The sequence below is a fragment of the Podarcis cretensis genome, assembly GCF_951804945.1.
Source record: "Podarcis cretensis genome assembly, chromosome: 1".
NCBI classification, from domain to species: domain Eukaryota; kingdom Metazoa; phylum Chordata; class Lepidosauria; order Squamata; family Lacertidae; genus Podarcis; species Podarcis cretensis.
In genome coordinates, this window is record NC_137170.1 from 7,408,515 (window position 1) to 7,479,793 (window position 71,279).

Genomic DNA, 71,279 nt, shown 5'->3' on the forward strand with positions numbered 1-71,279 from the left:
GGCTTAGTCCTGCTGGCCACATGACCCAGAAGCTGTACGCTGGCTCCCTTGGCCAATAAAGCGAGATGAGCGCCGCAACCCCAGAGTCGGCCATGACTGGACCTAATGGTCAGGGGTCCCTTTTCCCTTTCCCTTTACAGGGTATTATTATTATTATTATTATTATTATTATTATTATTACTGCAGCATTTCCCTGCTCTGGTGACTTTTCAGGAAGTGAAATACTTCGCTGGCAATGTGGACCGTCATCAGAGAGTTTTGAGGAGCTGATATTTATCAAATTGACAACTTTGGTAACAATTCAAGTCTTGCTCTCCTTCCAGGTGTTTTTTTTTCCAATATTGTGATTCTCTAGTATTGAAGCATATTCGAGGTGGCTCTTACATTACAGGGGTGGTGTGTGTTCTGAACTCTCCAGGGGAGGCATAGGTGGGCTCAGGCCTCTAGATGTTTTTGGGACTACAACTCCCTTCATCCCTGACCAATGGTCCTGTTAGCTAGGGATGATGGGAGTTGTAGTCCCAAAACATCTGGAGGGCCGAGTTTGCCTGCTCCAGGGGCTCTTATCAAGGGGTTGGCAAAATGTAATAGTCCTTAGCCTAATTGCAAAAGGCCTCAGGCACATTATCGGTTAAGGCTCAGCTCACTGGGCATGGAGGAAAAGAAAGAGAGAGAACAAGATGGGGAAAAGGGAGATGGGGTGGAAGGGAGGGAGAGAGGGAGAGGGGGGTGGCCGAAAAAGAGGAATAGGGAATGTTAGAAAGAGAGGGGAAAGGGTGGAGCGGAAAAGGGTGTCAGAAGGAGAGAAAAAAGTAAGACAGAAAATGTGAGAGAAAAATCTGGCAGAAAGAGAAAATAGGTCTCCAGTCCCACCCCCCAACAAAAGCCTGTTCCCTTTTTACCCGTGATTTCCCAAAAAGCTCAAAATCTTTTTGCACTTCCCTAACAAAAATCCTGTATGGGACACTGGTGGCACTGTGGGTTAAACCACAGAGCCTAGGGCTTGCCAATCAGAAGGTCAGCAGTTCGAATCCCTGCAATGGGGTGAGCTCCCATTGCTCGGTCCCAGCTCCTGCCAACCTAGCAGTTTGAAAGCACGCCAAAGTGCAAGTAGATAAATAGGTACCGCTCCAGCGGGAAGGTAAACGGCGTTTCCGTGCGCTGCTCTGGTTGACCAGAAGCAGCTTAGTCATGCTGGCCACATGACCCGGAAGCTGTACACCGGCTCCCTCGGCCAATAAAGCGAGATGAGTGCCGCAACCTCAGAGTTGTCCGCAACTGGACCTAATGGGCAGGGGTCCCTTTACCTTTAACAAAAATCCTGGCTGTGCTCATGCTCTAACCTCTGCCATCTGAAATCATGCAGGTAGAACCAGCCTTTCTACACCCACATGCCAACACCCCTGAGGGATGCTAACATATCAGTCGGTCCACTCATGTGTCTTATTCCTCACTCTAATATGCAGTATTTTTCACTCCATAAGATGCATCTGAATACAAGACGCACCTAGTTTTTAGAGGAGGAAAACAAGAAAATAAATATTCTGAACGAAACAGTGGATGTATGCTTTTTGTGGTTCATGCTGTAGCCACAGACATGACATGTGATTTGACGGTGAGTTTGGGGTAGCCCAATGCAAAAATCCTGAGAATCCATGTGGATCCGTGCTTTGTAACCACGTTTTTATGCCATTGCAGCCCCACGAAACACTGGATGTGTGATTTTTTTGGTGCAGGCTGTAGCCATGGACATGCTATGTGATCTGATGGTGAATTTGGCTCCAGGGACCACGCATTCGCTTCATAAGACGCACGGATATTTCCCCTTACTTATTAGGAGGAAAAAAGTGTGTCTTATGGAGCGAAAAATACAGTATACAGTGGGATCAGGCAGAATGCTTTTCCCAGACTGTTTACACTCCAGCAGTTTGGAGGAGGTGTAAATACTATCCTGTAGAAGGAAATGACTGCCCACAGAAAGCTAGCATATCAGGGACAGGATTTCAGCCTTCCTAGTCTATATTTATTTTCTGGAGGAATAGCTGGACATGCACACAGGGCAGCAGAGGCCAGAGTTCAGATCCACATGTTGCTTCCTGGGTGGCCCAGTCATCAGCTCTTAGCCTGTCCTCCCTCACAGGGTTGTTGTGTGAGGATGTTGTGTGATGATGAGAGGGGGAGAACCATATACTTGAACGTCTTGGAAAAGTGGGGTAGGAATGGGTTGAATGAGTGAATATATGCGCAGTCTGAAATGGTACAGTTCGAGGAAGAGTTTGACCACTTGATTCTGCTGATTGTATACACCAGGGTTTCTCAAACTTAGGCCTCCAGCGGTTTGTGGACTACAATTCCTATCATCCCTGACCACTGGTCCTGCTAGCTAGGGATGATGGGAGTTGTAGTCCAACAACAGCTAGAGACCCAAGTTTAGGAAACCCTGGTATGTTGTTGTTGTTGTTGTTTAGTCATTTAGTCGTGTCCGACTCTTCGTGACCCCCTGGACCAGAGCACGCCAGGCACTCCCATCTTCCACTGCCTCCCAAAGTTTGGTCAAACTCATTCTGGTAGCTTTGAGAACACTATCCAACCATCTCATCCTCTGCCGTCCCCTTCTCCTTGTGCCCTCCATCTTTCCCAACATCAGGGTCTTTTCCAGGGAGTCTTCTCTTCTCATGAGGTAGCCAAAGTATTGGTGCCTCAGCTTCAGGATCTGTCCTTCCAGTGAGCACTCAGGGCTGATTTCCTTCAGAACGGAGAGGTTTGATCTTCTTGCAGTCCATGGGACTCTCAAGAGTCTCCTCCAGCACCAGAATTCAAAAGCATCAATTCTTCAGCCATCAGCCTTCTTTATGGTCCAGCTCTCACTTCCATACATCACTACTGGGAAAACCATAGCTTTAACTATACGGACCTTTGTTGGTAAGGTGATGTCTCTGCTTTTTAAGATGCTGTCTAGGTTTGTCATTGCTTTTCTCCAAACGGTTCAAAACAAAGCAAGAGGGGTGTGGGCTGTGGCTGAGGAGGAACAGATGCAATTGTAACCTAAGAACCTTGACTTTAGAGTAGCCTTTCCCAGCCTGGCGCTCTCCAGATGTTTCCCCCAACCAGGTTGGGGGAGGCAGCTGTAGAGTAGGCATGCAGCAAACTCTTAGTAGCCTTCAAGTAATCAGCTTGGAAGTGGTGAATGAAGTTGGGTGTTGTTTTTTTAAGAAATTGCACCATCATCATCATCATCACTTTTAATTTGTATACCACCTTCCTATCTTACAATATTCAAGGCGGATTACAAGCTGAAGAAACAAAGAATGTACACCTTATTACAATCTAATGCAATACAAAAATGTGATAATAAAACAGCTTTAAAATAAGCAATCTACATCAAATAAAGTAACATTCAACAATCATTAGAATAGTATAGAATAATAATATCAGCATATAAAAATTAAACAGAAGCCCTCTCTTAACAATTACAATTTCGAAACTACAATCAATAAAACAAGGGCAAGCCACAGTGCATAAAATAATACAATACAAATTGAGAAGCAGAGACTGGAGGGTGGGGCAATGCAGGTGGAAGAAGGCCTTGCCTGATGGAGTCTCTCCCCATGGCTTAACGGGAGATCACATGTTGCACTTGCAGAAGGTCCCGTGTTCAAATCCTACCATCTCTAGTTAGCAGGATCTCAGGTTCCCAGGTCAGGGAGAGCATCTTCCTGAAAGCCATTTTCCCCATCAGAACACGTAGCGAAAGTCTAGACCAAGGGTTCCCAAATTTGGGGCTCCAGCTGATTTTGGACTACAATTCCCATCACCCCTGACCACTGGTCCTGCTAGCTAGGGGCGATGGGAGTTGTAGTCCAAAAGCAGCAAGTTTGGGAACCCTGGGCTAGACTAACCAGTAAGAGAGCTTCTCATGAGATATCCCTTTCACATCTGCAGGAAGGGGTTTCCTCCCTTTCCCCTATTCCTGAAATTAAATCTGGGGGCTCAGAAGGGTTCTCTCCTCCCCTAGACCATAAAGTGCCACAGGCAAAAGTAGAAGTGTCCTGGGGTGTGTGTGGTACTTTTAAGAAAGGCCAGAAAAGGCTAATGTCTCCCAGTTCTCTCCTAATCCCCTTAAAATATCTGCCTGAGAGAATATTGGTTGGAGAATGGAACTGGTGAGTGTGCATGTAAGAGAGAGGAATAACTCATTCATGTATTTTATTGCATCTGTCTCCCACTTTTTTCTCCAAGGTGGTGCACATGGATCTCTTCCCCATTCCCTTCCTCATTTAATCTCCACAACAACCCTGTGAGGTTGGTTAGGCTGAGAGGCAGCAACTGCGGCCCAAGGTCATCCAGTGAGCTTCGGGGCCAAGTGAGGTTTAAGACCCCGGTCTCCCTGGTCTTGGGACGCGGGGTAGCGCTGTGGGTTAAACCACAGAGCCTAGGACTTGCCGATCAGAAGGTTGGTGGTTCGAATTCTTGGCTATTTGCAGGTTAGTAGCGCTGCAGAGAGCTTGCTGGGGAGACCATGCATGACAAGAAACTCAAAAATAACTTTAACAAGGTTTTAATAGAAGAAGAGTTTGGATTTGATATCCCGCCTTTCACTCTCCTTAAGGAGTCTCAAAGCGGCTGACGTTCTCCTTTCCCTTCCTCCCCCACAACAAACACTCTGTGAGGTGAGTGGGGCTGAGAGACTTCAGAGAAGTGTGACTGGCCCAAGGTCACCCAGCAGCTGCATGTGGAGGAGCCGGGAAGCGAACCCAGTTCACCAGATTACAAGTCCACCGCTCTTAACCATTACACCACACTGGCTAACAAAATAATAACAAAATAATAACTAATAACAAAACAAAAACTCATTTTACACTAAAGATAATAACAACAACAAACATGACCCGACCCATCCCCCAGGGTGAGGAGAGAGCTAGGTGCTGCTCCTTATATACTACACCCAATTGCTGACACAGCTTAATTAACTCAACTTGGCAGCACCTGCTATGTTTCACAGCTGCAAGACTGGGTCTCGTTATCTGCCCTGGCCCTTAAAGACATACACAACTTGTGAAACAATAATGAACCTTCACATTTTAAAGTGACCATTCAACACGAATCCCTGCGACGGGGTGAGCTCCCGTTGCTCGGTCCCTGCTCCTGCCAACCTAGCAGTTTGAAAGTGCAAGTAGATAAATAGGTACCACTCCGGTGGGAAGGTAAACAGTGTTTCCATGTGCTGCTCTGGTTCGCCAGAAGCGGCTTAGTCATGCTGGCCACATGACCCGGAAGCTGTACGCCGGCTCCCTCGGCCAATAAAGCGAGATGAGTGCCGCAACCCCAGAGTCGGTCACGACTGGACCTAATGGTCAGGGGCCTCCCAGGTGTTAGTCCAACACGCTAACCACTATGCTACCCTCGTCTCTATGGGGCTTAAGTGGGGTGACAGGAACTGGGCATATGAAGAGCAACAAAACTGACCCCCTCAGTCCACACCTGCTCTTTCTCAGAAAGCCGGGTGACATCACCGCAGTCTTCATCTGTTACATTTAACCTTGATTCATGCAATGAAAGGGTAGTTCAATGCTGTACTCTCCAGATCTTGTTGGATTCTTATTGACCACAGCTAGCAAAGCTAATGGTTTTTTTTGGGGGGTGAAGGTCAGAGCATCTGAAGGGTGTGATGTTGGCTACCCCCGCCTTACAGTAACTTAGAGTAGAACCTCCCCCTTTTAAAACAAAAAACAGTTAATGCGTCATCCAAAATTAAACACCTCAAGGTCGCATGAAAACCAGTGGGACCTAAAGGTGTTTCCATTTGCTTGAATTGTTTTTTAACGTGTGCCTAACTTTTGAGGCCTATTTTAAACAAAGGATGAGCAAACCTTACCCTATATAAAGAGTAAAGGGACCCCTGACTGTTAGGTCCAGTCGCGGACGACTCTGGGGTTGCGGCGCTCATCTTGCTTTACTGGCCAAGGGAGCCAGTGTACAGCTTCCGGGTCATGTGGCCAGCATGACTAAGCCGCTTCTGGCAAACCAGAGCAGCGCACGGAAATGCCGTTTACCTTCCCATGGGAGTGGTACCTATTTATCTACTTGCACTTTGTGCTTTCGAACTGCTAAGTTGGCAGGAGCAGGGACCGAGCAACGGGAGCTCACCCCGTCATGGGGATTTGAACCGCCGACCTTCTGATCAGCAAGCCCTAGGCTCTGTGGTTTAACTCACAGCGCCACATCCCAAACCCTATATAGTGCTGAAGAAATACAACCTGTGCCGTTGATAATGATTGTGCAACCCATACAGCACATAGGCAACAATTATTCATGCAATTTATATTCCTGTTTAAAAACAATTTTTCACTATTTATCAAATTTGTGAGAATAAGACAACTACTTACAAAATGCCATGAAAACTTATAAGCTATCTAAAATAAAATGAGCTTGCAGTGTCCGATTTTACGAAGTTCTTACAGCTTCTTGACTCATTTTTTGTTTTTTCTTGTTTTTTAGGTAAGTTCAAGAAGAAGGTAGGTTCCCGGGAACGTCGTTGAACATACCTACCTTCTTCTTAGTAAAATCGGACACTGCAAGTTCATTTTATTTTAGATAACTTATAAGTTTTCATAAGCCTATATAGTGGCAGGGGAATGAAAGCAGATCCCTCTGCTTCTCCCTCCCTCCCTCCTCCTATCCCCCCTTCCCAATTTCTATATCACCTTCCCCACAAATCTCTCCCGTGACTGACCCACAGGCAAGATGTTTGGTCTAAAGTCAATTGCTCCCGATTGGACTGAACCGGATTGGTCCTCCAATTCTCTATTAGCCCATATTTACAGTAATATGCAAACGTTAAAAATTTGGTGGAGAGGGAAGGCTTGCTTGGAGGGGGGGGGCGGAGAAAGTCTGCTGTCTAGCATGTTACCCGGTTTCGGCTTATCTGGGCTGGGGAATCCGGAGTGTATCAAAGCCGATTTGACTCGACCCGGATTTCCACTGATTCTCACCTCGTCGCCTTGAAGTTTCTAATAAACACGCAGTGGAAGCCGCAAAGACCCACAGGGCGAAATGGCAAGGCGTCGGCGAGGTTTCTGGGGAAGTATAAATGGACTCTAAGGCCTGGGGGGTTTTTTTGGGGGGGACGACGACTTCTAGTGATCCGGATCCACATCGGCTCAAAGCATCCGCAAACAAACTTGAAATTGTGCCCTTCTGGAAGCGCCTTTGGAGTCCAGAAACAGAGGTTTCATTGGTTTGTGTTTTATTCCTCCCCCAGGGAAGAAGTTAGATATTCTCTCAGAAATATGAGTTGCATTGCTGTGTTAGTGCGAAAAGCGTCGGGCAAAGTTTGGGGGATAAAATGGGTCGTGAAATAAATAATAAAATCAATAAATAACAGGTGCAACTCATTTGTTAAAGCAAAATCTCGGAACGCCACAGGATGGGACTTCTCCTAAGAAATGTGCGGCCCCAACCTAAATCGTGTGTGTCCATTCTTTTTCACTATCAAGGCAGGTCTCTGCCCCAAGGAGGCCCCAGAATGCAATACTCATTTTATTTGGGGGGAAATTGGAGAGTTTGTTTTACAGGAATATTTATAATGGGGCTTACTCACAAATTATTGTAATCCGAGTTGGGAATCCAGAGCGTGCCAAATCCAGTTTGGTTTAACCCACGTTGAGTCCAGACCCGGGAGCAGCGAAGAGATGTTTGCCGCTTTCTATAGGGTTGCTCCTTTCCAGCTTTTCCGAACCGCCTTGTCGAAAGAGCCATTTCTAAATCTGTCCTCAGCTCCAACCCGTTGCCTCTCCCCTACCCCGCATTAAGACCCAACACGAAAGCTGTGCCCGCGCACCCATCCTTTGGTGGCTGGTCGATGGGATTTTTGCGCAGCCCCGGAGCGCATAGGATTGCAGCCAAAAGGAAACTCCCGCTGATGGGATAGCAAGGAGTCCTTTCTAAAGGGATCTTGAGCCTGCAATCCTAAAATGCGCAGCTTCTTTGAGGCTTATTTCAAGAACAAAAACGCAACACAGGATCCTGCTGCAAGTGCGCTTAGAACTGATGTCTAAAGTTTGCGCGGAGCACTGGTGTGAAAAATGTCGATACAGGTAGTCGCTTGTCTGAACGTTTCAGGGGACTGATGTTATATTTACTCCGGCAAAGGTGGGAATTTAAATATATATATATATATATATATATATATATATGGCTTAAGAAGGCACATTGGCACATTGCTTTTGCCCAGTGGAGCGATCTCAGTGTGTGGGTGCCGTTGGGCGAATGTAGGATACCATTCCCCGTTGCTTGTTGATTGAAAATGCCCTGTGTATTTAAAGCACGCGCAGCGCGATCCTAAGCAGGTTTGAATGCAAGAGCAAAACAAAACAAAACTCTGAAGCAAGCTTCACCTCCCCCCCCCCGCCCGCCCCTGGCCGGCAATACAGTCTTTAACATTTACACTGCCCTAGGAAAGAGCTCCGTTGAACCCAGTGGGACTTACTTCAGAGTAAAGCCGGGCGCGAGGGATCGGGGCCCTCCCTGCCTTGGGCTCCAAAAGAACCCTGATCCCAGAGTTTGATGTACCCTCCTGCGTGGGGGGGGGGGAGGAGATAGCCTTTAGGGTCTGGGATGAATTTTGAGGGAAAGAGCAAATTTATCCCCGCCTTGAGCTATACTTCACTCAAGGGAGGGGGGGGGGGAGAGAAGAAAGAAAGAAAGAAAGAAAGAAAGAAAGAAAGGAAGGAAGGAAGGAAGGAAGGAAGGAAGGAAGGAAGGAAGGAAGGAAGGAAGGAAGGAAGGAAGGAAGGGAACTAGACAATAAAAGGACCCTGCTAACATTTTCTTGTCTGGGGGGGGGATTGACCATATGCTTAAAATGAGTGGACGTGGATTGCAGAGTGTGTGTGCGGGGGGTGGGGTGCGCATCGCTTCCCCGAGGGCTCAGGTAGGAGCTTCCCTGCCTCCCCCCGACGGCTGACACCGATGTATCTGCATTAGGGTTAATGCCCCCCCCCCGCCCAGCCCTTATTAATTGACTCCGTGTTTGGCTAAAGTCTGTAATCTTCTCCTCCGCCGCACCATTAAAAACAGGTTGCCTTTTTCAATTAAGAGCTGCCTTCAGCCCCACAGTCAATTCTCCTAATGACAATACATTATATTTTCACTGTTCTCTCTCTTCCCCCCCACCCCCAACTACACGCACAACCCCCAACTCCGAAAGAATGGGAAATCCTACGTTTTCATTAGACGTGATTAGCGAGAAAGTCCAAGAGGGAGGGAGATGATTTTTTTTAAAGGGGGGGGGGGTTCTTGTCTGAACTAAATACCGGGGCCTTCTTCTTGTGTATTATTATTAAACCACCACGCTTTTAAATAAATTGGGATTTCGTACAGAAAGCCGGAGGGGCGGGGAGGCTGGCCGATGTGGCTCTCTTCAGATTAAATGCAGAATATTGCATGGCATCTATTGCACAGCGATAGTCATTTAACCGACCTGATCGGATCCGGTGTTGGGGATGAGGTGCGAGGGAATTGGGCGAGAAGACGATTATGATTTTTTTTAAAGCAACTTTCCTCCACTCTTAGCTGCAATTATTCGGGTAAACTTTTTAAAAATAAAATAAAATAAAATAAATTCCCTCCCTTCTCCTTCCCCAAACCCCAATTTAGTTCGCATACATTAAAAGCGCGGAGACCAAGTTTTGAAATGGCCTCTCACTTTTGGATAATGCTCAGCTTTGGAGAACAAATAAACCGGTTTAATCAGGTAGCAACGCGGGATAAATGGAGAGGTGGGGAGATCAATCTAGATTTACACATTAGGGGTTCGGGGAGAGGTGGTTGTTGTTGTTATTTTGATTTTCGCTCAACCACTCCAGGTTGAAGCATTTTGGGGAGAAAGTCCGTTGAAGGATAGGAGAAGAAACATATGTTGGAAAGAGTTTTAGCTTTTCCCCGGCAGCCGGCACTGTAATTATTTAATTCAAAATTCACCTCTCGACTTTTACAAGTCAGATATTATTTTCGACGGGGTGGGAGAGTGTTTCAAATAATTTACATTTGTTGGTGGTGGGGAGAGGATTTGGAAATGGGCAAGAGGTCAGCTCGGAATAGCAGCCCGGATGGAAAAGGTGAAGAAAAAATAAAACCTCTCTTCTGGCAAAAAAAAAGAGAAAAAGGCAAAATTAATTGTATAGATATAGAAATTTATTTTGTTTTGGGGTTGTTGTTTTTGACAAACAGCTCTCCCTACTTCGTTTACTTCTATAAAATAGTGTTTTGTTAGATTAAAAATAAAAAGAAACCTAAACCGAACATTCCCCTATGCTATCAAGCAGAGGCTACAAAAAAGTTTTGCTCCCCCCCCCAATTTAGTTTTCTGTTTCCCTCCGATTAAACTCTTCCTCATCTGCATTATATGGTATCGATTCTCCAAATAAATGATGGGTTGTAATTAGAAAAATAAATAAATCCAAGGATAGAGAAAGTTTTTTGGGGGGGGGCGTTTGTGGGAGACGCGCCTCATAAAGAAACTTTTCTTCGACGTGGAAATAAAGGTTCTGTTTTGGCGGGGAGGGGGAGGTTACAAACGAAAAAGATTAGAGATTGTCTCGAACTGCTTTAAAAGCCTCTCTGGGGTAGCCTTTTCTTCTTCCTCGCAGCCTCCCCCCCACCCCCCTCTCGCTTTGGGCTGGTTAGATCCTTCTCTCCCCTCCCCCCACCCGCTTCCTCTCCCTCTCTTTTCTATAAAGTTTGCCAACACACGCAAATATATTGGACTGTAATGGTTGTTTTATATGGAGACGGGATTATTGAAGGCGGTGGCTGCGCGGAGCCAGACGGGCAGAGGAATCAGGCGAGGCGGGGGTGGGTAAAATAAAATAAAGTCCACGCTAAGGGGAATTGCCACCTCCCGCGCGCCCCTCCAAGTCCCGCGCGCAGCCTCCGCGCGATCCACATCTCACTTCGGAGGTGTGCAGCGAAGGATGCGCTCAGCGGGGCGCGCTCCCGTCTCCAGCCAAAGGGGCTTCCTTGATATTCGGTTCGAGCGGCTCCCGTCGAGGCACCAGGCTTGGAAGCGAAGCGCGCTGCTCTCGGATCCCAAGAGGAAACAGGAGAATGGGATGCGGCTGAGAACTTCGATCTGCTGTGCTTAGGATCGCGGGGTGTTTTAGGAGGGCTGAGGATTTGCCGGGTCGAGTTAAAAAACAAGGGCACTTGACGAGGAGCGCATGAGCGCACATCCCATCGCTTGAGCTGAGGGGGTTGGGGGGGGGGAATCAGCGGGTTGTGTGTGTGTGTGTGTGTGTGTGTGCCAGTCACTGCTTTGCCTCAGCTACTCCCCACAGGTTTTGCACACTCCCCTCCAGTGTGCCTGGAGCATCCGAGGCGCGCACGTGCTTCTGAGGGAAGACCTTTGCACCCTCGGCCAACGCAAAGCGATTTTCTGATATTAAAAGCGAAGCGAAAGATCGCGACAACTTTCACAGTTGCTTCGGAGTTCATTGCTGAAGCGCTCGGAGCAGGCGTTCCGGAAAAGAGACGGTGTGAATCTAAATAATGCCTCTAGTCTTGTCTACACACATATGCTTAGGAAGAGGAAATCCGTGCAAATATGGACATCATCTTTGGCACACTGAATTCAAACACTCAAACACACACACTGGCCCCATTCACCCACTTCCCCCATTTTCCCTGCAGAAGATAGCAGCAATAATAATAATAATAATAATAATAATAATAATAATAATAATAATAAAAACCAAATAAAATTAGAACATTCGGTGCGCGCTAAAACTGGACTAGATCTCCTGGGAAATTGACTAGACGCCGCCGCCTCTCTCTCCACCACCTTAACCTCAGTTTACTGTGGTCGGAAGGCAAGCCGAGAGAGTCAAGGGTTAAAAAGAAGAAGTGAGAAAATCTCTGCTCATCTTCAAAGAAAGTTTGGGGAGAGTTTGGGAGGACGAGGCTCTGAACCGCGGAAGGGAAGGCTGGTCGAGATGCCTTTCGGAGGGTGCGCTCAGAAAGGGGTCTGGGGTGGTGGAAACGGCTCCTGTGGCGGGGGGGGGGGCGGAATGTGGGGGCGGCTATGTGCTAGAAGAGCTGGCTTGAGAGTTACCTTCCTGCCCTCCTCCAAATAAAAAACACACACACCCTTCCTACTGGACCACTTTTTCCTTCGCCAATATGAGCAGCACTTGACAGGTTAAGTCAGTTAAACTTACAATAAAAGAAAACAAAGACCGGGGCATCATTTGGAGGCGCGCTGAAAAGTCCAAACCCGGGTGGGGCTGGGTAAGATGGGGTGGGGGGTGTAGGGAGAAAGAGAGAGGGTGGGGGGAGGAATTCGGATCTTAAAAGAGAGACTCGCAAAAGTAACTTACTGCGCGCTAGGAGTGAGCTTTTCTCTCGCCTCCTAGAAGAAGCTGGAACAGCCAAGTTTCCACGGCGCCTTATCCCGAGCTGATCCCGGCTTTGGGGCTGTAAAGATTCCCAACTGGACCAGGAAAAAATAATAGAGAAACTTGCGGAGAGAGGAGGAAACGCTGGCTTTTTCTTCCCCCACTAAAACAAAAAAAGCGCGACCCACTTTTTTTCCAGATGAGGAAGACCCGCACCCCCCCACCCCACCCTTTCCCCCAACTTTTCCATCAGTTGCAGAAAAAAAGCCTTGCCGGTACCAGGCGCTGATCTCCCCAAACCCTGTGCAGATTCTATTCCACACACTAAAAAGTCCCCCCTCGCTTCCCCCTTCTCCCCCCTTTTCAGATCCAATCTTTCCCTTTTCCTTTTCTCTCTCCTGCACCCCTTAATTTATTTATTTTTGTAAGAGTCGTCTGGGCATCCGTATAGCTAAGCCTAAAGGAAAGGGCTGAAATTCTCTTTTGATAAAGCAGTGTTCTCCCAGCGACCCGGTTTTAAAACCTAAATCTATATTCAAATCTGGCTGAAGGTGTGTTCTGGGATTTATGAAAGCCTCTTAAAGGGGTAAATTTACCAAACCGTGACAAAATCACGGCGATCTTGCTTTTTTAGACATCTGAAGTGGATGGAGAATTTTAAAGAGCGAGGGAGAGCGCGCTGTTTACTTAAGGTGCCCAACACACAGCAGTCCGTGCCCATTTCTGGCCAGTTGATTTTATTAATGGCCGCGAGATTATGCCAAAGTTATTGGACCAGGGGGCAAAGCAGCGGAGGGGAGAGGGGGGCGGAGAGGGAGAAAAGAGAGACTGGGAGCAGGGAGAAGGCAGGGAGAGCGTCGATTCTCCCGAGCTGGCCAGCTCGCTCTGAACACAGCGACAGGAGAAAACCGAGCCAGTTCCAAAAATCAGGTCCATTTCAGACGCGCATCTTCGACCCCCGAAAACTGCTCATTACCAGGCTGGGGATAATGCTCTCCCACACTAGCGAGGTGAAGTGGGAGCCTTCTCTATTTCCCTGCTTGGTTTGTTCATTGTCCAGATCTTCTTCCTAGTCCTCTTTTTTCCCAACTCCCAAAATTCCCCGCTCTCCGCTACCCTGCCCAAACTTTGTCCTGAGGTTCGCACGATTTGGATAGTGTTGTGTTGTCTTGTGTTTTGGTTTGTTTGCTTGTTTAAATCCCATTTTGGTTTCAACAGAGCAGGCATTCCTTTCTAGGAAGAGCTTGGGAATAGGATGGAGTGTTTGTTGTAAGTAGGATTGGGGCGCAGGGGTGCAATCCGGTCAGGGCTGCGGCGGAGGAGTCCGGAGAAGGAGAGGGGGAGGGCGCCCATATGCCAGGGTTGTTTCACCATAATGCACATTGCCATCTAAAGAGCGGGGGGAGGCACTCAGGGCCCCCACCCCACCCACGATAAGACCATTAAGTCCAGAGTCTAAAATTACCTAACTGCTGCACCAGTGTCGAAGGTCTTACACATACACAGCAGCAACGCACGCGCGCACGTATTTGCAAAGAACTGTCGAGGGATGGTTGTGGATATTAATTCTTTGCTGGCTCGTTAAAAGGAGTTCTGTGGGGGCGACAAAGGTGGCGAGAGAAGAACTGGAGGCTTTTTATCTCCTCTCTGCTTGAACAGGGCCCCGCGGAACTCAAAGGAGGAGGCAGCCAGACCCCCCCACACCAGCTTCTCATTCCTTTCCAGATTTCCGCAGCCACCAAAGGGCGACAACTCTTGAACACAATCGAGAGAGGGTGTCCGGATTGTCTCCTTCCAGACTGCTCCCTGTGTACAGCCAGGCCACCTCGCCCCCATCGGAAAGGACAACGTTGGGTAGAAATGAATAAAGTTGAAATAAACCCACCACCACCCCCCAAAAATAAAATAAAAAAAGAAATAGAAATGAGTTTCCAAAGGCAATCCAGCCGGAGATTGGTGGAGAGGAGGGAGAGGAAAGTCATGGGTTGAAAATCGTTGGCTGGGATGCTTTGCAATAATTCGTTAATTGCAGTGGGAAACGCATTTGATTGCAACACATCCCCCGTCAGAAAGCGACATAAAGAGGCGATTTAATTGGAAGGACATCAATAGCGCAAAATGCCACATTCCACTAGCGTGACAGAGACCGAAAAGTTTTAATAATAATAATAATAATAATAATAATAATAATAATAATAATAATAATAATTTCTCGCGTGCAAATATGCACATCCTGTTGATGAGACATTCAGTTTGCTAGCTTCAGGGTCGCCCGCAAAACCGAGGGCGGCTGTCCAAGGGGGAAGCAGCCAAATTATTTTGTGCAGCGCCGAGCATACATCGGTGAGGCAGTTGGAAGAGATAGCCCCTGTTCCCCAGCCCTGAAGTGAAGCGGTTGGTGACGAAAAATTTGAGTTTAATCTGATTCCGTTTCATCCTGTTCCAGCGGCATATTGGATGTGAGGCCGGGCTTTCGGAGGCCTTTAAAAATAAAATAAATCCTACTGCTTTGCTACCCGGCTCGAGACTTCGGAATGCCGAGCGTGACCTTCCTCTTTCGCTTGGTGGACTTTTTCAAAAAGGTCCGGGGGGGCACCCACTTCCACCCCCATCCCCCAAATAATGTGAACTGAGGCCATCCAACCTCTGCGTCTAAACCTCCAAGGAAGGAGAGTCCGCCACGGTCTTCCAGGCGTAGTCCAACTAAGGCAGAATAGAGTTAGAGTTATTACTTCCCTTGAGCACTGTACTTCTGTTGATGCAGCCTAGAATAGCGTTGGCCTTTTTTGCTGCTGCACCACACTGTGCACTCATGTTAAGCTTGTGGTCCACCAAGACGCCTAGATCCTTTCCACACGCACTGCTACTAAGCCAAGTGTCCCCCATCAATATTGGTATCCATGGAAATCCGCAGCTTTAGAATACAGTGGTACCTCGGGTTACGGACGCTTCAGGTTACAGACGCTTCAGGTTACAGACTCCGCTAACCCCGAAACAGTACCTCGGGTTAATAACTTTGCTTCGGGATGAGAACAGAAATCGCGCGGTGGCAGCGGGAGGCCCCATTAGCTAAAGTGGTACCTCAGATTAAGAACAGTTTCAGGTTAAAAACGGACCTCCGGAACGAATTAAGTTTTTAACCCGAGGTACCACTGTAATGAAGTCAAATGGAACTGCGGCTTGACTCGAACCTGTGGGGCCTTTAATAATTTTATTATTTATACCCTGAACCATCTGACTGGGTTTCCCCAGCCACTCTTTCGGCCTCCAGCGTTGCTGTCTCCACTCCGGAAATACTTGCAGGACCTAAACTCCGTGTCCACACACACACACTCGAAAGTCTTCGTGATATGCGTACCCCTTCCTTCCTTCCTTCCTTCCTTCCTTCCTTCCTTCCTTCCTTCACAAACCTTATTTTATTGTTTCTTTGTATGCCGCCTTTCCCCCCAAAAGGCCCCAAGGCGGTTCACAAAGAATAAACAAATGCATGCAAATAAACCGATACGATTATCTTGGTGGTTTTCGATGTTGCACTTTCTTCTGCCTTTTTTTTTTTTTTTTTTTTGCCAGCTAGATTCCTTCCCACACACCTCACTTTCTGATATTTACTTACATTACCGAGGTGCTAATCGTCCCCATCTCCCTCGCCCCCCCCTTCCCTTCCATTTTCTTCTTCCCTTTCTCTGCCCCATAGCAATAGGGTAACTCGAGCCTGGCTCACCCCCCCCCCGGGAACTGCAAGGTCCTTTGACTTCTTCCCCCCAGAATATGTGCATGTGTGTTTTAGAATGGGGGGGGGGTAGCATTTCTCATATATATATGACACACACACACATATTTTTGTGTGTGTGTGTGTGTGTGTGTGTGTGTGTGTGTGTGTGTGTGTTCTTTAAAAGTAGCTGCTATTTGTTGTCTGATTGCCCCCCTGGCGACGCTGTGCCCTGTTTTTCCTCTTCCCCCTGTTGTCTGTTTTTATTCTCTTCCCTCTGGCTTAGATGTGTCAATCATTCCCTGCTTGCCATTGGTTGGAGAGCCCGCGTCAAAAAAGTTGCCCGACAGGCGCTTTCGCAGCAAACCAACCCGGGAGAGGGAACGAGGGAGAGAGAGAGAGAAAGAGAGAGAGAGAGAGAGCCCTTCCAGCGTTCCGCCACCATTATTCAAAAAGTCAAATCTTACTCCAGCGCAACCTGCCACGACGCCCCTCCACTGTCCAGAGGGGGGGTTGTGGGGGTGCTTGGGGGTGCTTTTTATTTTTTTTTCAAAAAAAAATATATATTGTTTAAGAATCAGGTAGCATATTTTGCAAACCCTCCTCTTCCTTCCCCCCAATGATCACAATAATAACTAAATTTAAAATACAGCTTTTTTACTTCTTGAAGAAAGCGGAAGGTGTCTAACGCTCTTCCTTGTGCTCTCTTTTGTAGGAAGAACAAACTCTGGCTTTGACGAACTGGGATAACTCGGCCGCGTTGTTTTGCCCCTGCTTTTTTTTAACGTACAGATTTTCTTGAAGCTTTAAGGTAAGTAAGAAATCTATCTGTTACCTTTTTTTTAAAAAAAAAAGGATTGATGTTTTATATCTTGTTAATTTCATTTTAAAATAACGCTTTAACCGGAACGTTAAGAGTTTCCTCCCTTTTAAAACCACGAAGCGTTAAAAAAAAGTAAGTTGCATTTTAATTTAATCGGACTTTCCTCTATCATTCCTTAGAGAAAAGGGCATGTGTATATGTTTGTTCGTTTGTTTTTTTTAAAGAAGCGGTTAGCTCTTTTCCCTGGAATTACAACAGTACCAAACGTATCTCGGCTATAGAGTTCTAGAGATATTTTGTTTGTTTTCCTAAAAAGTCGTTAAAATGTCACCTTATTATTTCGATTCCGTTTTGCAGAACGACTTGAAATAAGCACACAGTGTGTTTATTCTATTTTTGTTTTCTTTTTTAAGCCTCTTTGGCTCCGCCTGGGCCTTCTGGGTTAATTGCTTTTCTTTTCTCGGGGGCGGTGGAAATAAAAAAATAAACCAGAATTTCCATTCCGAATGAAAATGCAAGAGATATAAAGCGGGGATTTTTTTTGGGGGGGGGGAGGGGGCGCGGGGCGGACTGTTAATCCAAAAGCAACTTCTCAGCAAGCACTTAGGTTTACTCACGCCTCAGACCAATGCTGCCCTTGTTTACCCAGAAGTAAATCTCCCTGAATTCAATAGGCTTCTCTCCCAGTCAGTGTACACAAAATAGATTTGCGACCACCGTCCCTCCGGAGTAAGGGGTGGGGTGCGAAAACGGTTTCGCTGTAAAGTTTGCGGCTTAGCTGGCATGCTGTGAATCCAATATTTATTTTTCTTCCTTTCTTTGGGAATTAAATCCACCCGGCTCCCGGGTTACTGAGAAACCGGTTTCTCCCTGAGACTCCGATCGCTAGTCGGGGGTGGGGGGAGCGGGGGTCGTTTGGCCAACTCGGCGCTGGGTCTTCGAAACGCGCGAAGGAGACTCTAAGAATGGAGAGTTGGGTTAAAATGGGAGAGAGTTGAGCTAGAAAGGGGTAGTTGGGGAGGGGGCGGGTAAAGTTCAGAGAGGTGGGGGCTGGCCAGGTAGGAACCAACGTGGTGGAGAGACTCCCCCCTCCCCGTTTTATCTTTCGTGCCTTCGTTGGTTTCATGGACTACGGGTATTGCTAAGGTAGCAAGCTTTGGGGTCGCACAACACTCTGAAGCAGGCAAGACAAGGCGCGCATGGGAAAAATGGAGACCCCCTAAGCCTGACTTTCTCTTTCTTTCTCTCTCTCTCTTATGGTGGGTGGGGAAAGATATTCCATGCGGACCAGAAAAGCCGTTTTTATTTCTCTTGTGCTTGCGCAAAAAAACAGCACCACCCTTCGCCGCGCCTGGTTTGACCCTGAGAAAGCGCTCGTGATAACGGACCCAGATTCTTTCTCCTGGGGAGCGTCAGGCAACCGTTCCTCATCTCACCCGGATCCAGTTTGGTTTGCTTAGAAGGAAGCCCCCTTGGCGTCAGTGGGGTGGAGTCCCGGGGATCGTCTCCCTTGTGTGGGGCTGGGAGGGGGGCGCTGCGGCGGAGTAAACGCGCGAAGGATCGCGGGCGCCTCCTGCCCTGCTTCGCCTGGGCCTAGCATTTGTCTCCGAGCAATGCACGCGCGCGTAACGCGCTTTTGAGACACAGGCAGGCGATCCAGCATTTCCTTTAAAAAATCACCGAATAGGTCTAAATGTTTTCCTAGAAGTAGCTCCTGAACGTGTGAGCAGGGAGATATTTCCTCCTCTTTCTTTTTAATTAAAAAAAATAGGAAGTTTAGAGTATGGAATGGGCAAAATATTTTTGTTGCCCGAAGGCTTATTTGTGTTTTCTATTTTAAAGCAAACACGCTCTTAAGCGCGCAGCTCCGTTGCTTCCACGTAAGTCTTGGGTTTGCAATCCCAGTGCGCGCTTCCCTGGGAGTAACTCCCCCTGAATTCAGTTGGGCTTCCTTCTGAGTCAGCGTCCGGAGGATTGGGCTAGAAAGTATTTCATGCTTGTGTTGGACGTGTGGAATCGGACGCACGCATCTATGCAAAAATATCGGAGTCGTATATGTTTACCTTAAATGAAAGCTTATTTATTATAATCGGTTTGCCTTGTAAATTCTCGCGTTCATTGGCACAGCTATAAGGCTGAATATAAATACATGGATTGGGCAGATAAACTTCTCTTTTTTGTAAAGGAAAAATAAAATATACTCTGTGCTCTTAGGTGCTTCAACTTTTTTTAAAAAGCAGTATATCCTATTGGAAACTGCCACGGTTCTAAGCATCATTCCCTGGAGAGCCCGCCCATTTCAGATTGGTTCTTATTGCAGGGAGAGCATGAGAGGCGTTTGGGATCGTGGCCCGCGCCTTCTGCGCCCTAGTGGGATTTGACTTTCCAAATCTTGGGTGGTGTTTTAAGTCCTAATGCAAAGGGCCCGAGGGAGGCCAAGCCTACTCACGTTTACTCGGAGGTAAAAGCAATGGGGCTTCCTCTCGTTGTGAGAGCGTGGGTCAGCCATGTCCTCCGAAACCCACGTCCTAGTTAAGCGAGCAGAGAGACCCACTTTCGGGTTCGACCCACGTCTCCTCTGTTCCCATCAACAAACGGATCTTGGGATTTTTTGAGGACCGAAGGATCTAAGATGTGCATCTTCTCGCTCGGAGTTCAGTGGAGTTTACTCCCAAGAAAGTGGATAAACAGAGTTTGCAGCCTACGCCGAAATAAGCCTGCTTTAGCAAATAGCAAACGCCCTGGGGAAAAACCGAATTGACTAATTCGGAACGAACGACGCTCTGTGTAGATCAGAGCGCCCACCCTCCCGTTTGGGGCTTCCCAGATTTTCAGCCCGAAGGGCTTTCGAAGACCCCAAACAATTTTTTTGGGGGGATAGGGAACTTCTGACGCCTTCTTCCTCTTCCTCCCCACCCCAGGAAAGAAGTGCGAAAGTGGTTGCGCGGAATCCAGAACTATGGGAAGGCCCAGGGTTAGGAATATTCGCGCGGTTGAAATTCGGTTTTGAGAAAAAGATCGGTGTATGCATTTGTGAAAGGAGTGAAGAGAAGAGAAGTGGGGGAGGGGGAGAGAGGACTTTGCATTCATATGCTGTTTTTTGTTTTGTTGTTGTTTTCCTTCTCGGAAGTATTTGTGTCTGCAAAGAAGCATGGAGTGGAACGCGGGGTCTCCAACTGCTTACGGACCTGGTGTGCTCTAGGCTCGCCCCTCTGCCAGTCTATATAATGTTTTCTTTCATCGTCACCATGCAGAAAATTAATCAACCCAAATGATCCTGAGAGCTGTTGCAGGCGTCCCGTAATTAAGGAACGTGTGCCGCCCGGATTATCTCGTTAGTTTATCAAGAAAACATTTATTATAATTAATTCTTGGACGGGGTAATTATAATTGAGCAGGGACAGAGCAACTGGTACATGGGGTCCTTGAGGAGGGGGGGGGGGGTCTGGAGAGGGGGGGTGAGGAGAGGGAGAGGCTGAAGCGACAGATTGCACGGAACAGCCGTTAGATCCACGTCTTCAGTGGACAAGGCCAGACAAGCCAGCTCACTCGTCCTTTGCTTAAACGGGCTTGACTTCGGATCAGGTAGGGAAGGCGAGGGAAAAGTTTTCACTCCCGAAAGCTTTGCAAAACTGAGAGCGTCTCTTTGTCTCCATTAGTTTTAGTCGCGCCAGCCGAAGGGTGATTACTCAGAAGAATCATGGGTGTCAAGGAGGCTTGCTCGAGAGTAAGGTGTACTTGGGGTCGCAGCCTCGGCGCGCAAAAGCAAGTGTCTTGTTTCCACTCCGTGGGAAAAGTGTGCGCGCGTGTCTGGTTACCAGAGGAAAGGATTCCTCTTTAAAAGGAAATCACTTCTTTAGGTGAAATCTAGTGGATTTCTGGAGCACGTGGTTCTCTCCCCTCCCCCGGTGAAATAAATGGTGCTTCAACACGCTTGACTGGGGGCTGGATCGGGTCCAGAGCTAAAAGGTTTGCATGCTGTTTCTAAAGGAAACTTGAGGAGAGTTTGGAGGCCGTGAAAACAGGATCTGACTTTTTTAAAAATAGCGACTCAACACGATGGGCACTTCGAAACTTATCCTGTATATCTCTCTCTAACTAGCCTTTGGTTAAAAAAAAGTATTGGGTTTGGGGAGCGGCGGACCCGAAAGACCCAAAGGGGATCTCCACCCGATGCATATTTACTCAGAAGTTAGCTCCACCTAGTTCAATGGGGCTTACTCCCGAGCAAGCGCGGCTAGGATTGCAGCGCAAACGTATCCATGCTTACTCAGAAGTAAGTCCTGCTGTGTTCCTTGTCAAGTGTGCACAGAATCGCAGCCTTAAACTGCAACCCTAAGACGCACTTACAAGGGAGTAAACGCAGTTGGACTGGGTGGGACGGATTTCCGAGTAAACACTGAGAGGATTGCGCCGATAATTAGTAGCGATTAAAGCGGCTTCAACGCGCTTCCTTTGAGCTGATCCTGGGCGCTGTAATAATTGTGTAGCTGACACAAGCTCAGCTGCCGATGACTGACTGTCGTTAATAATAATACAGTGATAATAATAAAAAAATTGCACCCCGATCTCTGGGCATGTTTACTCAGAGGTTTACTCCGTTCAGTAGGGTTTACTCCCGGGTACGTGTACTAAGGTGTTAAATCACTGAAATTAATTGTAAAACTGAGATTGACTTAAATGGATCTGGATAGCTATAAAATAAATGAACAACAGCGCAGGTGTCCTATATGTGTGCTCTAATGTTCTTTGGAGATCAGCGTTAAATACCTTAACTTTCTCAAGTATTGTTGTTTTTTTAAAAAAAGAATTATATAATTATATCTGTTTAATTTAAAAAAGGGAGGGAGAAGTTGATTTTACAAGCACTTTACCACCCTAAAGACATTTTCCTTACTTATAAATAATACTAACTTCCAAATGAATTTAGATTTTATAACAAGTATGGGATTGGACTCCCTAGTAAGCTCAGATATCTCCATTGGGCATTGTGGAGCTTCTGAATAACAGAAATAGAATTTGTAAAATGCGTATTAAGGCAAATGCACTTGCTAGGCCAGGCAAAATTGTTGCAAAATTAAGCTGGGAACTTTCTCTCCCCCTCCCCAGCCCAAAAACTTGCCCTTTTGATTTCAGTGGGGAAACTTAAACGCCTGCCGAATTCTTTCCCACTGATTGGAGGACTCTTAGTTTTAGCTGGTTGGCCCATATATATTTAGAAACAGTTGCCATTAATCGGCTGCCTCTCTCATTTTTAATTCTTAAGACAAAAAGAAAATGCGCGTCTTCCTTTATGTTTAGGTAGGTATATATTTTAAAATCCACATTAGAGGCTGATCCCTTTATTAGATCGACCAAAATATCACAAAGCAGTGTCTAATACGGCTTTTGGGTTTTTTTTAAATGGGCTAACAGTTTGCCTATACTAGCTTAATAGTTTCTGGCAAAATTAATACACCGCAGGCGATCGGATGCTATGCATTTCCCTATACAGAGATATTCCTGCAGGACTCTAAGCCGCATTTCCCCACATCCTGGCTCCCTGAGACCTGAGCTTCCAATTAATACTTCTTTCAGGGCTCGCTGCGATCCTTTTCACTTTAAATTTGAGCGAATTGCTTAACATCTTGAGGGGGCGGGGAGACCATTACTTAATCGGCGTTTCCCCTCCAGCCTGGGTTCTCCAGTGCAGAGTTGGTCGACTGAATGGGTTCCTCACGCGTTTAACCTGATGAAACCTCTGGTGCATGAATGGAGACTCCTAGCCACAGGAGTGTGTGTGGAGGACCGCGTTGCGCCAGGATCTCGGAAGAACCTTCCTTGGATATAGGGGCGCATTCCTTCCAAAGTAAGGCTGCGATATCTTGCCCTCCCTACGTGAGAATCAGCCCCGCCACAGCGTGGATGCGGGAAACCATTTTAGCGCCTCAGGCGCCTGATGTGCGGTTGCCGCAAAAGACCCCTTTGCTTGTGGGCCGGAGCATACGGACGTGCACGTTCCCCCAGAGAGAATTTCCTTTGGGATTCTTGTGGTCGTCTGTATGGGCCCGCGTCCGTTGGAATAAACACGCGTGGACTCGGGTCCGGTGTATGTTCAGAACGGCGCGCAGGTTGGGGCGTTGATTCTGTCGCGTGTGTGTGTGTGTGTGTGTGTGTGCGTTTCGTGACGTCATCGGCCTAAGTTCCAGGCTTCGCTTTCCCAGAGATGGCGTCATTATCCAGTTCCTCGCGGGGGTTTCGTTTGATTCTAATGAGGCTTTTGCGAGTCACCCGCCTGGGAAGGATTTACCTCTGTATAAATGGATCGGGGCTGTAAGGAAGGGCGGTGGCAGACTCGAATAGATGTGCAGCCCAAGCCTCTGCATCCTTACTCCGAAGTAAGTCCCGTAAACCTCGGGCGGAGGTAAGGCATGTAGCTTTCCCTTGCAAGGAAGTTTTACAAAATGCATTAAACTCATTTTAGGCGTAAACTCCTGCTATTCTAGTCACGCTTAACTTGCAGATCAATGTCATTGAGGTCAAAGGGCTTTTGCTCCCGAGTAAACGTTCCTTATGGCTGGCCTACATAGCTCAGAGCGGATGGGGGGCGGACAGAAACGAAGCAGGATTTCCATTTGGAATCTGGACCTCCTGTTAAAGTGGGAACAATTTAGGGTGGCTGTAAACTCCCAGTAATGGAAGCGGTTTTTATAAGATTGTCTTGGGAAGGGTTGAAGCAAGTTCATGAAGTCTGCTAAACTTGGGGGTGGGTGGGAGAGATTGTGGTGATAATGTTGGGAGATCTGAGTTCAAAACTCTCTCTCCGCCTAACCTCGCAGGGCTGTGCAGGTGAGAATGAAATAACCTCGCCTTTCCTCCACGGAGAAACGAAAATACAGAAATTAGATAAGAACGATTTATAAACAGCGAGCCGTCCACAAAATTCTTTATTTCCTGGACGAGCGGGGCGGGGGGCAAGCGGTCCAACCTCCTCATTCTCTTCAAATTTCGAGCTCATTAGATCCTTGGAGTCACCGATCTCCTTCCTTCAAATGCTCAAGGACTGGATCTGTCAGGAATGGTTAGCATCACCTTTCGGAATACTGAGACGCTTTAGCGGCGGGGAGACGGAATCAATCGGACTTTGCGGGGAGGGCGGTTCAAAGGGCGGCTGACATCCAAATAGGTGTTAAAACGAATAAACACACACACCTCCGAAAGGCCGCTGGAGGGCGGGGAGAGAATGGGGGGGGGCGGGCGAAGGAACGGACAATGCAGCGGTGCAAGTTCCCTTATCTTTGTGGATTGGTCTCCAAACCGAAATTGGGAAGAGGGAGGGCGCCCGGCATCTCTGATTTCCTGCTTCTCACACACAGGTTCTAATCCTCCCAATTAAGGTACCCCCTTCGCCAAAGATAACTGGAGGGGAAAGAAAAGAAAAAGATTTTCCCACTTCTTGCAAAAGTTAATTACTTGTTTGTTTAGCTTGCAACAAGCTCCCCCCCCTCCCAGTATTTCCAAATGTCTTGGAAAACTGGGGGTCTTTTTTTCTTTCTTTTTTTTTTTGCCTCTAAATCTAATTAGCCCAAGTGCTAATTAGGGGGAAATTGCTGAAAGAAATCACTTCAGGCATGCAATGATAGAGGGGCTGGTGGTGCAGGGGAGGCGTCCCCCCCCCTTTGCTTTTCAACCCCAGCTTAGATCTTCTCTTAAAGTGGGCATTTTAATTCTAAACTTTTTTCGGGGGTTGCTTCTTCCCTTGCAATTGCAAAATCCGGGGTAATTAAAAAGCTTGTGGGGGGGGGGAGGTGGGGTCCGGACAACAGATACGCTCTTTTGTCGTCGAGGAAAACGTGGAAGGGGTGGGGGGCTGGGGGCTGGAGAGAGGCTTTGTTAGCGGCCTTATTTATTTAGCCAAGGAGTTCTTTGTGTCTGCGAAATGGGCCCCAATCAAGTTTGGTCGGAGACAATGAACTACTTGCTAAGCCCGGGGAAGCGCAGGCGAATGCCCCCCCCCCTCCCATAGCAATCCGGTGTAGCCATGAGTTGTGTGTGTGTGTGTGTGTGTGTAGGGGGTGTTCCTAAAGAAGGAGGCAATTACTGTATATATGCACTGTAACTTTTGCGCGGGGGGGGGGGGGGAAGGACCGCTGGGCAGCCACGCCAAGTGATGCGCCCGCAGTGCGCATCTGGCGGTTTTGCAAGCAGTTTTCCTCGACGGCGCCTCTTTTCAATCCATCTTGCAAGAGATCCTTAAAGGGACCTTTTCTTTCCTCCCCCCGCTAGCAGCCCCTTCATCTCTTTCGCTCTTTCTTTTTATTTATTTCGTTCTTTCTTTCTTTCCTTCTCCCCTCTTCCCCCTCTTTTTGAAAACCAGTAGACCCGGGAGCTCCAGTCTTCCTTCCGAGGACTTCTCCGCCCGCCAGGCTCCTGAAGGAAACCCAGAAGGCGGGAGAGGAGGATCCGGTCCCCTCTTCCCATCCCCACCCCGGAATTTTGGCCATCTTTCCTCCACCCCGCCCCAACTTTAGCATGATGTCTTATCTTAAGCAACCACCTTACGCTGTCAACGGGCTGAGCCTCACCACCTCCGGGATGGATCTTCTGCATCCGTCCGTCGGGTACCCAGGTAAGCAAAAAACCAAACCAAACCGGGGGCTTCCATTCAGGGAATCGGGACAGGGAATGATGGAGAGAAATTCTGGAAAGCATGTTGGAGTTTCCAGAGGGTACTTTGGGCGGGGGGGGGGGAATCCCGGCTAGATTCTGGAGTTGTGGCTGCCTGCAATCTTACTTCCCAGGCTTCAGAAACGACTTCCGACGGCACATATGTTTAAGCGCCCAAAGGAGAATCTCCCCACTCTCTCCATCCCATCTCCCCAAAATTAGCATTCCATTTCCCCTAGGTGCGCCAACTTTGTGGGTTTCCTGGACGGCGCGTTCCCGGAGACTTAGCAGGGATTTATTTTATTTATTTATGTTTTTTATTTTGATTCTGACAGCTTTGCTTGGGGAGGATGGGGGCTCCAAACTTAAGGACCTGGAGATGGTGACCCTGCGCGGGGTGGGGGGGGTACTTCAATTTGGACGGAGAAGGGCTGAGGGCTTGTTTCGGGTAGAGAAGGGCTTAAGAGAATTCTGCAGCCGCGGTGATAAGATCCGTCATCCGCGAATGCCTCTTAGCCCGAATGGAAGCGGGCTTCCTCCAAATGCGAGTCCGGTCTTGTTTGTGCTCAAGTTTGTTTCAGGGCGGGAGGATTGTAGCCTAAGTTCTGAGCTCTAGCCCTAGGCCGGAGGTTGCCCCGAACCCAATTATTGGTGGGATTTTTTCCCTTTCCTTCGCTCCAAGACTGCTTTGGGCTCCACTGAAATCCGCGCGGCTTACTTATGAGTAAGGCGCTCGGCGTCGCTCATTGAGGCTCCTCGGGTCTGCTGAAATCAGGGTGCAATCCCGTACACACTTACCTGGGAGTAAATCTCATTAAACTCAACAGGACATACTTCCGAGTAGACGCGCACCTCCTCTGTTCACCAGGCCCACCTAACAGGACCTTAGGAGTTAAGGTTAGACTTGTGCTAGAACCCCATCTCCCGGGCATGTTTACTCGGGAGTAAGTCCTGTTCCCTTAAGTAGGGCTTTCTCTCCCCGGGTTGGCCGCACAGCCCGATCCTATTAAGCCGAGGGGAGTCTCTACTTCTCTCCAGGGATTCCCACCCACCCCGGGGAACGTGGTTTTCCTCTCTGTGCGCGCAGATCTGCGAGGAAGCCGAGCGCCTCCCCTTGAAAGCCGGTGGGACATGCGTAAGGATCGCGACGGCATGAAGCGGTCCTAGGCGCTCTTCCTTGTTAGGAAATCCTAGTGAATTCCCTGCAGCTTACCCTTGAGTAGACGTGCAGTCGGAGCCCTGCCGCGAGCCTCGTGTTTACTCTAGAAGAAGCCTCCTGGCGTTCCGGGTGGGGACTCGTTCCCGTGGGAAACGTGTTTGGCCTCGGGATTGCCCAAAGCCTCCGGCTTAACGGTCTTGTGGATGGGCACGTGCGCGCGCACGAGGCGAGTTTGCCAGTCGGGTGGAGTGGGGGTGGGGGTGGTCTCGCTGGCTTCTTCTCCTGAACCCCTGTGGTCGTTTTCTTTCCCCAGCCACCCCTCGGAAGCAGCGGAGGGAGCGCACCACTTTCACCCGGGCGCAGCTGGACGTCTTGGAGGCTCTCTTCGCCAAGACCCGCTACCCGGACATCTTCATGCGAGAGGAGGTTGCGCTCAAAATCAATCTCCCCGAGTCCAGAGTCCAGGTAAGCCGAGGAGGTGGCGGCGGCTGCGCTGCTGCTTGTGGGGTTAGGGCTCTCCCTGTCTGAAGGGCCATAGCTCAGAGGTAGAGCATCTGCCTTGCTTGTGGGAAGTCCCGGGTTCAAATCCCGGCACCTCCAGGGGGGAGAGAGACTCCTGCGTGAAACTGCCTCCACCGGTCAGTGCAGTAGACAATGTTCCCTTCTCTAGCACCCTAAAGGCATGGATGGAACAAAGCGAGGAAGCATAGGATGTCGTCTTATACGGAATCAGACCACTGGTCCATCTAGCTCTATATTGCCTACACTGACTGGCAGCAGCTCTCCAGGGTTTCAGGCAGGAGACACTCCCAGCCCTGCCTGGGGATGCCTGAACCTGGGACCTTCTGCATATAGATCAGATGCTGTACCACTTGGCTGCGGACCATCCCCAATAGTCCTTGCTTCCAGTGTACCATACACACTCCAAAAAAAGTGAAGGCAGATTAAACAGGGGACACACACCCATTTCAGATTAGTGTGGTGGACAGCAGTCAAGAGGTTTGAATAGGGGAGAGATAAATTTGGTAGGCCTTCGTCTCTCTTCCTGCCTCTCCCTCCTCACATACAACAGTCCTGTGCAGTAGGACATGTGGTTACCATTCAGAAGAACTTGTGTGGGTCTTCAGGGTGGCTTGAGTTTGATGGACCAGGGTGCCGTCTGATTTCCAGGAGGGTGAGGTGGAAGAGTCTCAGCTAGGCTTTAACCAGATATGCCCACAATCTGAAGGCACACGAGGTCACGGTTTTGCTTTGCTGTTATTAATAAGATCTGGGGCTGGCCAGTGCCTACCTGGAAACCACATCAAGATGCTACCTTGGTGTTCCACAACAAAGGAAAAGCAGCATATAAAAGTTAAAATACAGCAACAACAAAAAAAATCAATTTTGGAATCTTTGATTCCTTTCCCAAACCTCACACAACTTACAGCAGGGTTACTCGTTCACGTTTTGTAACCTGCCTATTTTTAGAAAAAGAAAACTCACACATTTAATTGATTATAAGAGAAGAAAGCTAAGTAGCCATTCATCCAGCTAACTCCTGAAACACAGGGTGGGGAGGGGCACCCATCAAATCTCCCCAGATGACCCCCCTGAAATGTAGACCTTGAAAGTACAAACCCAGCATGCTCTCCCTCCCCCCCTTCGCCCGCCCCCAAGCTCTTGATTTTATTCCCACCTCTTAAGACACTACATTTAAAAAAAGAGAGAGTTTAAATCTAGGATGATTTCTGCATGTATTGAAAGGAGTAGCGGGTTGGAGTGATTTGCAAATGACTGCAAATGTATATAACCTATAGATGAACTTGTTGTGCAGCAGGAGCCAGGGTTGATTTTGCGCGCTCTGCCCAGAGCCAGGGGCTGGCCCTACCATGAGACAAGGAGAGGCAACTGCTACAGGTAGCAAGTTCTGGTGGGCATGGGGCAGGCAGTGAGAGCAGCCTCCTGGCTGTTCCTCCTAAGCCCTAGGGATCAGGACAGGCAAAGGCAAACTTGGCCCTCCAGATGTTTTGAGACTACAATTCCCATCATCCCTGACAGCTGGTCCTGTTAGCTAGGGATGATGGGAGTTGTAGTCCCAAAACATCTGGAGGGTTGAGTTTGCCTATGCCTGGATCAGGGTCATTTTCTTCTGTTGGAGGACAGAGCTGTGTGTTCCATACAGTCTGTTGGTACCTTGGAGACTGCTGTCCCACTGCGGGTGCTGAAGGAAGATCCATGCTTTGGTCCTTTGCTTTGAGGTCCAAAATTTCTTGGGCTGGCCCTGTCCAGGGCACTCAGTGTTAAATCTGGTGGTCCACTTCTGCCACCATGTGCTCTGGACAGTGGGACATGCAGGTCCTTCAGAGATGGCGGGGGGGGGGAGGAGTTTGCAGACCAGAGATCACAGTTTGAAATGAATTTATTAGGTTGCAAGGTTAAAATTCTTTCTAAAACGTACAAACTATTACTGGATAGGAAATGAAGGAGGAGTTGGTCAAGTCATCAGTGATTTAGTTGAGCTAGGGATATGGAACACAATATTGATTTAAACTTATGGGAACATCTATGGACAAACAACTTCAAATTCATGGCATGCTATACTTTAAAGGGAAACCATCTAAAGATGGTCCACAGGTGGTATTTAACACCAAATAGGCTGGCAAAGATGTTTAAATCATAGAGTGATAATCGCTGGATTACACTGAGCAGATGTGGGAGGCAATTCCTAGGCCCTCTGTGGCTTTCTATATTTTATTTTCATCTTATGTTTATGCCTCTCCTTTCTTCCATCATGGAGCGAGTGGTTCCCAGGTAGTTCTCCCACCCAGGTACAGACTGGACCCAGGTGGCTGCTGCAACACATGCCCTCGACTCTCTAGTTGGCCTCGCCAGCTGTTTTGATCAGAATTGAGCCCAATCGCCTTTAGTCCCTCAACCCATTGGTCCTTGAGTTGACAGGCCTCTGTATCTGTTCCGTCATATAAAAGGAGACCCTAATGCTAAATTATTGACTCCCACCCCAAATGACTACACACATTGTGTATTCCGCTTTGAGTTCACACCAGATTCCTGAACCGTCTTGAGAGAGAGAGAGCGAGCGAGCAGAAAAGATCTCCCTCCACTGTTCACTTCACAGGGTTGATTGAAACCAGGTGAAATCCACCTCTATTAAAACTAAATTGGGGAGGGGGCTGTTTTGTCATTGGCTACAGTGGAGTGTGTCTGCTGCTGGATGAAATAGGTGCAAAAATGGATCCGTGGTAGTCTGACCCCAAAGCTGAACTATGTGGCATGTGTCATTTGGGAGCTGTCCTGGGAGAAATGCAAACTCTGTAATGGAGGAAAGCTATCTCCCTGCAGTTGACCATAAATGCAAAAATGATTCACACAGAATGAAATGTTATATGAAGAAGAAATTTAAGCCTAAATCCAGATTACAGTGTAGTGTTACACTATAGCTGGTTTTGCCATGCGTCCTCTTTTTCCAGGACAAGCCCTCTTTTTCAGGAATAAAATGTCTGTCTGGGTGGATTTTTCAAATTTGCCAAAATGTTTACAGCTCTGCTTTCTGGATGAGACATAGACATAACTGGTGGCTGAAGTCTTGCTTTCCTCTTCTCTTCTCCTGCCCCGCTCAGCAATATATCACAGCTTCTATAGCCCACATATAGTAAGGGGTATGTAAAATGAGAGTCGTCATAGTGTCATCTTTTTTGCTTTTCAGAATCTGGCAAGCCCATCACATGTGTGCTCACTTTCTGTATGCATGCTTTGAAGATGCATTTTGTCTGCAGTGTCATACTTGTGCGTAGGATATATGTGCAATATATAGAGAGAGGGCTGTATGGACACACGCACCCCAAAAAAATCCCTCCTCCCAAACACCAGCCCTCTCCAAGCCCCTGGATCATAACATGATTCAGTTTACATACAAGTTTCCCATGACTTTCATGTATACATTTTTACCCTTTGAAAGGGCTCTGAGTTTTGAAGCAAAGCCCACTTAGTTCAATGAAGCTTGCTTTTCAGTAGTTATGGGCTGAGCTGCCTAGATGTTTGCAAGAAACTTGGTACACATGTCAAAAAATATGTGCTTCCATCCCTAAGAGACACTTGATGACATCACCTCTCTCACTAATAGTGTATTCTAAGCAACAGGAAGCAGCAAGGCGAATTTACACCATGGACTTAAACTGGTTTAATAGCCTTTCATTCTCTCTGGGAAAGCCTGGGAACTGGAATACAGATACAGTATGTCTGAAAAAGGACCCTTAGCATCCCTATTAAACACAGTTAACTACCACGTTAAACAGGTGTAAACACAATATGTTTGTAGTAGAAATCAGCCCATACTGGGAGGTAGAGGAATCAGTTCTACTAAAAACCTTTATTCATGCTTTCATTTTTAATACCTATTCCAGCCTTTGTCAACCCGGTGCCCTCCAAATATTTTGGATTACAACTCCCATCAGCCCCAGCCAGCACATCATTAATGGGAATTGTAGTCCAATGCAACTGGAGGGCACCAGCTTGACCTTTTCAAAATATATTTCTTGGAAAATATTTGCTGGCCGCTTCACTTTCACACATGTGCCCTCCAACCGAAACTGCAGCTAGTTGTAGCTTTCCAACAACTGTGCCTGTATGAGTGACGTGCATGCTGCAATTCTGTTTTACATTTTTTAAAAATGTGCTGAAGGTTTACCGTATTTTTTGCTCTATAAGACTCACTTTTTCCCTCCTAAAAAGGTAGGGGAAATGTGTGTGCGTCTTATGGAGCGAATGCAGGAGCACAGCTATCCCAGAAGCCAGAACAGCAAGAGGGATTACTGCTTTCACTGCACAGCGATCCCTCTTGATGTTCTGGCTTCTGAGATTCAGAATATTTTTTTTCTTGTTTTCCTCCTCCAAAAACTAGGTGCATCTTGTGGTCTGGTGCGTCTAATAGAGCAAAAAATACGGTAATTAATATGAAGAGGCCACTAGTCCTCATTGGGATTAACCAGACTTGGGGGTCTTTTTGCATTATGCGCAACAAACCTCATGGCACCTGAGACGGAGAGCTAGGAGTCATGGCAGCTTTTTGGCACACGTGTTTGTAAAACGCATTGCCTTCGAAACGCATGCTTGCCACCCACAACATGATACAGACACAACCTGTAGAAGTCTTCCCCCACCATCTGTACTGTAGGATCAGAGAAAGACCCATTTCCTTCCCTGGTGGGGGGGAAGGGAGATGTCTGTGTGCCTGGTTCAGTTTCTACTGACTGCAGAGGGAAGCTCCCTTCTGCAAATGGCTGTTCTCCATGCCTTGAGGAAGTTGCACTTGATGGAAATGCTCAAGGCTTCCCGACTGCTAAGAGAGGCGATCTCTTGCAACAGAGCAGCCTTCTCTTCAATGCTCTCTCATAGATGAAGCAGCAAAGAGAAGTCCTGTTACACTCAGGGCTTGTCTACCCTTCTGTTTTTTAGCATCAGATCAGAACAGATGGCACTCTGCAGAATAAATTGCCATTTATTCTAATTCAGCTCTGAAGTTCGGGTTTCCTGGGAGAAATTGATGGGGGGAACAGAGGATGAGCCGCTAGAGAGAAATTTGGGGAGCGAGGTGGCCAACCAGGCAGGCATCTGTCCTTAGTGTTGCAGCTCTGAAGCCACTGTGGTCCAGTGACTGTGGAATATCACCTGCTCCGAAGGGTTGACCACAAATCAGCACGCTTTTAATTCTGTGTATTTTTGCCTAGATGCTATTTTTGTATTAGGTGGCTGAGCAATCAAAGAAATAAGTAAGAGGTTAATGGGATGTGGCTGCTTTCTTTAAAGACAAATCTGCCTAACATTTGCAACATTAGTAGGACTTACATTTATTTATTTTGGGGTTTTCTATTTAGAACTGATCAATGTGGACAACAATATACCGTATTTTTCGCTCTATAAGATGCACCAGACCACAAGACGCACCTAGTTTTTGGAGGAGGAAAACAAGAAAAAAAATATTCTGAATCTCAGAAGCCAGAACATCAAGAGGGATCGCTGTGCAGTGAAAGCAGCAATCCCTCTTGCTGTTCTGGTTTCTGGGATAGCTGCGCAGCCTGCATTCGCTCCATAAGACGCACACACATTTCCCCTTCCTTTTTAGGAGGGAAAAAGTGAGTCTTATAGAGCAAAAAATACGGTAAATCACACAATGAGTAAAGCGAACTTAGCATGATTATGCAGCACCAAATTTATTTCTTTTTTAAAAAGCAGCAGTGCCTCAGTAGGCTATGATGCCAAACATTTAAAATGCTTGCAGCCCAGAACAATATTAAGAAGCAACATTTACTTTGCTATTCAAAAGCAATATTTAGAAGAGGAAAAAGCAGGAAGGATATAACACATTTCTCGGCTGCTTCTTTCCTCCCTCTCTTTTTTTCCTCCTTCCTCCTCCTCTTTTTCCTGATAAGCAAAACTTTTAGTATTCAAAATTAAAACAAGCAGAAACCACTGCAAAGCAGCTGGTGGGCAATGGCCTGGGGTACCATGACCCGACCCAGACCCCGTCATCATCACCTGAGGCCCTTCTTTGTGTGCTTCCTCTGTGAGAGGTCTGGAGGGTGGGAATATGAAAATGGGCCTTTTCTGCGGTGGCTCCCCATTTGTGGAATGCTCTTCTCAGCGAGGCTCTTCTGACGCCTTTGTTACATATCTTAGGGGTCAGGCAGAAGCATCCCTCTTCTCCCAGGTACCAAAATGGCAGCATGAAACTGTGGTTGTGTTGAACCATCTTGCCCATGATTTGGATTCTATCATAGAACCCTTTTGGTTCTGCCCTCCCTAAACAAAATCGGTGACTCCGCAACTTACAATAAATAGGACCTTCTGGGGGAGGAGACACACTGGCTGTGGAATATTTTTCCTACTGAACCTAGGCAGGTACCCACAGGGGTTAGATGCAGGTGGCGCTGTGGGTTAAAGCCTCAGCGCCTAGGACTTGCCGATCGAAAGGTCGGCGGTTCGAATCCCTGCGGCGGGGTGCGCTCCCGCTGCTCGGTCCCAGCGCCTGCCAACCTAGCAGTTCGAAAGCACCTCCGGGTGCAAGTAGATAAATAGGGACCGCTTACCAGCGGGAAGTTAAACGGCGTTTCCGTGTGCGGCTCTGGCTCGCCAGAGCAGCGATGTCACGCTGGCCACGTGACCCGGAAGTGTCTCCGGACAGCGCTGGCCCCTGGCCTCTTAAGTGAGATGGGCGCACAACCCCAGAGTCTGTCAAGACTGGCCCGTACGGGCAGGGGTACCTTTACCTTTACCTTTACCTTTAAACTGTCAGGGGTCCTTTACCTTTACCTTTAAAAGCATTCCACTAGGCCTTTTGAGCTGGCCTAACACTGGCCTAGGCTTGGGAAGGACAGATGGAGGAATGTTATATACGAAAATGAGTTCTGATTTTTTTTTTTTAATTGCTGGTGTGGGTGTGTTAATGGCTGTTAGTGATGTAGAGTTGTACCTTGTGACCACCCTTTAATCAGGTTACGATGAAGGGTGGAATTAACTGGGGAGGGAAAGAAGGAAGTTTTGTGTGTGTGTGTGTGTGTGTGTGTGTGTGAGAGAGAGAGAGAGAGAGAGAGAGAGAGAAAGCTTTTCATCATACAGGGGAAAGTGTTAGAATTCTTCCATCAAACAATGGGCTACTCCACTGCCCATCACCCTATATAATAATAATAATAATAATAATAATAATAATAATAATAATAATAATAATAAATTATTCTTTATTATTTGTACCCTGCCCATCTGGCTGGGTTTCCCCAGCCACTCTGGGCGGCTTCCAACAAAGACAAAAAATACACTAAAATATCACACATTAAAAACTTTCCTGAAGTTATCCCTATGGAAGCTATCCTATTTGCAGTAAGTTCTATTAACTTGGGGTACATTTAAAAAGAACACCCCTCTCCCCGTAGTCTAAAATGGTACAATCCTGTCCAACCACTCACAGCTGCCCTGCACAAACCTAGCCTCCATCTTATAACTTCGGGCGGTAGAAAGTCATGACCTAGCCTTGGGAAATCAGGGAGCCATGGAGACTCATGGTGGCCTTTTAGAGGACTGCGCCTCTTGAATGGTGCAAGGGTGTTGTGTTCGAGGGAGGAAAAGCTGGAACTGGCACACACACAAGCACACGCCCCATTTGAAACCAGGCTGTTTGAAAGCAAATCCCATTGATTCCACTGGAGAATGCTTTCCCTTGCATGCGCCTCGGATGGAGGCCTTTAATGTCACTCCAACCCGACTGTGACTCTGAAGGGGAAGCAGGGAGAGGGTTACTCAGCTTCCTAGCTGGTTGCTCCCCATTCAAAGACCTGATCCTGTAGGTGGGCTGGAAGAGGAAAGAATATGCAGCTCATTTAAAAGAACAAGCTTGCTTCCCTCCCACCCAATTGCTCCTTTAATTGTTAAAACCCCCCTCCCTTTCTAATACTCTGTTCTTTTTAATTAAGGGCTTGACTTCAATAGGACTTAAGTGGAGGTCCTTGGGGTACCCTAAGCTGGCAAGCTCACGGGCTTGGGAGGGGCTTCTCTCCTCTCCCCCACCCACCCACCCTTTCCCCAAAGTGGCCTTCTTAAGCAATTGGGTTTGCTTAGATCTACATGTGGTTGGAATCACTGGTTGGAATCCCTGAGGTCAAGCTGGTGCCATAAAGGAGGTTCCAACTCTTACATTCCTTTCAGTGGTCTGAGATACAGGCAATGGGGATGATCCCTTGCTGCATTATGGCTGTGGAGCCTCTCTTGCCCGGTATAGGAAACCAGTAATTGGGGAGTCTCAAATATGAGGAAGCTGAGAGAAGGGGGAGAGTACAATGGAACAGTCAAATCATATCTGGCTGCCGAGGACTCAAATCTCATGGTGACCATCCTTGGTCACCTTGACTCAAACCGCAGCTCTTGGCTCCCATTGACCAGTCGCAGGTGATAAACCATCGCAGAATCTCAAATTGCAGGCTGAGAAGCCTCCAAGCTAGACATGTGCTGGCTTTGCTTCCATGTTGCCACACTACCATCACAGCAATCACCATATTTTTCTCCTTCAGCTGAACAAATAAATATCCTGCTTAGGTAAAAACAAAAAAATACCCAAGGAATTTTGATGGGAGCAAAGAAATTGGGAAGACTAACTGAAAAGTTGACCAAAAGAAATATTAAGGCAGGTTATTCGTTGAGTTGAATTGTAGGTGTTGTCTGCCTCTCACCAGAGCCTGCTGTGCTTTGAGGGTCCAGGGTATGCTAAAGGTAAACTTTCCATTCAATGAGCAAAGCTGATCATATTTAGGATTAGAGTTGTCACGAAAAGCAAAGTTTGGAAACAAATATGCTCCTTGCTGCCTGAAACCTGCTATTCAAACCACGCACTGTGTTGTGGTGAGCCAACGTTGACTCTTGACCCGCTCAAAGAAAGCACACAAGGAATTTTGAAGGAAGGAAAAAAGAGATTTGATAAGAGCGGTGGCCTTTATCCGTGGAATTCCTCCTGCCCTTAAATTCTACCTTCTAGCTTGAAATCAGAGCCATTGTCGCGTACAACTTTGCTGCGATTTACATGACTAATGAGCGTTCTTCTTCTGTCCCCGCTTTTTCCTATTGGTTTTCCAGGTGTGGTTCAAAAACCGGCGCGCCAAGTGTCGCCAACAGCAGCAGCAGCAGCAGAATGGGGGCCAGAACAAAGTGAGGCCCGCGAAGAAGAAGAGCTCTCCAGCCCGAGAAGTGAGTTCAGAGAGCGGGACCAGTGGGCAGTTCACACCTCCAACCAGCACCTCAGTCCCTGCCATCTCCAGCAGCAGCAGCAGTGCCCCAGTGTCCATCTGGAGCCCTGCTTCCATCTCCCCACTCTCTGACCCCCTGTCCACCTCTTCTTCATGCATGCAGAGGTCTTACCCTATGACCTACACTCAGGCTTCTGGCTACACCCAAGGGTACGCTGGCTCAACTTCCTATTTTGGAGGGATGGACTGTGGATCTTATCTAACCCCTATGCACCACCAGCTCCCCGGACCAGGGGCTGCCCTTAGCCCCATGGGCACCAATGCCGTTGCCAGCCATCTCAACCAGTCTCCGGCTTCACTCTCCACCCAGGGCTATGGGGCTTCAAGTTTGGGGTTTAACTCGACCACCGATTGCTTGGATTATAAGGACCAAACGGCCTCCTGGAAGCTAAACTTCAATGCTGACTGCTTGGATTATAAAGACCAGACGTCCTCCTGGAAGTTCCAGGTTTTGTGAAGACCTGTTAGGAACCCTTTTGCGCTCGATGATGACGGTTGATAACAATAAGGATCGTGAAGATGTTGTCAGGACAGACGAGACAGTGCCCATGGCAGGTCGAACATTCCAACTTGTAGTCAGGTCTTTTGGTTTTAAATTAAAAGAGAAACGCGAGCAGGACGCAAGTAAATAAACAACTGAAAAGACAAGAAAGACAGTGTGCCGTGATCTATTCTGCCGATTTAATCTCTCGCTCAGAAGCTCTGGAAAGGAAGAGAAGGAAGAACACCTTATGGGGGCAGACTCACAGCCCACTATGTTCTTCATAGTTTTAGCCTATTTGTTGAGTTCCTTTGTCTGAATGGGATGGAAGATCTTTCCAACTATGGGCCAAGTTTTCCGTGGGGTGGGCTGGATTGGTTGTGTGTGTGTGATTTGTTTTTTTAAAGGAAAATGTCTAGATTTTTTTCTTTTTTCTTTCTTTTTGTGTGTGTATGGGGAAGAAAACACACCCCTTCCTCTCTCCTCCTCCCCAGTTTGTCATCCAACCCTTTGGTTCAAAACATTTTTTAAAAAAACAAAAAAAAAAAAGGACAATGTCTATATCTCTCTCTCTCTTGAGCTCCTTTAATTGCTTCCGAGCCAGCGTTTGGCAAAGTTGGCCACAGGAGAATCCAGGAAACAACACAAAGAAAGAACTCGGTTCAGAGCAATGTGGGGTTGTGAGTCTGATTGTCTTAGCTGCACTACTTTATTTAAGAGGGGAAAAAAATAAGAATAATGTCCATAAGGAGTCAATATGTAGTTTTTAAGAGACAATCAGTGTGTGTCTTATATAAATGGTACATATGTGGTTTTTAATCTGTGCTAGACTTTAAAACTGTGATCTCCTGTATTGTATGCAACCATAGACCCCGTGCCAGCAGGGGGTTCTGCTGTGATTTTAAATAGGTTATAATTAACAGTGAAATTTGAGCAAGTGAATTACATATGACCACTTCTCTTTCTCTCTCTTTTCTTTCTTTCTTCCTTTCTCTCTCTCTCTTTTTTTAAAAAAATTGCCTTTCACCAGAGGTAAACTGCACTGATAAAAAACAAAACAAAAACCTTTTTACAACAAACTGTCTCTGAATGAATGAATGAACCACGAGATTTGGAAAAAAAACCCTGTCAATAGATCAAAAATACACAAGGACTTTTAAAATTCATCTGCTTAACAATAGCTTACTGTTGGGGGAGGGGATAAAGAGACAAATATTTAAGACATTGGTCAATTGCTCTGACCATGAATTTCCAAAATGAGAAATTCATTGTTGTTTTTAATGCTTGCAGATGTGCAATTGAAAAAAAAAAGAGAAATATATGCATAAACCTTTTCTTTTCTGGATTTGGCAGATATGTATAATTATATTAAAATGGTTCTAGCACAAGCAGTGGTCCTGTCTTCCGGTTTCCTTGCAAAGGCACTTTTTGAAATCTGGATTCACTTTTTTGGGAGGGGTGAAGGGGATCCAGGAAGGGAGAGAATTGGGTGATGGGTTAGGTAGGTCAGGGTACGCCTTGCTAGGCTGTAATGCCAGGAAAGACATATATATATTCAGATAAGCTCCATGTGATTCGTTTTGGGAACATTTGTGGGTTGCCAAACCAACAAACTGATCTCTCCACACCGGAGCCAGGAGACAGATCTTTGATTCGGGGCTATTGGGTATTATTTGTGTGGTTAGGTTAGGAAATGAACAGGACTTCTGTAAACGTCTTTTTTTGTGGTGGGGTGATATTTGTTAGGGCAGAGTAGAAAGCTGTGGTGTATGTGCGAGTGGGACTTTTTTGTAGATTAATTTAGGGGGTTGAAAGGGAGAGGAGGGGAGATAAAGGAGGGTGGGAGAGATCCTGGGGAGGGGAGGAGGGGGGCGTAAAGGGTGTTTGAGCAGCTCCTATAAACTTTCTAAGAAGGGATAGGATGTACTCGGAACAGGAGAACCAGTCACGCAGAAGTGATGTCCGGACAAAGGAGTTTGGGAAAAGTTTTTGAAAGCTATGATTTCTACAGCTGGACACAAAAGACCCTCCAGCGCTCCCCCCCCCCGCCGCTCCCCGCCTCCCCCCCCCCCCGCAAACTGCTAGGAAAATCGTTTCCTCTTCAGGGCTGAGAAATTGTCTTCCCGGGTTTCTCATTTAAATTAAGTTTCAACGAGTTTCCAGCTTTTCTTTCTTGTTTGCTTAAAAAAGGCCGGGGGGGGGGAGAGAGAGAACCCTTCGAAAATATCCCCCACCTCCACTCTAAGGACCGCGATCTTCTCGCCATCTTTCATCTGCTCCCTGTTTCCGGGGTGGACGCCTAGTGCAATTTATTAAGAGGGCAAAGTGATGGCGATGGAATCAATGCCGAGTTTTGATCTTTTATTTTGATTTTTATTAAACGGCAAATGAGCTGCTAAGCAGGGAGGGCACCGAATGAATAGGATGAAATCCGAGCAGGTTAGCGTCTATTATGGGCTGTAGATTGCGCTGGGATATATAATACATTTAAAGAGTTAGCTCATTTTAATGCCTTGAAAAAGAGAAGAGAAGAGAGTGAGAGAGAGAGAAAGAAAAGAGAAAATCCACAGAAAGGGCCCAGTGGCGTGATGCGCTGCTCCTAAATGCGTTCACACGAGGCAGAGTTCCCGTGGATTTCCCTTAAAAAAAAAAAAAACTGGCTTCCAAGTTAACATGAGTTTAGACATCCTGATCTCTTTCAATCCATTATTATTAATTTCAGTAGGGACTAACCTCTTGCCGAAGTTATTTATCAAATTGTTTATTTGCTATTCCTACACCACACCCATCGTACCCATTGCATTCCGCGCGCGCCCCCCAGGAAAAACTCTTGCAACCATTTTATATTCCTAGAATCTCGACCTATTAGGTGGGTAGATTTTGGGAAAGGTAGGGGGTTGGGGGAGAGAGAGAGAGAGGGGGGGGCAGGCATTGGAAACGATTCCTTTTCTTCCAAGCAATAGGAATTTATCCTTTGGGCTGGTGCGTGCCCCGTACATCCCGAGTCAGATTATCCTTTCCAAATAAACAAAGCTCCAACAATCAGATCGCAAATAAACGGAGGTGCGTGAGGGCTTCCCTCCCCCGTCCAGGGTGTGTGTGGATGTTAGTTGATGGCATTGGCTGGGGAGGAACGCGTCCTTTTCGATATTATCTATCTGGAAAACGTAAAAGATAGAAAACGTACGTCAGTTGGCGCAGCTCGAAATCCCTTTTTAATTTTTCCTTTTCGCTAACTAGTTCGGTTAGATTTTAACGCGCGAGGAAGACGTCGGGTGGTGGTCTCTAGCAATTTAAGAACGGTTGCTGGGAAAGAGAGAGAGAGAGAGAGAGAATTTATTTTTAAAGTCTAATAGATGAAGAATTCAGTGCTGCTTAGCAAAAGTTATCCAAAGAACCCGCGCTATAGGCGATCCGCAGCCACCCCGAATATTTTACTACTTGCATTTCTCACCAAAGGGGTTTATTTCCCCAAATAGTTGCGCATACCGGATTAAAGTAAGACTGGTTAGGCATCTCGCTTGTAATTTCTGTTTTGTTTTTAACGATTTAAAGCAAAAGTTTGCAGTTAGCAACAGTAAATTAGCCTCGGGTTAACCTGTCTGAATTTAAGGCTATCATCCCGGGCAGTGGCGCTCAGTGAATTCCGTGAGATTTACTTCCGAGTAACCCTAGGCCACGGCCACTTACTTGGAAAGGAAGTGCTAAATGCCAGGGAAATAGATGGAGCGCCAAATACACCCAGCAGCTGCCCTGATTAACCTCTTAAGACTTTTTCTAGCTTTTGCTGCAGAATTCTAACCCCTCTGGAAATAGAATCGAACAGGTGACCGTCAATTTTTATTTTTATTTTGTCTTGGTAATTAATTTCATTTTTAGGGTCATTTCCCTTCTCTCTCTACCCTGCCCAGACCCCTAGGAAAAGGCTATTTCCCCTTTCTCTCTTCTCTCCCCCCCGACTCATCCTTCGTGTATAATGTATATTATAGTCAACCCTCCTGCGGATTCGACGGCTGAAATTTGGTAAAATATATCATCTGAATAGTTGGGGGAGGAAGAGAGATTCGAAGGAGTTTGAGCCTGAGGATTAGGCTATTGATTCCCGCTCACTTAGGCACGTTTCCTTGTTCCACGTTTCTTTGCCTTTTCCCTTGGATTCCAAAATGACAAGTTGCCGAATGCAGAGAGTTGATTTTAAAACACGCGCATATATACCCACGATTGTATTAGGTTTCTGCTGGAAAAAGAAGGGGAAGAAGGTGCCTTTGGGGAGGGGGGCGCGTGGAAAGGCCCGCTGGATCACGCGGCTCCATGATTACTTGGGAGTAAAACCCCATGAAATGCAGCGTGAGTTCCTCCCGAGCAAGCTTTCATATGTTTGTGGCTGAACAGATATTTCATTTCTGAATCACCATCATTATTTGAGTAGTTACATGAGCGATCTCATACTGTTATAAGCATGCATTTCCTCTGTAAACAGGGATAATAAGATCGAGTAGAAGAATTGAAGTGTAAAGCAAATGGTCTCTCTTTTGAGACGCACCTCCTCTGGGCGCTTTTATTTTTGTATTATTTTTTTAAAAAACAAACAAATACCACACGCCAGCTGTGTTTTATTAAAATCTACCCCTTCCCCTTGAATTGCTTTCTTCCCCCGCCTCCCCCCCCCAAAAAAAACTTGGCCAGAATAACTTTTTTCTCTTTTTGCGCAAGCTAATGCGGAAACGTGAAATTCACCTTCAGCCTGGTCAATTTCAAACTGCAGGCTAGCTTTTCAAATCTAAAAAGGGGATTGCCTTTAAATCCGTTGGGCGAAAAGTGTGTGGAGGGGGGGGGGAGGCGGCAGAAGAGAAATACCCCCCTCTCTAAGCTCTGCTAGAGCCTGTGGAGGGATTTCCCTGCCCCCAGCCCCCTCGCCGTTTCCCTCTCTTTCTCTCTCCCCCTCTCCAGTTCCTTAATATCATTTGTTTTCGTTTGAAACAAAAGAGACATAAATCCCTTCTCCCCACCAAGCGCTAAGGAGTATTGCCCGTTTCCAAGGAGACGCAAAGAACAGCTATTTATTTATTTTAAATCCGGTGTTATTTACTCCTCGCTGCTGTTGCCTTCTTGTATTTATCGTTCTGATTTCAGAAATTTGAGTTCAGGGCATTCCTGAATCAGTAAAGCGACGCGAGTTTGATTCCACGCACATTCACTGTCTCTCCAAGAGAATTTCTTTCTCTTTCTTTCTTTCTTTCTTTCTTTCTTTCTTTCTTTCTTTCTTTCTTTCTTTCTCTCTCTCTTTCTTTCTTTCTTTCTTTCTTTCTTTCTTTCTTTCTTTCTTTCTCTCTTTCTTTCTTAGATGGAGGACGAGGACGGAGGAGAGAAATCTGTGAAATGAAAGAAGCAGGCATCGGAAAGAATTCCAGAGAGCCGGCAGAAGAAATAAAACGCCTAAAGCAATAGGGAATGGATGTCCTACGGATGCGCCTTTTTGCAGAAATGGCACAACAACTTATCTTCCAAGAAGTTTCATAGGATACATACAATGCAATACAAAATAAGTCTGTGTGAAATAGAGAGGTGCGCACACACGCACACGGACAAACTATATTTTGTTGTTGTTGTTGTTTAGTCGTGTCCGACTCTTCCATTTGCTAATTTAGATAGATCGAATCCTCACCGGGTGACCTTGGACCAGTCCCTGCGTCTCCGACTAGCCTACCTAACAGGGTTGTTGAGAGGAATAACATGGGGAGGGGACAACCATGCGCACCACCTTGAGCTCCTGGGAGGAAAAGTTGACACACAGGGAGTCAGGAACACCCACCCAGAGCCCTTCGGATTTAGCCTCTGCCTTGAGTTCCGTAGGGGACCTTAGCTAAGGCACAGTGTATGGGAATCGTGCGACTGATCTACATTACAGGATTGTTGTACGGACTGCGGGAAGCGCTTTGGATTATTGGAAAGCGCAAGACGGATTCCAAGGTTCCTGACTGTCCTCTGCCCTCAGCCTTTAGTCTGCTGGAGAGGCTTTGTCGCTTGCACCACCGTAGTTCGAGGACTCCGGTCTCCTTCTCCCACGAGGAAGTCGATGAGAAACAGTGAGAGACGTCCAAGTCCTGAACTTCTCGTTCTCTCCATTCCCCCACAAAGCGTCTCGCCCCTGGTGTGGTGTTATCTCTGAGCCCACCCTTGTGGGGAGGTGGTGGTGGGGCGACCCCCTGAAACTACACCACGCTCTCGTGCATGTGGTTGCTGAGAAAAGAGGGGGGGTGGGGAGGCCCGGACCGGTGGATTATAAAAAGGAGAAAATTAAAGGCTTGGGAAAGGCAGGGCGACAGAGCTCAAATGGACCAACTGTGGTTATTGCAGTCTGCTTTTACGCACACGCGCACACACGCTTCGGTGCTGTGAAGATCAGCGGGCTGTTGCTAAGGAGCGCATATTCTTCCCAAGTACACTGCGCTTGGTGCCATCCTAAGCACATCAGGGCTTGCTCCGTGTTTAGGATCGCAAGCTGTTTTTGGCGGGGGTGGGGAGCGGCTGGTGTCATTCCGAGGGTTTGCTAAGCCGCCTTGAGAGTCAAGTGAGCCAGAAAGGCGACATACAACGTTATAAAGAAGCAAATAAATTAATTTAGGCGAAGATAATGTAATGTAATGTAATGTAATGTAATGAAGTAATGTATACTATACTATACTATACTATACTATACTATACTATACTATACTATACTATACTATACTATACTATACTATACTATACTATACTATATAGCAATGGAGATTATTATATCCCTTTGCTTTCCTTACATCTCCACGCTTTAAGGATCACAACCTTAAGGGGAGCCAAATCTAGGATAAACCCCCAGCGAGAAAAACCTCCTAAGAGCAAACAGGTACTGAGTGTTGATGGCTGTATAGCCATAACCTGAAAAACAAGAGGGGGGGGTGAGGGGTCAGCGTCTTCAAGGAAGACCAGGGTTTGCAGAATTGTAGTTTAGGGGGGAAGCCATAAAACATGCCCCACACATACACAGTGAGGACTGACGGTGTTCAATGGTAATGGGAATTGTAGGGGGTTGGGGTCCCTTCCAGTTGGACAAGTTTATGCATGTTGGCTGACTGTTGTGGGTGAGGCAGAAAAGGAACGGGAGAGAAGAGGGGATGATCCTGCTCGAAGAAAACCGCTTGCCTGGAGCCCTTTACAGGGGCGCTCCTCTAAGACGGGAGGAACCACTGCAACAATTTGTTGCAGGTTCCGCTGCTCCTTTCCTGGCGAAGGGAACCCGCAACCGTTCGATCCGCTCCAGGAGGGTTCAGCAGGGGGAGTTGCAGCCATTGCAAATCCGCATCGGCGCACACCCTTGTTTCCAACAGGGACAGAGGCGCGGCAAGATCTTTCGGGACCTTTTACTGGTATCTGACTCTGGCTCCTGAATCTTACTTTTCAGGTCTTTCCGCTTTCCATACCCGCCCATGGCAAAAAACTCTGAAAAGCAGCAAGGCCTGTTTTGTGCCCATTATACAGATGGGGCAAAGAAACTGAGGTTGGCAGAATGCCAGGAAGAAAGATTGGAACCAGAGACTGTGCGCAGAATGGAGGGGTGTTGAGTCAATATGGAAGACCTGAGGTCCTTTCCTACTGTCCCCCCCCCCCCCAATATGGCAACATTACAAAGCCCTCCTCCCCAATTCAGGGTCACACACAGCCAAGCACAGGTATGCTTGCGATGGGTCCATACATTTTTGTTTATGGAGCAGGAAAACAGTGGGGGCTCTTGAGCGCTCGGTAACTCTGTCGGTAGGCTCTTAATCTCAAGGTTGTGGGTTCGAGTCCCCTGTTGGGCCAAAGATTCCTGCATTGCAGGAGGTTGGGCTAGATGACCCTTGGAGTCCCCTTCCAACTCCACAATTTTAGGATTCCCAAACCCGCAGCCACAGCCACACCCAACAATAAGAGCATCCAAGACTTCTCCCTCTCCTGTATATGTTATCTGAACAATGAAATCTAGTGGATTTGGTCCTGAAAACAGTTAAAGCATTTCTCTGAAGGTGCTTTTCCGGTGCCTGGCTAGATCAGTCGCTAAAACGTCGGACACTTAATCCTAAGGTCTTGGGTTCGAGTTCCACATTGGGTAGAAATGTGTTGGGTCTCACATTCAATTTTCGGCACCTCCAGGTAGGTCTGGGAGGAGGAGGCCCCTGCCTGAAGTCCTGGAGAGTCACTGCCAGTCAGTGTAGACAACACTGAATCAGATGGACCAATGGTTTGATTCAGTATAAGGTGGCCTCTTCTGTTTTTTAGAAACATCCTAGTAGTGATGCATGGAAGTGAGAGCTGGACCACAAAGAAGGCTGATCGCCGAAGAATGGATGCTTTTGAATTATGGTGCTGGAAGAGACTCTTGAGGGTCCCATGGACTGCAAGAAGATCCAACCTCTCCATTCTGAAGGAAATCAGCCCTGAGTGCTCATTGGAAGGACAGATCCTGAAGCTGAGGCTCCAAGACTTTGGCCACCTCATGAGAAGAGAAGACTCCCTGGAAAAGACCCTGATGTTGGGAAAATGGAGGGCACAAGGAGAAGGGGACCACGGAGGACGAGATGGTTGGACAGTGTTCTCGAAGCTACAAACATGAGTCTGACCAAACTGCGAGAGGCAGTGGAAGACAGGAGTGCCTGGTGTGCTCTGGTCCAAGGGGTCATGAAGAGTCGGACACGACTAAACAACAACAACACGATTCATTTGCAAAGAGGCAATTGTGAAAAATTCCGTTGTTTTCAATGAGCTGGCGAGTCCCTTGCTTAAATGTCTCATTTGAATTCAGTGGCACTGAAAAGCACTAAATTTGGGGCGCTAGAACTTCTTCTCCATTACTCCCAGGGAAAGGACAATAGCATTCGCTCAAATTTCTCTTAGATGGTCCTCTTAGATGCTCCTAATTCTGTAATAACACGACACTTAGGAACAGCAGTACCCATTCTCATGCGCACACGGGTATGTATGTCCTTGGCCGTTGATGCCCACGAAACAATATGTATTCAATTTACAAACCGCTCTTTGTGAAAATCAACCCCAGACGACCACACAATAAATCCTATTTATTTATTAAAAGTATTTAAGTACCACCCTTTCACGAAATTCCAAGACTCCACAGCAAAACAAATACTTGGGTTTTGTTTTTTTAAAAAAAAGAACTATTAAAAGCAATATAAAACAATGATTAAAATGACTGGGCGCTCAAGAAAAATAATAATCAAACAACATCATAAAAACAAGAGGATGGGCTGTAACTCGGTGGTAGAGCATGATCCGGACCTCCCATGTAGGGTTGGGGATTCGAGATCCCTGTGTGAAACCCTGGAAAGCTGCTGCCAGCCCGTGTAGACAATATTGCGCTAGATGGACCAAGCGTCTGTCTTGGTTAGGGTGGCTCCCCCATTTCGTTTTTAAATAAGAAGTTTCTTCAGAATCTTGTTTTTAAAGCAAGGGCATAGTTCAGCGATAGACCACTTGCTTCGCACGCAGAAAGTTCTGCGTTCAAGCCCCAGCCCAGCTCCTGCTAGGAATGTCCTTTGCCTGAAACCTTGGAGTGCTGCTGCCAGTCCGTGTGGACAGTACTGAGCTAGATGAACCAGCCGTCTGACCCCGTATAAGGCCGTTTCTTTTGTTCCTGGGTGTTCCTGCTCCGCCCACGCAGAGCTGGACGGAGTACCTGCGAAAAATTTCGCGCTTGCCAGCACCGCTGAGTTTCGCGGATTCCGACGGAACAAGCGGGATGGCTCATCACCCGGCCTTATAGGGCTGTGTCTCTAAATCTCGCCTCCGTCTCCGGCCCACTTTTACCCTCTGCTGGCTGAGCCACAAAACGTCCACCCTGTCTTAATTCCAGCTGTATTCTGTGCCACGTGGATCGCTTTGCCAGCTGGGACTGGAGTGAATCAACTTTTTTTTTAAAAAAAAAAGTTACAGTTGATTAATCGATGGCAGCTGTTAGATGGCAGTTGCTCGTTTTGGGAGCTGACTTTGCTTCCTCGCCAATTCATCTACATTGCCTTACTTTTCAACCCACTCATCGTCTCAAGCAGCAAGGGATCCGCTTTATTTTCCAGAGATCCACCAGCGGAAGGCTGGGGCAAACTTGGAAAGGTTTGTGGGGTCCCGGTTCCCTGTCTTCCCCTTCAAACAGCTACTGGCTTACCCCCAAACCTTCTCCGTTTCAGCATTTGAAGAAGAGAGAGAAGTCATTTCACTGCTACGGTTGGGAGTCACAGAAATCCACCTAGCTGCAGATCCTAACCAAAGATCTACCAGTAGAGATCTGCCTTCTGGTAATGATCTCCACAAGATGACATTTTTTAATACTACTTTTTTTTTTTTTTTTAAAAAAAGGCTCCCTCTCTGCAGGACATGTAACCAACGGGAAATGACGTTGATGTTTGTTTGTTTGTTTGTTGTTTAATAGTAATAATAATATCTCGAGAAAATCCACATTTCTAACGGTATCTATTCCCCAGGCAGTGAAAACGGGTTACACGCACGCAAAGTCCACTTATTTACTGGGATGAATAATTTGGGCTCCGGCGCGCTGCGCGCAGCTCCTGGCAAGAAGTCCTGCAGCTCTCTCCAAAACGCGCGACGGCCAAGTAGTCCAGAAAGAGAAGGGAAGCTTGTCACTCAAGCCCAGAATACTCCGTTGGGTGTGGCTTGGATGGAAGGCCAAGTAGACAAATCAAGAGTTACCATCCTGTTATTTCAAACACGCGCACACGCGCACTGGCTGGAATGCAAAAAGAGGGCCCCGACCCACACAATATTTTTAAAGCACATCCAACGCGCATTTGAAGGCTCCCTCTAACAACCCTGGAAACTGTAGTTTATCAAGGGTGCCAGGTGCTATAGCTGTGTTGAAGGGATGGAAACTATAGTTTCAGTGATTCTATTGGGGGAAGCTTTAAATGCGCCTTGAACGTTTTAAATGTGTGGCTTGACCAACCTTCGGCACACAGATGTTTGGGCAGGAGCCCGATCCTGCACTCCACGGGCAAGCTGCGGGAGATCTCTCTTGTTTCCGGAAGTGAAAATGGGGAATCGAGACTTGATCTGGATAGGTAAATGTCTGGCACCGGTGTTTAAACACGCGCGCGCTTTCCCGGATGACATTTAGACATGGGGTTCTCCCGTGGAGTTCTTACGCGGCAAGGCTGCTCTCACAAGCGCTACGAGAGCGGAAAACAAGCGGGTCCCCTTTTCCTGAAAACATTTATTTATGTAAACTGGTTAGGAACGTTCTCTGAACTGTTCACTGAGACCCAAGTCACTGAGTTCTCCGTCGCTGTGGCCTCTATCAGATTCAAGGAGAGCATGTTTGTGTCTTAAAATGTGTGCACGTGAAAACCATCCAGCCCAGTTCTCAAACAACTGAGAGAGAGAAAAAAAATACCCTTGATATATATATATATATACTGGGATCCTGATATGCCTGGCTCAGAACAGAGGCACGTTGGGGCTGGGCTTAGAATTGCTCGCAAGAAGGAAGGAGGAAAGAGCGGGGGAATGAGAGAGAGGAAAGAGGCATGAAATGAGAGTTCTTGGACGCAGTTAGAAATGAGCGGAAGGGCCGTAGCTCAGTTTTAGAGAGTCTGCTTTCTGTACAGAAGGTCTCATGTTCAATCCCCAGTATCTCCAGGCAGAACTCAGAGAGAGACTCCCTGTCTGGCAATTCTGAACTAGATGTCACGGATGCTTTCAACTGAGATTCCTGCATCGCAGGGGGTTGGATTAGATGACCTTTGGGTAGCTCCCAACTTCATGATTCTTACTTTTATGGGAAGGGATGTGGGCCAGTTGCAAGGCAGCTGCTTTGCTTGCAGAAGATGCCCAGCATCTCTAGGTATTGCTGAGATAGACTCTCAAATCCTGGAGAGCTGCTGCCAGCCAGGGTGGGCATTGTTGAGCTAGATAGACCCAATGTTCTAGCTCAGTATAACATACCTTCCCATGTTCCTTCCACCTAACAAGGCCAAAAAATAAATAAATCACTTTCACCTGAGCTCAAGTTCCCTGATAGGTCATTTTTTGTTGTTTTGTAAGGCAGATTTTCCAACTGTGCAGATTCCCCAGCAGAAACACCACAATACAAAAAAAAAGAAGTCAAATGGGCACCAAGCTTGCTATGCTGCTTTGCTTATGCCAAGTATCCATGTTGGTTCTCCACAGGAGTCCCTAGTTCTTGTTTGCTATACAGTTACTAAGGGACGCGGTGACACTGTGGATTAAACCACAGAGCCTAGGACTTGCTGATCAGAAGTCGGCAGTGCAAATCCCCACGATGGAGTGAGCTCCTGTTGCTCGGTCCCTGCTCCTGCCAACCTAGCAGTTCGGAAGCACGTCTAAGTGCAAGTAGATAAATAGGTACCACTCCGGCGGGAAGGTAAACTGCGTTTCCGTACGCTGCTCTGGTTTGCCAGAAGCAGCTTAGTCATGCTGGCCACATGACCCAGGAGCTGTACGCTGGCTCCCTCGGCCAATAAAGCGAGATGAGCGCCACAACCCCAGAGTCGGCCACAACTAGACCTAATGGTCAGGGGTCCCTTTACCTTTACCTTTTTATACAGTTACTAAGAAGAGAATCCAATGGCCTTTGCACAAAGGTAAAAATCCTAATTCAGTGACCCTAAACGGCCTCAGTCCAGTATACCTGATGGAATGTCTCCACCCCCACCGTCTATCCCAGACACTGAGGTCCAGCTCTGAGGGCCTTCTGGCGGTTCCCTCCCTGCGAGAAGAAAGGTTACAGGGAACCAGGCAGAGGGCCTTCTCGGTAGTGGCGCCCGCCCTGTGGAACACCCTTCCACCAGATGTCAAGGAAATAACTATCTGACTTTTAGAAGACATCTGAAGGCAGCCCTGTATTGGGAAATTTTTAGTGTCCGAAGTTTTACCATTTTTATGTGCTGTAAGCCGCCCAGAGTGGCTGGGGAAACACAGCCAGATGGGTGGGTTATTAATTATAAAATTACTACTACTACTACTACTACTACAGTGGCACCTTGGGTTAAGAACTTAATTTGTTCTGGAGGTCCGTTCTTAATCTGAAACTGTTCTTAACCTGAGGTACCACTTTAGCTAATGGGGCCTGCCGCGTCGCTGGAGTACGATTTCTGTTCTCATCCTGAAGCAAAGTTCTTAACCCGAGGTACTATTTCTGGGTTAGCGGTGTCTGTAACCTGAAGCGCCTGTAACCCGAGGTACCACTGTATTATTATTATTATTGCTTGCCCCTGTGCAAGGGCCATTGGTTCATCCTGAAAGTTATTTCAATATTCCTATTGCTTCATCAAACAAGCTCTACCAAAATGGCTTTTTAAGCACCACTCCGCTGGTGGCTTAAGCTGGCCTGTTCTACTGGAGTCAGTAGAGTACTGTTCAGTACTGGCTGCTGTTGGCTCAAAGGAAACAAGACTGCTGGCACCATTTGATGTTATAGTTTGGGTGTTGGTGGGCTCAGGGGTGAGGGGCATATATATCAGTTGAGAAAGCAAGCAAGCAAGCAAGCAAGCAGGAAAACCACTCTCTCTCGCTGTCCCCCACCCTGGTTGCTAACTAAAAACAAGCCCTGTACAGTGTCAGATCCAGACTTCGGCATGTGCTTATCACAGCCAGCAAGGAACCCCAAAAACTGTCTCCAGCAGCTACAGTTGCCCCTGCTGTTGGGTGTCTTCCTGCTCAGCTCTTCAGTTCAGGTTCTGCTAAGTTCTTTAAGTTCTTACTGCGACGATTCCCTATTCTTCATAGCTTAATTGGTAGAACATTATCGTAATCTCAAGGTTGTGGGTTTGAGCTCCATGTTGGTCAAAAGATTCCTGCATTCCAGGGAGTTGGACTACTAGATGATCTCGTGGTCACTTTCAACTCTACAATTCCTTGATTCTGTTAATTCCCTTTGTTTAGAAAAATATCACAGGACAGGCTCCAGGTCTTCATTCATAGCTTCTAGGTTTGTCGTCCTTTCCCAGTAGTGATGTATGGAAGTGAGAGCTGGAACCATCAAGAAGGCTGATCACAGAAGAATGGATGCTTTTGAATTATGGTGCTGGAGGAGACTCTTCAGAGTCCCATGGACCGCAAGAAGATCCAACCTCTCCATTCTTAAGGAAATCAGCCCTGAGTGCTCACTGGAAGGACAGATCCTGAAGCTGAGGCTCCAATACTTTGGCCACCTCATGAGAAGAGAAGACTCCCTGGAAAAGACCCTGATGTTGGGAAAGATGGAGGGCACAAGGAGAAGGGGACGACAGAGGACGAGATGGTGGGACAGTGTTCTCGAAGCTACCAGCATGAGTTTGACCAAACTGCAGGAGGCAGTGGAAGACAGGAGTGCCTGGCGTGCTCTGGTCCAGGGGGTCACGAGGAGTCGGACACAGCTAAACAACAACAAAGCACCTGCAATACAAGCTCAGGGATGCTCCCAGGCTGACAGCTATTAGGCCCTGAACAGTCTGAACTAGGTAAACTGAGGCACACTAGGCCTCCAGATACACTGAAGGACAGTTTGTGTCCTGCAATTATTCCAGTACAGTGGTACCTCGGGTTAAGTACTTAATTCGTTCTGGAGGTCCGTACTTAACCTGAAACTGTTCTTAACCTGAAGCACCACTTTAGCTAATGAGGCCTCCTGCTGCAGCTGCACCGCCGGAGCCCAATTTCTGTTCCCATACTGAAGCAAAGTTCTTAACCTGAAGCACTATTTCTGGGTTAGCGGAGTCTGTAACCTGAAGCGTATGTAACCTGAACCCAAGGTATTGCCAGGTCTACTAAAAAATATCAGTAGATCTAATGAAATGTGTGCTCATCTACCGACTGTCTGAAAAAATACATTCGGATGAGACAAATCTACTATTATTCGGCTTTGCATTTTTCAGTGAACTCTGCTGGTTGCTCCCTCAACGTGATGACCCCCTGGAGTCAAAACAGAACCGGAGTCAGATTGGCAGTTGTGCTCAGAGTATTCTGCAGAATCGTCCCCTCCTTTCTCCTTTCTCCTCTACCCACTACATGCGTCAGGGAGCCCAGAATCCGGGGACTCCCCCCAACCTAAAGCTCTCCGGGTTGTGGGGTGGGCGGGGGAGGGCAGCTGGCTGGGCAAGAGAGGAGGGGATTACTGGTCGCGGCTTTGTCATCGCCCCCCCTGTCAGAGGATGAAAGTTCTTTTCAAAAGTACCGACCGAGAAGAAAGGAGGCGCCGCGCTTTGGTGACAGCCGCGGCAACAAAAGCTGGCAATGAGGTCACCGAAAGCCGCGCTCCGGTTTCGCGAATCTCCCCACGAAACGCCTCGCGGGAGGCGCCTCAAAGGGACGCGCGGGGCTTTCGTGCCTCATCAGACGCCAGCAAGGAGGTCCTGTCTTATTGATTGATTGATTGATTGATTGATTGATTGATTGCACTTATGTCCCACTTTTTTTCTCTCGCAGGAGCTCAAAACGTGGGCTCCACGGTTCTTATCTCTCCCCCCCCTACTCAGTTGAACCCCACAAAAACCCTGCGTAGTAATGCTGAGAGGCAGGGACTGGCCCAAGATCATCCAGGGAGCTTGGTTGCGGAGGCTGGATTCGAACCCAAGTCTTCGTCGGACACTAATCACACTGCCTCCACGCTGTCCCGGGGCGCTGCAATAGTTTCTACCGCCACCACCTTCCTTTTTTTTGCAGCCACCACCCTCGGGACCTTGTTCTATAGTCAAGAAACACAAGGTATTTTCTTGGGTGGGGGGAATTGCGGCTGATGCGCGACGTGCCCGGAATGCTGCAAATAGAATTGGGGGGCGGGACCCCTGGAACCCAAACGCAGCAAACAAAGGCGGACGCTCCAACGTTGCTGCAGGTATTTCCCCTTTAGGAATTGGACTATCCATTCATTCCCCATCTTTCCTCCAAGGACCTCAAGGTTGGCTACATCTTTGTCTTCCTCCCCATTTTGTCCTTTTTCTCCCCATTTTGTTGCTACTCTGTGAGGGAGGTTAGGCTGAGAGATTGTGACCCGCCCTAGAGAGTGTCATGGCAGAGCAAGGATTTGAACCCTGGTCTCCCAGGATGCGGGTGGCGCTGTGGTCTAAACCACAGAGCCTAGGGCTTGCCGATTGGAAGGTCGGCGGTTTGAATCCCCACAACGGGGTGAGCGCCCGTTGCTTGGTCCCTGTTCCTGCCCACCTAGCAGTTCGAAAGCACGAAGTGCAAGTAGATAAATAGGTACTGCTCCAGCAGGAAGGTAAACGGTGTTTCCGTCTGCTCCTCTGGTTTCACCAGAAGCGGCTTAGTCATGCTGGCCACATGACCCGGAAAAACTGTCTGCGGACAAACTCCGGCTCCCTCTGCCAGTAAAGCAAGATGAGCGCCACAACCCCAGAATCGTCTGTGACTGGACTTAATGGTCAGGGGAACCTTTACCTTTACCTTTACCTCCCAGGTCTAATCACTACAGCATGCAGGAGTAATTTTTTTTTAAATACTATTGTTACATTAAATGCTATTGTTATTTTAAAAACTGGTAATTAAAAAAATGGTACTGTTACAACACCAAAAGGGGCCTTTTCTGTGGTGGCCCCCTGTTTGTGGAATGTTTTCCACAGAGAGGCTCACCTGGTGCCTTCCTTACATGTCTTTAGGTGCCAGGTGAAAACAGGGGACAGTTATTATGGTTTTTCTGTGATTGTTTGATTGTTGTTTATTATATGCTATGTAAATTATGTTTTTAATGTTGTACACAGCCCTGGGATCTTCGGATAAATGGCAGAATATAATAACAATAACAATAAATAATAATAATAATAATAAGAGCTCTGGTCAGACCTCACCTGGAGTACTGTGTCCAGTTCTGGGCACCACAGTTCAAGAAGGACACTGACAAACTGGAACGTGTCCAGAGGAGGGCAATCAAAATGGTCAAAGGCCTGGAAACGATGCCTTATGACGAACGGCTAAGGGAGCTGGGCATGTTTAGCCTGGAGAAGAGGAGGTTAAGGGGTGATATGATAGCCATGTTCAAATATATAAAAGGATGTCACATAGAGGAGGGAGAAAGGTTGTTTTCTGCTGCTCCAGAGAAGCGGACACGGAGCAATGGCTCCAAACTACAAGAAAGAAGATTCCACCTAAACATTAGGAAGAACTTCCTGACAGTAAGAGCTGTTTGACAGTGGAATTTGCTGCCAAGGAGTGTGGTGGAGTCTCCTTCTTTGGAGGTCTTTAAGCAGAGGCTTGACAACCATATGTCAGGAGTCCTCTGATGGTGTTTCCTGCTTGGCAGGGGGTTGGACTCGATGGCCCTTGTGGTCTCTTCCAACTCTATGATTCTATGATTCTATGATTCTAGAAGAATTTTGAAGAAGAAGAAGAATTTTGTCACCCCTCAAGGAGCTCAGGGCAGTGTTCCTCTCCCCATCCATTTTAACCTCACACCAACCTTGCAAGGTAGCATGAGCTTCACCAGATGGTTCTCAAACACCCCCAAGAGGCAGATCACAGCAGCCTCTTTACCGAAGCCTCGTTTGATCAAATAGGGTTTCCAGCAAGGAAAGGTTCAAGGAGGGCAGCAGCGGAGGGCAGGCGTAGCTGCTTCTGACTTTGCTTGACTGCTGCTAAGCACTTCACCTGGGGCAGATTTCTAAAGAAAAAGCTTTGGAGAGAAACAGGCGAACAGAAAGGTGTCCCCATCCTTTATCCAGACAGATGTGCAAAACAGCAGCATATGGTTCATAGTGGGGTGGAAGGGGTTAATACAGAGAGGAAATTCATCAGAATTGGGCCATGTTGTTTAGGGCAGTAGATGTAGCGATGGGGAAGATTTTTATTTTTTATTTTTTTAAAAAAATAGCCCCTCCGTATGGCACACACAAACCTATATCAACACAGACCTACACACACACACACACACCATGTCTTTTCCACCTTCAACAACACAAACTGATTTTGATCACCTGCCCTCAATTCCAGAATTGAATCAGGGCTATTTGGTGGGAAATCACAGGCATTTTCTGCCATTTCGTTACCTTTCTTTTGCTGGGCGAGTTCAATTGTGGACCTGCTTTCAGGTGTGTGCTCGTGTTATTCTTCCTCCCTCCCCCCACTCCTTTATTTTATTTTATTTTTTTACAAAACTCTATTCACAACAACCCAGAAAAGCCAAACAGCATGGATTTAAACCTGGAGCTTCAGTCCTAAACTCATGTATTGATTCACACTTTTCTAAAGCTGTGCAAAGTTTACGTGCAGCCCCCGCAATTGCAGCAGAGGGAAGTCTTTTAAGCACAAGCCGTTGGGAATGGCAGGAAGGGTTATCTGGCAGGATTCTGCCAAATGGGGGTGTCTCATAGGTCATCTGTATGTTGCTAGGTAATTAAATGTTGCGTGTGCTAATTTGTAGAGTGTGAGAGGTGGTTGTTTTTCTTTGGCTTGTTCAAGCAGTGCTCTTCTTAAGTTCTTTTGACGTATGAAATTGTATCTAGTGAATATATTCCCGTAGAATCTCCTTAAGGAAAAAAAATAGAGTCTTTATATGTGGGGCTACCTTTGAAGGTGACCCAGAAACTACAACTAATCCAGAACGCGGCAGCCAGACTGGTGACTGGGAGCAGTCGCCGAGACCATATAACACCGGTCTTGAAAGACCTACATTGGCTCCCAGTACGTTTCCAAGCACAATTGAAAGTGTCGGTGCTGACCATTAAAGCCCTAAACGGCCTCGGTCCAGTATATCTGAAGGAGTGTCTCCACCCCCATTGTTCTGCCCAGATGCTGAGGTCCAGCTCCGAGGGCCTTCTGGCAGTTCCCTCACTGCGAGAAGGGAAGTTCCAGGGAAACAGGTGGAGGGCCTTCTCGGTAGTGGACCCTGCCCTGTGGAATACTCTCCCACCAGATGTCAAAGAGAACAACAACTACCAGACTTTTAGAAGACATCTGAAGGCAGCCCTGTTTAGGGAAGCTTTTAATGTTTGATGTATTACAGTATTTTAATATTTTTTTGGAAGCCGCCCAGAGCGGCTGGGGAAGCCCAGCCAGATGGGTGGGCTATAAATAAATTATTATTATTATTATTATTATTATTATTATTATTATTATTATTACTTTAATTATCCTTATTGCATATCCAGGTATACTGATGGGAATGCGAAGTGTGTCCAAGAACGTCACACATTTTATACTGTGGTTTTCTTTTTTCTTTCATTTCTGTGCATGTTCCTAGATCAGTGTTGACAATAAATAAAGATTTAAAACAAAACGAAACAGAAAAATAGCTCCATGTGACACCTGCACCTGTGGAGATTGAGCTATTCTTCCATTCTTTGGGGGGGGGGGTAGGACTTTCTGCGACCTGAAAAAAAGAAGTAAGAGCCACAGGGGAAATGTAGGATTGCAATGATTTGTGTCGTGTGCACACCCTGTGAACAGCGAGTGAACATAGCAAAAGTTTCATATTAAATGCAAGGGTGCTTTCAGAATGGTGCTATTTTCAGGTGGAATTTAATCACATACTGGCAAATTCAGATTGTGGTATTAATGTGGATTTGGTACTCATGTGCAACAAACCTGCTTCCTCTACAAAATCGAACTGTTTGCTGTAAGGAAAGTGATAGAGAGATTTACTGGAAAGTGTGGGATAACATTTACTTGACCTGACATTGCAGAACCTCCATGCAATGCGTTCTACGTGGGGCTACCTTTGAAGGTGACCTGGAAACTACAGCTAATCCAGAATGCAGCAGCTAGACTGGTGACTGGGAGCGGCCACCAAGACCACATAACACCAGTCCTGAAAGACTTTCATTGGCTCCCAATACGTTTCTGAGCACAGTTCCAAGTGTTGGTGCTGACCTTTTAAAGCCCTAAACAGCCTTGGCCCAGTAGACCTGAAGGAGCATCTCCACCTCCTTCATTCTGCTGGGACACTGAGGTCCAGCGCCGAGGGCCTTCTGGCAGTTCCCTCCCTGTGAGAAGTGAGGTTACAGGGAAGCAGGCAGAGGGCTTTCTCGGTAGTGGTGCCCACCCTGTGGAACATTCTCCCACTTGGGCAAAAAAAATGAGAGGCACAAATACAAGATGGGTGACACCTGGCTTGAGAGAAGTACATGTGAAAAGGATCTAGGAGTCTTGGTTGACCACAAACTTGACATGAGCCAACAGTGTGACGCGGCAGCTAAAAAAGCCAATGCAATTCTGGGCTGCATCAATAGGAGTATAGCATCTAGATCAAGGGAAGTAATAGTGGCACTGTATTCTGCTCTGGTCAGACCTCACCTGGAGTACTGTGTCCAGTTCTGGGCACCACAGTTCAAGAAGGACACGGACAAACTGGAACGTGTCCAGAGGAGGGCAACCAAAATGGTCAAAGGCCTGGAAATGATGCCTTATGAGGAACGGCTAAGGGAGCTGGGCATGTTTAGCCTGGAGAAGAGGAGGTTAAGGAGTGATATGATAGCCATGTTCAAATATATAAAAGGATGTCACATAGAGGAGGGAGAAAGGTTGTTTTCTGCTGCTCCAGAGAATCGGACACGGAGCAATGGCTCCAAACTACAAGAAGGAAGATTCCACCTAAACATTAGAAAGAACTTCCTGACAGTAAGAGCTGTTTGACAGTGGGATTTGCTGCCAAGGAGTGTGGTGGAGTCTCCTTCTTTGGAGGTCTTTAAGCAGAGGCTTGACAACCATATGTCAGGAGTGCTCTGATGGTGTTTCCTGTTTGGCAGGGGGTTGGACTCGATGGCCCTTGTGGTCTCTTCCAACTCTATGATTCTATGATTCTATGAGATGTCAAGGAAATAAACAACTCCCTGACTTTTAGAAGATATCCAAAGCCAGCCTTTTTTAGGGAAGTTTTTAATGTTTGATGTTTTTAATATTCTATTGGGAGTGCCCCTGAGTGGATGGGCAGGGTATAAATAAAAATAAATTATTATTATATTATAAAAAAGGAATAAATGCTCATAAATAGGCAACATAATATAATTTAGGAACATAGAAAACTACATTATACTGAGTCCATCTAGTTCTGTATTATCGACAGTAACTGGCAGGGTTTCAGACAGGGGTTGTCTCTCAGCCCTGTCTAGAGATTATCTAGATCAGGGGTCAGCAAACTTTTTCAGCAGGGGGCCAGTCCACTGTCCCTCAGACCTTGTGGGGGGCTGGACTATATTTGGGGGTGTGGGGGTTGGAAATGAACGAATTCCTATGCCCCACAAATAACTCAGAGATGCATCTTAAATAAAAGGACACATTCTACTCATGTAAAAAAACTCTGATTTTCGGACCGTCCATGGGCCTCATTGAGAAGGCGATTGGGCCGCATCCGGCCCCCGGGCCTTAGTTTGCCTACCCATGCTCTAGAATAGATGATGTACCTCAATATTGCCTGAACTGTCTGTCAGCAGTTCTCCAGGATTTCAGGCAGGGGTCTCTCCTAGGGTTAATGCTTGGGAGAAGAAATGCCCCCCCACCCCACTCCACCTAGCTCAGAGGGTCCTCCAGCGCTTCACAACTGGCCCCAAAGTGATGGGCCACCTTGTTCTATGTCATTTTAGAGTTGTAGGGATGTATATAGATCAGGCATAGGCAAAATTGGCCCTTCAGATGTTTTGGGACTACAGTTCCCATCATCCCTGACCACTGGTCCTGCTAGCTAGGGATGATGGGAGTTGTAGTCCCAAAACATCTGGAGGGCCAAGTTTGCCTATGCCTGGTATAGATGCTAGGAGAGGATATATTTATTAGATACAGTTGCCTTTGAAATTATTCAACCCCCCCCCCCATTACAAAGTGGGTTTATTATCAACGTTTACAGACTTTCAGCTGTTTGCATTGAGCAAATCAAATTAAAGCAATTGAAATACAGCGGTACCTCTGGTTAAGAACTTAATTCGTTCTGGAGGTCCGTTCTTAAAATGAAACTGTTCTTAACCTGTTCTTAACCATGGGGCCTCCCATGGCCGCAGCCACGCAATTTCTGTTCTCATCCTGAAGCAGAGTTCTTAACCATAGGTACTATTACTAGGTTAGCGGAGTCTGTAACCTGAAGTATATGTAACCTGAGGTACCACTGTAGCTCAGCACAACGGATGCTTCAAGTGGTTTCCCCAAATTCAGCTGAAAATGCAATCCGCACTGGCGCCACCTACTGTTGGCCTCCTTGCCTGCCACCCTACCAGAGCCAATGGGCACCAACTGATGGAAGGGGAAGCAGAAGAAGATGGAACCATCCCCCCATATCCTTCTCTCCTTTTCCATTACAGGTTGCTTCCCTTTCCATTTTGCAAGCTCACGAGCAAACTGCTCCAGGCAGTTATTAAGGGGCAATGCGTGGCGCGCAGTATTGGAAATAACAGGCTCCATTCAGGATCTCAGCACCCAGGGTAAACATGTGTTCATTGGCTCGGAATACCTTTCAGTGACACCCGCCATTTACCACGATGGAATCATTGTATGTAATGGATAATTGCTCGGCAATTAAACAATTTGGAAGCCATGAGGCAGGCTCATTAGAGTAGAAACAAATGGAAGGCGGATTGGCCTTTGTGAGCACAGCCGCCACCTCGAGAGTACTCGACAGAGTTGCTCTGTGAAAACACACAGATTTCTCTCTCTCTTTTCAATCTAGGTTTGTTTTTTGGTTTTTTGTTTTTTTTTTTGGAGAAGGGGAGATTGTCACCCACCACCTCCAAACTCCGGATCCGAGTTTCCAATCCGGTTTGGGAAGTGGCCAGGGCCTTCAGGCCTATCTGAAGCTACACCATTTTATATCACTGCCATAGAAACAGGGAATTGTGGAGTTGGAAGGGACCCTGAGGTAATGTAGTTTTCTATGTTCCTAAATTATATTATGTTGCCTATTTATGAGCATTTATTCCTTTTTTATAATATAATAATAATATATTTTTATTTATACCCTGCCCATCCACTCAGGGGCGCTCCCAATAGAATATTAAAAACACGATAAAACATCAAACATCTAGTCCAACCCCCTCAAGTGCAGGAATCTGAGCTGAAACATCCATGGCAGATGGCCACCCAACCTCTGCATAAAAACGTCCAATGAAGGATGTCAACCTCCAGAGGAAGACTGTTCCACAGTCTGTTATTTTAGTCTCCCTGTATGTTTGGGTGGAATGTTACATCACCACCTCGAATGGGGTTGCCACCAAAAAGGAGAGCCCTGAGTTCAGTTCTTCCCTCCTTCTCCTCCACAATGTCCTCCTTCAGTGTATCTCGCCCTGTTGTCAACATAGTGTCCATTTCTCCAAGCTCATTGGCTGCGGCTAGAGGGGATACAGTCAAGCCAAGAACATGAAGTGAGCTGAATGAGTTGCAATCCAAACAGGGGCTGCTATTTTGGGTGGCACCCCTTCATTCTTGGGAATATGACATTTTCAGTAGCAACTCTGCCTTCTTTGTACTGCTTTGGTTCAGTTCTCCCACTCATTTAATCCCCACAAGAACCCTACGAGTTAGGGCAGGCTGCGGAGAAGAAGAAGAAGAAGAAGAAGAAGAAGAAGAAGAAGAAGAAGAGGAGGAGGAGGAGGAGGAGGAGGAGGAGGAGGAGGAGGAGGAGGAGGAGGAGTAGTTTGGATTTGTTATCCCGCTTTATCACTACCTTAAGGAGTCTCAAAGCGGCTAACATTCTCCTTTCCCTTCCTCCCCCACAACAAACACTCTGTGAGGTGAGTGGGGCTGAGAGACTTCAAAGAAGTGTGACTGGCCCAAGGTCACCCAGCAGCTGCACATGGAGGAGCGGGGAAGCGAACCCGATTCACCAGATTACGAGTCCATCGCTCTTAACCACTGCACCGCACTGGCTCTGAGAGCGAGCAGCTGGCCCAAGGTCACCCAGTGAGCTTTGTGGCCAAGTGGGAATTGGAGCCTTGGTCTTGCAGGCTGTCGTCTGTCTCCCGAACCACAACACCGCATTGGCTGTTGGAAGTTGTCAGGGTGGTTCTCAAAGCACAATCATGTCCGCATCCCTCAAGTATCTGCAGTCCTCCCTGCATTGAAACCAGATCACTGAACAATGCTGAAAGAATGTTTTGGGATTTTATTCATTTCCCTCTTCCACCCCCCACCTTCTCCTTCTTCCTCTCTCCTCCTCTGGTGCCGCTTTCCTAATTGCCATGACATTGAGAAGTCCTCATTGCCAGGTGTGTAAACTTCCTCTCTCTCTCTCTCTCTCTCTCTCTCTCTCTCTCTCTCTTTCTCTTTCTCTTTCTCTCTGTCTCCTGACACATCCTTGGCAGGGCACACTGAGAACAGAGCAAGCGAGGTCAAGGTCACGACTGAGGAAAAACCAAACAACATCGCAAGCATGCCAAGGTGAGTTTTCTCTTCCTGGTCACCTTGGCCAGATTAACCGCAGCCTTCCTTAAGGCTGAGAGCAAACTCTCAACTGTTTTAATCAGCTCGTAGCCACAGCTCCTTAACTGGTCAGCACCCATGTTCAGTCTGTGGTGAAAAGCAGAAAAACTAACCTTAATCCATCTCAACACGATCTTGACAGCGAGCCTGTTCATTTATAAAGGCTGTTTTGCTCCCGAGGTGTTACTGGAAGAGGGAACATAAAATAAAAAAAATTGTAGAAGTGGCTATCCCTTCTCAAAATGATAGCTTTTACTTATGAAACGGTTAGCGATCTTGCACATCATTCAGTTTGTCAGAGAAACAAATGAAAATGCATGCTTTGGGTTTTTTGGCAATACACACACTTATTTAAAGGCCATTGTCTGTTTTAAGATAAACAGACACACACCAAATATAATTAGATTACACACCAGTATTGGGTAGAAGGGAACCCCCCCTAGAATTCATATTTTAAATCAGAGCTTTCCAAACTGTTTGTCATGACACGTTAGTGTGTAGGTGTGTCACACGAATGCTCCCTGTGCTCCTCCCAGGGCTGGAAAGGGGTTCGTCTGCTAGGAAATCTGAATTACTGTGTCATGAAATTATGCATGTCTGAAAAGTGTGTCACCAACATGAAAAGTTTGGAGAACTTTGTTTTAAATGCTGGTGCTTTGATATAGAGCAGGTATCCCCAAACTCGGCCCTCCAGATGTTTTGGGACTACAGTTCCCATCATCCCTGACCACTGGTCCTGTTAGCTAGGGATGATGGGAGTTGTAGTCCCGAAAACATCTGGAGAGCTGAGTTTGGGGGTGCCTGATATAGAGATAGGTAGATAATTCAGTCAATTGAGCATGAGACTCTTAATCTTAGGGTTGTGGTTTGAAGCCCGACATTGGGAAAAAGATTCCAGAATTGGAGGGGTTTGGACTAACTGATCCTTGTGATCTTTTTCAACTCAACAGTTCTATGATTCTATGAAGTTGCATTGATTTCACAGGTGGAATATGCTACGTGTTCCAAGTATTTCCTACTCAAATGTAACTTCAGGTCCCTCCTAACCTCAATTTTGAGTCACGCAAGGCACTGGTGGGTTCCCCAAAATGGGGAAAGACTGAATTAAAATCTTACTTCTGCCTTGATTTATAATGTGAGCTTGGGGCAGCTATTTGTTCTCATTGTCCGTCTCAACATTTTTGCATAAGGGAATTTATTGTTGTTGTTTAGTCATTTAGTCGTGTCCGCCTCTTTGTGACCCCATGCACCAGAGTACGCCAGGCACTCCTGTCTTCCACTGCCTCCCGCAGTTTGGTCAAACTCATGCTGGTAGCTTTGAGAACACTGTCCCACCATCTCATCCTCTGTCGTCCCTTTCTCCTTGTGCCCTCAATCTTTCCCAACATCAGGGTCTTTTCCAGGGAGTCTTCTCTTCTCATGAGGTGGCCAAAGTCTTGGAGCCTCAGCTTCACGATCTGTTCTTCTAGTGAGCACCCAGGGCTGATTTCCTTCAGAATGGAGAGGTTGAATCTTCTTGCAGTCCATGGGACTCTTGAGTCTCCTCCAGCACCATAATTCAAAAGCATCAATTCTTCGGCGATCAGCCTTCTTTATGGTCCAGCTCTCAAAGTTACAACTATGTGCTAAGATTCCGACTTGCCATCCACCCTGACCTTGGGAAAGTGGGATAAGCCTGGAGTCAATTGGGATGTTTGTGTGTGATGGAAAAAAACCACACTGCATGTGCTCATAAGAATCCAAGAAGAATCCTGCTAGATCATACAGAAAGTCTGGGAAGCCCTTCAGCAAAGTGTGGAAGCAAACGAAGCCTCTCATGTGGTTTGTCCAGGAATTTAGAGGCCTACTGCTCCTGAACATGTGTGCTCCATACAGTAACCATGACCAACACCCGCCCTAATTCTCTGCCAATGTGTCTAATCATATGAAAATCTATTTGAGCCTGGGGCCATCATGCCCCACAAGTGGCTCAAAGGCATTTTCCCCCTTTATCATTCCTTTGCATAGTTGAAGACTTGGTCCTGGTACTGAAAGCAGGAATGCAGCTCCAGTCTGAGTAATGAGAGAGAGAGAGAGAGAGAGAGAGAGAGAAGAAGGAGGAGGAGGAGGAGGAGGAGAAGGACAGGTGAGTCTTTATGGGAAGGAGGGGAGGGAAAGGTAGGATGGAAATTGTGAAGTCTGCAGGCAATAAGTGCTCTCCATTAATATCTCTCGAGATAATCCTATTATTTTAATATAGCATAGGGTGGGAAGAGGGGCAGAATTTTGAGTGCCAACAATCCAATAATTGGCATGTTAGGGGATCGGCTGTGAACAGCTGGAACAGCTGGAGAGGACTCAGATGGTGTCCTGTATGCGGAGCAACAGCCTCAGAGGCAGCAGTCCTGGATTTCCAGAAGAGGTCTTCCCCATCGTCTGCTATCAGGAGAGGCCAGGGATTGAACCCAAAACCCACTAGATGCGTCGCATGTGCTCTGCCATGGGTCTACATGCGAACCCTTCCTGCGGCACTGAACGAGGTGTCAGGGTTGCCGTTTGGAAGCCCAGAGACAAAGTAGCACTTCTCAGGTGATCAGTGTGAACTTTATCCAGGTGTCTCCAGTTCACTGTAGTAGTAGTAATAATAATAATAATAATAATAATAATATAAAAAATAAAAATAAAAGAGACATCACCTTGCCAACAAAGGTCCGTATAGTTAAAGCTATGGTTTCCCCAGTAGTGATGTATGGAAGTGAGAGCTGGACCATAAAGAAGGCTGATCGCCGAAGAATTGATGCTTTTGAATTATGGTGCTGGAGTAGACTCTTGAGAGTCCCATGGACTGCAAGAAGATCCAACCTCTCCATTCTGAAGGAAATCAGCCCTGAGTGCTCACTGGAAGGACAGATCCTGAAGCTGAGACTCCAAGACTTTGGCCACCTCATGAGAAGAGAAGACTCCTTGGAAAAGACCTTGATGTTGGGAAAGATGGAGGGCACAAGGAGAAGGGGACAATAGAGGACAAGATGGTGGGACAGTGTTCTCGAAGCTACCAGCATGAGTTTGACCAGGAGTGCCTGGTGTGCTGTGGTTCATGGGGTCACGAAGAGTCAGACACGACTAAATGACTAAACAACAACAACAACAAAATAATAATAAAAAATCCCTGTACGGCTTCATAGAAATCCAGCTGGATGCAATGTACAGGAACCCCGAAAAGTGATTCATAATAAAGAGTTTGAGAATGTTGACTCCTCCTGTGCACACAGGCAAAGTGAATAGCTGAGGTTTGGGGTGTGGCATTGAGACCTTTGTTCAAATCCCCTTGAAAAGAACACTGCGGGGTCACCTTACACAACACCTGAGTAACCCACGGCCAGACCCACCGTTCCCACGTTCCTCAGACGGGAAGATCTCTGGAGAGATCGAATTGCCCACCTGTTTCCTTTGCATGCTCATTTCATAATAATGACGGTGTGGCAAGCAAGAGTCTTGAGATAGAGCCGTCAGGTCCTGATTATGTTACAGCGCAGGACAATGCTTAACGAGGAAGCTGTAGTGCAAAGGGAGCAATTAGTGCATTCTTAGCCATGGGCACGCCTTCAGATAAGGAAGGTTCCTTCAGCATGAAAGATGGGGAGGTTTATATAAAAGGGGAAGTCCAATTCTAAGCAGGTGGGGGATATTTACCCGCTTTTGGAATTTTACTTGGCCGAATCATAAAGAGACTGAGAAGCTCCTTGCTGCAAGGAAAGCATCCTTCTAGGCACTAACTCGCTCTATGATCAGTCACTCTATGCAATGACACACACAAAGGATGGTATCCAGTGGTGACTTTCCAGTAGCAGAAAACACTTGAACTTGCAAAAGGCAAGGCATCCAATTTCCAACTCCTATATAAGCTCCCCCATAAAGAAGGCTGATCGCCAAATAATGGATGCTTTTGAATTATGGTGCTGGAGGAGACTCTTGAGAGTCCCATGGACTGCAAGAAGAACAAACCTATCCATTCTTAAGGAAATCAGCCCTGGGTGCTCACTGGAAGGACAGATCCTGAAGCTGAGGCTCCAATATTTCTCTCTTCATGAGAAGAGAAGACTCCCTGGAAAAGACCCTGATGTTGGGAAAGATGGAGGGCACAAGGAGAAGGGGACGACAGAGGACGAGATGGTTGGACAGTGTTCTCGAAGCTACAAACATGAGTTTGACCAAACTGCGGGAGGCAGTGGAAGACAGAAGTGCCTGGCGTGCTCTGGTGCAGGGGGTCACGAAGAGTCAGACACGACTAAACGACTAAACAACAACATATAAGCTCCCAGCCCAAGTTGATTCATTGCTGAGGCAACAGTTCTCATCCCAGTTCCAGCCCTGCCTTTCCGCCTCCAACATACCACAAACTAAACAGTGGCCCACCTTCACAAGCTGTTTTTCTGCTCAAAATTATATCCCAAAGAGCAAGAACGGCCAGACTTGGGCATTCCACTTAGGAAATTTTTAGAGAGCTATGGGCACCACCCACCCACTCACCCCTGTCACAGAAGAGAGGTGATGCCCACTTCCCCCCTGCCAGTCCATTTTCCTGTCTCACCAAATCCGAGCTTCTCAGTCACTTCCCTTTCAGCTGCTGGTCTCATCTTTTGAAAGTGCATAGAGCTGAAAGAGGAAGAGAGTGGCAGTTTTGCAACTTCCTGCTTTACCTCTATGTACTTTCCAAGGAGGGGTAGTAGGGGAGATCGTGAGGCTTCATGAGTTTCAGGAGATGTCCTCAAGGTCACTTGGGGGCACCACCTTGGTAGCCCCAGGGAGAGGGGTTTGGTTTACATGCATTTGTGTGTAATGCATGTTGTTGTTTAGTCGTTTAGTCGTGTCCGACTCTTCGTGACCCCATGGACCAGAGCACGCCAGGCACTCCTGACTTCCACTGCCCCCCTCAGTTTGGTCAAACTCATGCTGGTAGCTTCGAGAACACTGTCCAACCATCTCGTCCTCTGTCGTCCCCTTCTCCTTGTGCTCTCCATCTTTCCCAACATCAGGGTCTTTTCCAGGGAGTCTTCTCTTCTCATGAGGTGGCCAAAGTATTGAAGCCTCAGCTTCATGATCTGTCCTTCCAGTGCGCACTCAGGGCTGATTTCCTTCAGAATGGATAGGTTTGATCTTCTTGCCATCCATGGCACTCTCAAGAATCTCCTCCAGCACCAGAATTCAAAAGCATCAATTCTTTGGCGATCAGCCTTCCTTAGGGTCCGGCTCTCACTTCCATACATCACTACTGGGAAAACCATAGCTTTAACTAGATGGACCTTTGTCGGCAAGGTGATGTCTCTGCTTTTTAAGATGCTGTCTAGGTTTGTCATTGCTTTTCTCCTAAGAAGCAGGCATCTTTTAATTTTGTGACTGCTGTCACCATCTGCAGTGATCATGGAGTAAAATCTCTCACTGCCTCCATTTCTTCCCCTTCTATTTGCCAGGAGGTGATGGGCCCAGTGGCCATGATCTTCGTTTTTTTGATGTTGAGCTTCAGACCATATTTTGCGCTCTCCTCTTTCACCCTCATTAAAAGGTTCTTTAATTCCTCCTCACTTTCTGCCATCAAGGTTGTGTCATCTGTATATCTGAGGTTGTTGATATTTATTCCGGCAATCTTAATTCCAGTTTGGGATTCATCTAGCCCAGCCTTTCACAGTGTAATGCATAGTTTGCTCCTGATTTCGAAAAGGTTATCGAGCAGAGATTTTCTCATCGCAGAAGGTGCCCAAGACCTTTCTTAGCAGGTAATGTCACCATGATCTTTTACTGAGAAACCTACACAAGCGCAGGACTTGAAAAGTGAACCCATCCTTTCAAAAACTCTTCCCTAGATTTCCTGAACAGCCACGGATGAAGTCTACAGGGAGCCTTGGAGAACACTGCTTTAAACAAAGGCCCACAGAGAGTCGTCATTAACCCAATTAAGCAGGTGGGTGGAGAGGGTCTCTCTGATCATTTACACCTTGCTAATGAAGTGTGTGACGGTTCATCTCTTCCAAACAAGATACACTCAAGAAATGTCCTGGCACAGGGGAAGTGGAAATTAATTAATTGAAGGAAGGAGGTGGCGGCGGCAACAACAGCGATGAGATTATAACGGGGGAATCTGAACAAGGCAACAATAACCTGGTCCTGATGATTAGTCCCTAAAGGGTGTCTCGCCCTTCCAAACCAATGGCTGAGATATCAAGTTACAGGAGACAAGACATGGATTCAAACCACAAAGCATCTTTGCAGTACAAGTGCAGCCAAGATCTTATCAGAAAGACATTTAAAAAAAAAAAATTGCTCTGCACTCCTCCTGTTCAAATCCAGCCTTGAAATCTGTTAAATAAAAGTGAACAATGTAGGTGGAGATCTTCAAATTCATAACATAGAAAGGGTATGAAGATTGCGACACTGCAACCTGGAGGACTGGCCTGGGGCTTTGAATGAAGATGAGGAAGGAGAAGGTTCTGTGCCTGTTATCTGACCCTCATTCCGGCTCGGTTTGGGGACAATGCCAAGGGTCATAGGTCAGTGGTAGAACATCAGCTTTACCTGCAGAAGCTCCCAGGTTCAATCAATTGGGCTAGACTGACCAAAGGTCTGGCTCAGTATAAGGTATCTTCCTATGTTCTTAGGGTCAAGTTGTTGTTGTTGTTGTTGTTTAGTCATTTAGTCGTGTCCGACTCTTCATGACCTCATGGACCAGAGCACGCCAGGCACTCCTGTCTTCCACTGCCTCCCGCAGTTTGGTCAGACTCATGCTGGTAGCTTTGAGAACACTGTCCAACCATCTCGTCCTCTGTCGTCCCCTTCTCCTTGTGCCCTCCATCTTTCCCAACATCAGGGTCTTTTCCAGGGAGTCTTCTCTTCTCATGAGGTGGCCAAAGTATTGGAGCTTCAGCTTCACGATCTGTCCTTCCAGTGAGCACTCAGGGCTGATTTCCTTAAGAATGGATACGTTTGATCTTCTTGCAGTCCATGGGACTCTCAAAAGTCTCCTCCAACACCATAATTCAAAAGCATCCATTCTTCAACGATCAGCCTTCTTTATGGTCCAGCTCTCACTTCCATACATCACTACTGGGAAAACCATAGCTTTAACTAGATGGACCTTTGTCAGCAAGGTGATGTCTCTGCTTTTCAAGATGCTTTCTAGGTTTGTCTTTGCTTTTCTCCCAAGAAGCAGGCGTCTTTTAATTTCATGACTGCTGTCACCATCTGCAGTGATCATGGAGCCCAAGAAAGTAAAATCTCTCACTGCCTCCATTTCTTTCCAAGTAGATGTTACTTATCATATCTCTGAATCTGGAATTCCCAACATAACTTGCTTTTTCTAGAAGCAGGCATGGAATGGGAGGGACCATTGGATTAGGACCATGACATGATGGGAGGGGCATCTAACCCTTCCCCACACCTGCTCTATGGCCCCGATCCAGGTTTTCCCCTGAAGCTGCTATTAGAGGTGGTGGAAGCTTCCAAGTACAGATCTTTCAGTGGAGTGACCTGGACTGTGGCTGTGACACAGAAGTAAAGTCTTGTGTACACATGCACCCACTGTAGTTCTGATCCAACTGGTGACTTTTAAAAAGCAAATATATGTAGCTTGACCTGAAGTCTTAATGCTTGAGGTCCTTTAAGCAGATACACCAGGAACTGAACTCAAGATCTTCTGCATACTGAGAATTGAGGACATATGAGGTCACCACCAGAGGTGCTGCTTTGGACGAAGATGTCAGGATATCCTGCAACCAATTTAGGTCCTGAACAATTTAGGTCCAGGATACCTTAGGTATCCTAATTTAGGTCCAGGATACTGCTTGAACACTTGTATCCCAGCTTGATCACTGAGGTCACTTGTAGGACCATCTTTGGCTGTCCCCTGAGTTGGTGAGGCACACCTGATGTCAACATGAAACTGAGCCTCCAAAATCTTATCTTTTCTGTCATTTTGTTTCCTCTTCCTTGCCACATTCTGTTGTATCAAGAACCCCCTCATCACTGCTTTACTTGCATCCCAAATAATTCTTTTTTCCACCGCGGTGTTCATATTTATCTCAAAGTAATCCTTCAATGCTTTCTGGGCCTTCTTAGTAATCTCCTGATCTCTGAACAAATTGTCATTCATCTTCCATCTAAAGGAACCAGTTGGTAATAGTATCATATCCATTTTCAGTGCGTTATGGTCGGAGCAGGTTTTTGGGCAGATTTCCACCTTTCTGACCTTCGGTGCCAGACCTCTAGTTATCCATATTTGGTCGATTCTTGTCCAAGTCAGCTGAGCTTCAGAGAAGAATGTTCCTTCTTTTCCCAAGGGGTTCTTCGTTCTCCAAATGTCAATCCAGTCCATATTGTCAGTCAGTTCAAAAAAGGTCTTTGGTAGTCTGCCATCTTTAGTAACATTCTGGCTTTGTGACTTATCCATATTTGTTGATACAACCCCGTTCATGTCTCCCATCATGATGATGTTGTCATAATCCAGATATTCCAGCATAGTCTCATGCAACTTCTTGAAAAATTCCGACTTCCCTTCATTTGGTGCGTAAATTCCTAATATCAGAATCTTTTCTCCTTGATGTTGTATTTCGATTGCCAAAATTCTTCCATATTCATCTTTAAATAAGAATTTGGGTGACAGGCTCTCTTTTGCATATATCACCACGCCTCTCTTCTTTACTTTGTCTGAAGATATAAATTCCTGACCAAGTCTTTTATTTATTAGTACTTTCCGGTGGAGCCTAGTCACATGTGTTTCTTGTAAGCAAATAATGTCCAATTGTTCCTTTTTCAATATATGAAAAATTTTCCTTCTTTTTTCCGGAATGTTACAGCCATTTATATTCCAGCTCAAAAGTTGCAGAGACATCCTGGATAAGTCTGGTTATTTTTCTAGGGGTAGTACCTTGTTCGCTGGGTCTTCAGAATCCGAGGGTGCAGGCACCTCTGGTACTACAGGCCCCGAGGGTAGTTCCAGTCCTTTTTGAAGGTCCTCTCCGTACGCAGTCAGAAATTTGTCTCTATCTTCCAGTGATCTGATTTTAATCTTCTTCCCTCTAAAAGTAAAAGATAATCCTTGAGGAAAGTCCCACCTGAAGATAATTGTGTTGCTCCTTAACAATCTTGTTAGTTCCAAATAATCAGCTCTAAGATCCAACAGTTGTTTAGGAATATCCTTAAAAATTTCGATTCTTTTGTCCAGAATGTCCAGTGACTTTCCGTAATGTAAACCCAAAATCTTGTCCCTTTCCTCCTTTGATCTCAATATTATTAAACAGTCTCTGGGCTTCTCTCTCTTTATAAGTCTTCCAAGTCTGAAGGCTGATGTAATTTTGAAGTCTTTTTCCTCTAGGTTCCAAAACTTGGAAAATTCTTTAGTCAGGAACTCAGCTAAGTTGCCTTCTTCCACCTCTGGTATCGACCTTATCCTTAAATTAGTCTGTCTATTCTGTAGTTCTATCATAGAAAGATAGGTCTGATGTTCACCTACTTGTTTGCTGAGTGGTCTTACCTCTTTCTCTAAATTTCCCAATCTTTGGCTGGTATCTTCAGCCAATTTCCGATTTTCACCTGCAGTCTCCTTCAGTTCTCCAATTGCTTGCACATTTTGTGCAACTTGTCCAGTTAGTCTATTTAAACATTCAGTATTTTGTTCAATTTTAGCTGTTTGCTGATCAGCTTTTTTATCCAAAGATTCCACTTTTTTATCCAAAGATTCTAGTTTTTCAAGAATTTTCTCTAAAGTAGAACTGATTTCTCCTGAGGCCATCTCTTCCAATTGAAATTCCTCAGTTTCTGCCCTTGGCAGAAAAGCAGCTTCTTTCTCAGAAGTCAGAGTAGGCAAAGTAAGCACAGTAGGCACAGATGATCTACGTGCCTGGGAGACTGCGGTTAGAGTTGTTTGTC

At 46.8% G+C, this 71,279-nt stretch overlaps 1 protein-coding gene across 4 annotated transcripts; it reads left to right on the top strand.

Moving 5' to 3' along the window:
• Positions 1-16,482: 16,482 nt before the first annotated feature.
• OTX2 (orthodenticle homeobox 2) lies at positions 16,483-38,391 on the top strand. Of its 4 annotated transcripts, none has more exons than XM_079959835.1 (5): positions 16,483-16,682; positions 16,817-16,916; positions 25,281-25,532; positions 27,043-27,194; positions 36,345-38,391. In XM_079959835.1, the coding sequence occupies exons 3-5, from the start codon at positions 25,436-25,438 to the stop codon at positions 36,969-36,971; spliced, it is 876 nt and encodes a 291-aa protein (XP_079815961.1). In that variant the 5' UTR covers positions 16,483-16,682; positions 16,817-16,916; positions 25,281-25,435; the 3' UTR covers positions 36,972-38,391. The 4 variants fall into 4 exon arrangements, with proteins under 4 accessions (XP_079815961.1, XP_079815962.1, XP_079815963.1 ...); XM_079959836.1 differs by having other exon boundaries at positions 16,817-16,912; XM_079959837.1 differs by having other exon boundaries at positions 16,817-16,912; positions 25,284-25,532.
• The last annotated feature ends 32,888 nt before the right edge of the window (positions 38,392-71,279 follow it).

Coding starts and splice junctions, on each gene's coding strand:
- OTX2 (XM_079959835.1), top strand. CDS start 25,436: ATGATGTCTTATCTTAAGCAACCACCTTACGCTGTCAACGGGCTGAGC. Junction 25,533..27,042: donor TCCGTCCGTCGGGTACCCAG/GTAAGCAAAAAA, acceptor TTCTTTCCCCAG/CCACCCCTCGGAAGCAGCGG. Junction 27,195..36,344: donor TCCCCGAGTCCAGAGTCCAG/GTAAGCCGAGGA, acceptor TTGGTTTTCCAG/GTGTGGTTCAAAAACCGGCG.